The 70,098-nt window shown below is 44.2% G+C and overlaps 2 protein-coding genes across 2 annotated transcripts in view; one reads left to right on the top strand and one right to left on the bottom strand.

The window, feature by feature from the left end:
* The first annotated feature begins 9,369 nt into the window (after positions 1-9,369).
* On the top strand, positions 9,370-48,161 carry LOC145412154 (uncharacterized). Its single transcript, XM_080282088.1, has 5 exons — positions 9,370-9,576; positions 21,998-22,233; positions 26,863-26,979; positions 47,324-47,452; positions 48,051-48,161. Exons 1-5 carry the CDS (start codon positions 9,519-9,521, stop codon positions 48,159-48,161), a joined length of 651 nt encoding a protein of 216 aa, XP_080138214.1. The 5' UTR covers positions 9,370-9,518.
* Positions 48,162-68,385: 20,224 nt separating this feature from the next.
* Ciao1 (cytosolic iron-sulfur assembly component 1) overlaps positions 68,386-70,098 on the bottom strand; it is a 120,851-nt gene continuing 119,138 nt past the window's right edge. The window contains exon 9 of the mRNA XM_080282205.1: positions 68,386-68,725. Within this exon, the coding sequence (XP_080138331.1) occupies positions 68,454-68,725 (272 nt within the window). The 3' untranslated portion in view covers positions 68,386-68,453. The remainder of the gene's footprint in view (positions 68,726-70,098) is intronic.

Raw genomic sequence — 70,098 nt, 5'->3', positions numbered from 1 at the left:
TGGGTGGCGAAGGGTCCCGCGCTCTCAGGGCTGAGGACAGGAGTGCGGCCCTCAGGGCTGGGGCCAAACAATTGCCTGAACCAGTCGTTCAGGCTCCTGACGGAGGAAGAGGACCTCTGCCGTCGAGGTGTGGGGAGTTCCCGCCCAGGAGTTCTGGGGGCGGCCTGGGGTTCCCAAGGACTGCGGTCCCCAGGGCTGGGTGGCGCTGAGCTGCAGCACGTCTGCATCAGGGTCCGTCAGGTGGGTCTCCTCCAGAGCCAGTTGTAGGGAGCAGAGGCCGGGTGAGACTACAGGGCCTCTCCAGTACTCCTCTACGCCCGAGACTCCCTCCGTGTCAGGGTTCGGGGAACAGGCGTCAGTTCCAGGTGGCGGAGTGGCTACAGGCCACCTCCTGCCGTAGGACCCGGCTACAGGCCGTCTCCTTAGTGAGGGGCAAGCGGCTACAGGCCGTCTCCTGACGAAGGCGGGAGCGGCTACAGGCCGTCTCCTTCGAACCCTCAGAGCGGCTACAGGCTCAGAGCGGCTCTGGGGTGCTGGCAGGAGCTGGATAGGCAGCTCCACCCCTTAGCTGGTTGGTGATGGCTCACCCGGAAGGTAGTGTAGTATTCCTGCTATGGTGACGGTGGGTGAGCTCCGGGTTATAGGGGCGCGTGGCCCGGGCTGACTTAGGCTGTTGTCACACCGAGTCCCGGCGCGCTGTCGCTGCTCCGCTTTGGGCTCCTTGTGGGGGTGTCTGGGTGTTCTCAGGGGCACTATACCGCATTTTAATTACCTTTCTCTGCCTTAGTGCCATAAAGGGCAAATTCTGCACTGCAGCAACCTATGGCGTTGTTTTATACTCATTGGCTAAAAGTACCCCATATAATTCGTTGAACTAGGCCGAAAAAAAAAAGTCACAGTCCATACTTGTTTTTGTATTATAAGTGACGATTGTTTCAATATGGCGGCCAAAATCACACTTTCGCTGTGCAGATATAGCCTCTCCATACTATAGAGTTCAGTGACAGTGCCTAATCACAGGCAGCTCTACATGTTTGTGGGAGTAGGGTGGCTCAGTGGTAGAGCATAGGCCTCGGGATCGGGGGGTCGTGAGTTCCAGCCACGCCCAGTAGCTAGTATGCCGGGAGAGGTAGCGCCCTCCTATCACCTAGCAGGGCTAACGTCTAGCTCGGGGGGACATTTCCCCCCTCCCTCTTTTTTTTTTCTTCATGTTTGGACCAAGGTTGGTGATTTTTTTTTATTTACTGATTTGATTTTTAATTTATTTGATTTTTCTGTTTATTATATAGCTAATATTTCAAATGCAGTATACTGAATACTGTTAACTTCATGTTCTGTCTATCCATTGATGGTTCAGGATGAAAGCCACTGCCCAGAATCCAGATACATACCTGTTCAAGTCCTGTCTGTACACTACCGGTACTGCTTAAGGCTGAGTTGCCAATGGTAATCAAGGCAGCATATTCCAAAGCTGATTACATTACCACAAAGAAAAATCTTAAGCTGCCATTGTTATGCCAGGTGTTTTTAGGCTGGCTTCCCGTCCATGCAACACCTAAAGTATAGCTGGGTTCCCTTTTCTAGACCGGAGTCAAGACACAATGTGAGAGGAACAGGACATAAAAACACAGGGCAACAACCTTACATGTATATTACCAAATTATTAATACAGGACTGCTCGATGTTCCTCAAGACTCTATAGCCTACAAAGGTAAAGCTCAGACTGGCAGAGATATTGTAGGTATCACGCAGGATACCGGCCGTCTCGAGAATAAGCAGACAGACACTGCACTTGGGTGAAGTTGGGAGTACACTTAATTATTGGGCTGCATATACTTTATAATGACTATACACATGTCCTGTGTTCGCTGAGTGGAGCAGGATAGCAGCATATTATTAATGTCTCGGCTTACACTTGATGGAATTGGAATAGTTAACCTCTGTCATTATGCTCCAATTGTCACTTTCATTTTCACCTCACGGGCATGGAAGTCACAGTCATGGCAGGGGTGTGGGGCAAGGGAGCGGCCGCACGGCAGCTCACAGGTGTCAGTCCAGGGTCGGCTGAGTCCCTTCAGATGCCTTCTCATCTAGGGGACAAGGGACTACTCGTAGGGGCATCGTCCTCCAGAGTGGTCTTCAATCGGGTGTGGTGAAGGGCCCCGCACTAGGAGGGCTGGGTATAGGGGTTCGGCTTTCGGGACTGAGACCGAATAGCTCTTGTAGGTGCTCCTGCAGGTGCTCCTGCAGGTGCCAGATGTGGAGAGGGCGTTGCTTCTCATCAGGATTGGAGAGGTCGCGCCCTGGGTTACTAGGGGCGGCATGGAGAGCCCGTCTGCTGTGGTCTCGCTCCCGCTGCTTTGCTGTCAGGGTAGGGCTGCGGTGTTGCTGATGACAGGAGTCCAACAGTTGCTGGTCACCCACTGGTGCCAGCTGGATAGAGTGCAGTCCCGGGATCAATACAGGTCCTCTCCAGCAGTCCGTGAATGGGAGGTTCTCCTCCTGGAGGCTTCCTCGGGCTGGGGAGATAGGGGTGGGGCCTGCCTTACCACCGATGAGGTGGCTCGAGCAGGGTTCTCCCTCTGGTCATGGAGTCACAGGGGGTGAGAGACTTTTGGGGCATCCCTTCCTGGTGCAGCTACCGGCCGTCACCGAGGTTCCTTGGGCAACTGGAGGAGGGTGGCTACCGACTGTCCCTTTCCTATTGGAGCGGCAACCGGCCATTACCGAGGCCCAACTCCCTGATGGGACTGCAGACGAAGGGTGACTGTGAGCTTGGCTACAGGCCATTGCTGGTGTCGTGCCCCTCAAAGCAACTGCAGAAGGAGAGAGGGCGTGCCTTTCTCTCCCCAAGTGTGGCAATCGGCCATCACGGGTTCTGCAGGGGTGGTGGACAGCACTGTGAGCGGCTATAGGTCGACTCTTAGATGCGCGGTTACTGGCCACTGCAATTGCATGGCTGCAGGCCACTGCTGGCGCACAGCTACCGGCCATTGCTAAGGCATGGCTATAGACCACTGCTTGCCACGGCTACAGGCCGTTGCTTGTGCACAGCTATGGGCCACTGCTTGTGCATGACTACAGGCTGTTGCCTGTGCACGGCTAGAAGCCGCTGCTTTGTGCTTGGCTACAGGCCGTTGCTTGTGCATGGCTATGGGCTGCTGCTTGTGCACGGCTATAGGCCGTTGCTGGGGTGCTGTCTGGAGCTAGGTTATTAGCTCCACCCCGATCCTGGCGAGGGTTGGATTGGTTGGATGATAATGCACCCGGGATGAGGTATTTGCGCCAGGTGCATTCCATGGAATAGGGGCGCGCAGCCATATGGGACACATGCCCATATCGCACGGATGTCGCGCGCGCACTACCTATCTCCTATCACTCCTTTGTCGCCTCCTGGGGGTGTCATGATGCCTCCTGTTGTCACGGCTTCTATTTCAGATATTATTATGACATGACCTTAAGTGATCAAGCATAGCCTACCTAGTCTTATGGCTTTGTTTTTTTTTATTTATGACTCATTTTTTCGATGTACAAATAATTTCAATACTTGCATACATAAATATAAAAATATTTTTTCTGTCATACACTGTAGCAATTTCTAGTGGCACCATTCTCCAAAATATCCTAGCAGCTAACTTAATGCTTAAGTATCTGAATAAATGAATGCCAACACAAAGTTATGCACACAACTTTTATAAACCTTCAGATTTTATTTTTGTTAACATTTAGATAAAAAAAATAAAAAATAAATAAAAATCTTGATTTTTTAACAAAAAATAAATAATTTAATCACATGATTAAATCAATCTGATTTAATCAATGCCGATCCTGGTTTGGACCAATCACGTTTGCTCTTTCTTTCTTCATTTATTATTTTTGGGGGGAGTACCAGTCACCATGCTTCATCGTCATCACGTGTCTCTCGCTTCATCATCATTTTTATCTCTTTTTTGCCTCTAAAGGTGGGATGAGGTGCAATGGGCCACCCACCCATTCATTTGCCACTGAATCTTCTGGAATCCCGATTCTACTTATTCTACCGGTGTATCATTAAATCGTGAGGACCGTGAAAACCTGTGGACGAGGGCACCAGGCACACCCCCAAAATTCTCTTCTTGGCTAATTTTCACAATTCATAAGTGTATTCATCGCCATAAAACCTACATCATCGTCTTTGTCGATGTTTTTTCCAGCTGATAAGCATGAAAAAAAGGGGGGGAAATCAAATACTAGAATATGTCTCTTGCTTTTTTCTTATTTTCTCTGCAACTACTTGTCATACAACAATGAGATTGGTCTCATTAGAAAGCTGAAAAAATTCTCTATCGATATATGTCCTAACATTATAGGGTGTCCGAGAAAACTTTCGAGCTGTGATGCTGGGAATTCTTTTAACTGTGCGTGAGTATATATTTTCCTCACCTTAAGGTGCTAGTATTTGATTTCCCCCCTTTGTTTCATGTTTATCAGCTGGAAAAATCATCGACAAAGACGATGATGTAGGTTTTATGGTGATGAGTACACTTATAAATGGTGAAAATTAGCCGAGAAGAGAATTTTTGGGATGTGCCTGGTGCCCTCATCCTCATGTTTTCACGCTCCTCACGATTTGATACTTCGGCTCTTTTTTAGATATAGAAGTAATTTACAATACCCATCAGAAAACCTTGCTTTCTCACACAGGCCTACTGAAATAGCAGCCGTGGCAACAGAGGGCAACACAACACCCCCAGGAAGCAACAGAGATAGACAGGGCGCGCGGGACGTCCGTGCGAGGTGGGCATACATCCCATACGGCTGCATTCCCCTATTCCACAGAGTGCACCCAGCACGAACATCTCAGTATGGGTGCATTACCCTTCAACTGATCCAGCCCTCACCAGGATTGGGGTGGAGATAATAAACTAGCTCCAGACAGCACCACAGTGATGGCCGGTAGCCGCACAAATAAAGCAACGGCCTGTAGCCATGCACAAGCAGCAGCCGGTAGCCGTGCCCAAGATACGGCCTGTAGTCATACACAAGCAACGGCCTGTAGCCATACACAAACAAAGGCCTGTAGTCATTCGCCAGCAATGGCCTATAGCCATGCACCAGCAGCAGCTCACAGCCATGAAATTGTGACGGCCGGTTGCTGCACGCCTAAAGCTGGCCAATAGCCGCTCATAGTGCTGTCCACCCCCCCTGCAGAACCCCTGATAGCCGGTTAATTCATGCGGGGAGAGAATGGCACGCCCTCTCTCCTTTGCAGTTGCCTCGAAAGGCACAACACCGATGGCGGCTGGCAGCCACACCAGTAGACAGGGGACGGCCTGTAGTCACCCCTCGTCTACACATCGCCCTTCACACGAGACTTCGACGACGGCCAGTAGCCGCGCCTGTAGGCAGGTGATGGCTGGCAGCCACACTTCGTCTGCGGTCACGTCAGGGAGTCAGGCCCCTATGATGTCTGCTTGCTGCACCGATGGGAAAGGGATGGCTGGTAGCCATCCTCCTCCCGTTGCCTATGGGACCTCAGCAACAGCCGGTGGCCGTGCCAGGGAGGGAAACCACAAAAGTCCCATGCCCCCTGTGACTCCACAACCGGAGGGAGACCCCCACTCGAGCCACCCCACCGGTGGCGGAGCAAGTCCCATCTCTAACTCCCCAGCCCGAGGCAGCCTTCAGGAGGAGAACCTCCCAACAGCAGATTGGTGGAAAGGACCTGTGTTGACCTTGGGGCTGCACTCCATCCAGCTGGCACCTGAAGGTGACCAGCACCTGCTGGACTCCTGTCGCCAGCAACACTACAGCCCTACCCTGACGGTGAAGCAGCTGGAGCGAGACTGCAGCAAACAGGCCCTCCACAACACCCCTAGTATCCCGGGGCGCGACCTCTCCAGTCTTGATGAGGAGCAATGCCCTTCCCGCCCCGGCTGTCTGCAGGAGCGCCTACAGAATTATTTGGCCTCAGTCCCGAGGAACAAACCCCTGTACCTAGCCCCTCCAGTTCGATGCCCTTCACCATGCCCGATCGTAGCCCACTCCGGAGGACGACGCCCTTACGAGTAATCCCATGCCCCCTAGACGAGAAGACACCTGAGGGGACTCAGCCAACACTGGACTGACACCTGTGAGCCACCGGACGGCCGCTCCCTTGCCCCTCACCCATACCGTGACTGTGACTTCCATGCCCGTGAAGTAAAAGTGAAAGTAACAATCAGAGTACAGTGACAGTGTTTAACTACCTCAACTCCACCATCTGTGAGGCAAGACATTAGCAGTATTCTGCCATCCTGACCCACTCAGTGAACACGGGATATGTGTATGATTACTATAAAATATATGCAGCCCCAGAATTAAGTGCACTTCCAACTTCACTTAAGTACAGTGTCTGTTCGCCTATTCTCGAGACTGCCGGTATCCTGCATGATACCTGTCATATATATCTGCCAGTCCGAGCTTTGCCTTTGTATAGAGTCTTGTGGATTGTCTAGCCTCCTGTATTAAAAGTTTGGTAATATACATGTAAAGTTGTTGCCCTGTGTTTTAATGCCCTGTTCCTCTCACACTGTGTCTTAGCTCCGGTCTAGAAAGGGAACCCAGCTATACCTTAGGTGTTGCTAGGACGGGAAGCCGCCCTAAAAACACCTGGCATAACTCCTACCAATTTACCAAAACGATCCATCCTTATGTTGTACATGGTGCCGATCATCATCCACTCACTTGATGTAGTGCTGCCTACTACTTCCCTCATCCGTACCATTCCTTTGTGTCTGCCCTCCCTCTCTTCATATTTCTCCCATCTTTCCTGCCACTTTTCATTACTCTTCTCTCCTTCTCAGATGGCCTTACATTGAGTGACAAACCTAATGGTTTCCTGATCTACAGTTGTTGGAGCCTGTGGCAGTGTGGGACGGGGACATAATATATTTAAGAGGGTGGTGCAAGTTGGAGGGATGGCAGACTGTTGGCAGAAAACAGTGACATGGATGCAGTCTGTGTTCCCGCCATCCGGGATAAGGCACTTGGCTATATATGGATGATCTGTATGCCATTGCTGCAAAGTGAAGGCTTCATATGCGCACTATCTGTTGCGTGTAACTTTGCAGAACTCACTGTTGGCCTTTCGGGAAAAAAAATGATTTAAATCATTCTAGAAACATCTTTAGTGTTTATAAACCTTGTCACTGAAATGATAAAAACAGGAGGCATGATAACAGCGGAAGACGACACGACACGTACGCCCAGGAGGCGTACGGGATGTCCATGCCATATGGGTACAAGTCCCGGGTAGCCTAGCCGCGCACCCCTACTCTCCGGAACAGACCCGACCCATACACCTCAGCCTGGGCGCACTACCTTTTCGCCAGCCCAGCCTGCGTCAGGATCGGGGTGGAGCTGAATCCTACGCTCCTTACAGCCCCACGGGGACGGCCTCAAGCCACTCCACTTTAGAGACGGCCTCACGCTGCTCCACTAACGAGACAGCCTCAAGCCACTCCACACTCGAGACAGCCTCCAGCCGCTCAACTAACGAGACGGCCTCAAGCCACTCCATACTCAAGAGAGCCTCCAGCCACTCCACTAACAAGACAGCCTCAAGCTGCTCCTCCACTAACGAGAAGGCCTCAAGCCGCTCAACTATTGAGATGGCCTCAAGCCACTCCACAAGGACTACCTGCAGAGTCAGTAGCAGTCCTGAGGACAAGACACGGGCGACGGCCTCCAGCTGTGCCCACAGATGAGAGACGGCCTCTAGCCGCTCTACACCTGCACGTCGTCCTCCTGCGTCCACCTGCCATAGTACCAGCCTCCAGACAGGGAGTCCACCACTGACAGCCTGGTGGCAGGGCCCTGTAGTGTCACCGGGGCTATTCTCCCTGCAGCCGGCCCCTGAGGAGGACCTCCCCCTGACGAACGCCTCCCCGGAATGACGCCGCAGCCCCCTCCTGATGGCGAAGCACCCTGGGTCCCTGACGGCGCCCCAGCAAGTACCCCACTCCCGGCCGAGGCGACGTGGATCCTCCACCCAGCGGCTCAGAAGGCGTCTGGAGGAGTTGTTTGGCCCCTACCCCACAAGCCAGACCTCTGTCCCCAGCCCCCAGCACCCGGGGCCTTTCATCACGCCCACGGAGGACGACCTCAACCTGCCCGGACTGTAAAGTGATTCAGGTGTGTAACAGTACGAGGATACATAGTGAAAGTGCCAACAATGAAATCATTAAGTGACCGTGACCTGACAGTGACTTGAAGTGCAGTGTTGTAGAAGTAAAGCTCCCGTATCCGAAGTGGTGATATTACGATTCAGCAAACTCCCCCCCCCCCCTGCCTTGCACTTGTACCAACCTAGATTCTCATCCCGCCTCCTCTGTGTGCTCCCTGCAACAGTCGTCAGTGCCCCCCCCACCCTTAGTGATCATCACGAGGTTGGACTTACGGACTCTCATGTTACCCAGAGCCAGTGTTCCTGAACTGTAACACCCTGTACTAAGAACCGTACTGTGAACTGCACTGTGAACTGTATCACCCGGTACTGTGAACTCTACTGTGGACCGTATCACCCTGCACTGTGACCTGTACCGTTAATTGTACCACCCTGAATCGTGAACTGTGTTCTGTATCCTGCGAGATACGCTCACCCCTATTCAGCAGCCCTAGAACTGACGAGTCAATGATACTGTGAGAAATCCTATTGCTCTTGTAGACCCTCTGTGAATATATGTGTAAGGTGTTGCCTTGAGTTTTTAAGCCCTGTTCCTCCTGTTTTGTTAGTATCGCCCCGGTCTTGAAAAGAACTCAATACTAGGCCAGGCGTTCTTAGGACGGGAAGCCGCCCTAAAAACACCTAGCGTAACAGTCGTACATAACTATAAACGAAGTGATTCAATAGAAAAGAATAACCTTAGCCCTTTAATTTACACAAAACAACATCTACAATTTGAAGAAAACTTGCCAAAAAATGAGCTGCGAACTTTCATGACAAATACAAATACTGCCCAGTCGCAACGTCATAATCTGGTGACAACACCGCAGAGCTCTTATTAATGGCTGGTTATCATTTTCCAAATGTTATGTATTACAGGAGAAACACAGATGCGTTAATCATCGCACATGGCACCACCGTCCACTAGTGCGATCAATAAACTCGATAGTTGTACGTAGGCAACTTAACAGTTTAACATTTTCTGTATAATGCATAATACATTTATTAATTTTAAAAAATCATATCAGAAGCAAAAGAAACACTTAAAGATATGTAAGAAATAATGCATAAATACGTAAAAAGTGCTTAAGAACATATATGGCATCAACGTAAGGCACCATAGCCAAGACATCTTGCTGGTATTCAGCGCAGACGTCAACCTTCGTAGTCTTCGTCGACTCTTCGAAGGCTCGGGATGTTGGGGTAGTTTTAAAAGTCGCCAAGGGGCCCTGTGTTTAGAACTGTGACGCTCAACAAAAGTTAACTTGACAATGAACAGACAGCTAAAAAGCAGGGAGCGTCTCCGGAACATGAGGTGAAGCTGTGGTGTGCAATGGGCTGCAAACATGGATTTTGGAGGCTCGGGGTGGGATTGTTCGTCGTTCTGGCAGGTATTATGATTGTTTTCTAGCTCTTTTTAGTGAAGGGTAATTGGGTGCTTACCTGCGTAATGACTGTGCAATGGTTTGCAAAATAAAATCAGTGTTGGACTGAAGTTAGGTGCTGTGGCACTGAATTTCAGCAGTTTGCATTGTGCTACAAGTCAAGAGGCCTTACATAAAGTATTAAGGCCTATTTTGGAGGTGTCAGTGGGATCGGATTAGGATCGAGGCGGATTATTGATCCAGAAGTGTCACACCAAAACAGTCCAGCAGTTTCGGATCGGCTTGTCCTGTTGCCATGGCGACTCCCTCTGCCGCACCTGATTGTAAACAAAACGATGGCGGTTGAAACTTGAGAGTTGAGAGTTCTGACGGATGATTTGGTCAGCAGTAATTCTGCTCTCATTTTCTGCAATGCAGTCCCATTACTGATGAAACCAGACACTGCTGAGACCCTCATACCCACCTTAGTAATTGGCAGTAGCATTTTGTCAGTATATTATTTTTTAAAAGTCAATTCCACACTTACAGTGTAGGAGCTGACGCTATATTTGTTTTGGTGTGACGTTACAGTCCAGGGGCTAGAATCACCAACAAGGTCGTAATTTGAGGCACTTGAGCAGGGTATGGCACCTTGGATTATGCGCTCCTGTGGCACCGTATCTCTCACTGGAGTTTGGTATTTGCTATTTTTTTTTTTTTTACAGCACCTTACTCCTGTTGTAAGGGGAGCACAGTAGCTCGGTGGTAGGGTGTTGGTCTTGTAATCATGAGGTTGCGAGTTTGCACCCCGCCCGGTGGCTGTTGTGCTGGGAGGGGTAGTGCCCTCCTGTAATCCTAGCAGGGCTATATGATCTGATGAGGTCTAGCTCGGGGATTAATCCCTTATCCCACTCCTGTTGTAAATTGTACGTGCCTTAAATCGGCCGTCATCAGCTGATTTCTGCCCAACCAATGACAGGGAATCTTACGAGTGAGACTTTGTCATGATCAACCAGTCATGGTGCGAATCCTCATATCAGCTGTTTATCTTCTTAATGTAAACACAAGTACAGAGGGGAGAACAAGCATGACACACAGTCCTCAACCCAACAGGAGGAAGTAACATCACAAACTCACTTGGCATATTTTCTTTTAGCGAAATGTATAACGGAAATAAGATCTCCAAGTCCAACAGAACCAAAGAAGAGACATCCTAACTTTTCAAGTGACGAACTCTTAGTTTTGATCAATGAAGTCTCCATGAGAAAAACAGTTATTTTTTTCCTCACAAGACACAAACATTACAAAGAAGACAAAGATGCTAGCATGGGAAAGTATTACCAATAGGGTGAATAGTGTTAGCATAGTGAAAAGGGAGGTCAGTGAAGTGACTTGTGATTTTAGATCACAAGTTAAGGGGAAGGTAGCCAAGGCATTGAGGGAAGCAAAGAAAACTTTAAGTGTTTAAAAAAAATTGCATATTTCTGTTGTTAGTTACATAGTACCTGTGAGGATGTAAGCTGTTTGTTCTTAATGTATCATATCAAACAAACCTAACCCATTCATGAGGCTTTACTGGTGGAGGTAGGGTTCAATTATAACACTTTGGTTTGCTTGATCATACAAGTCTAAAACTAGGAAGTCATTTCCTTTTTGGGGGGAGGAAGGAGGTGGGGTTGTGCTTTTGGCACTGATGACTAAGAATTGTTTGGTATTGTAAGCAGTTACCTTAGAAAAATTTCCTATATGCCAAAGGTTAAAGTTGATCCCATCAGTCAGTAATAATATCGTTTTGGTCTTATGTTGAGCATTCATATTGTTAAAGAAGTCATTCCTTTTGATTTTCCCTGTTACCTTATCCAGTACATTGATGCATGAAATGGTTTTGTATTTTATAGGCTTTGGTTGGGTAATGTTTGTTAGGTTTATTTAACACCTTAATTCCAGTGCCATGTCTGAAATAAAATTATTTTCTTCATATAAGTTTAATCACCTTCGTATATCAGACTGTCATTGTTTAGCACATCCATTATCAACCCATGAACTGCCAGACGTCTGATCTCATGTCTTGGAAACCTAAAGTACCGTAGCAAATGCTCATCAGGCACATGAAGAGGGTCTAAAGGGTCTCTGAATCATCTCTCTCGACATAAATGTCAGCAAGCTAAGTACCGGTACACAGCCACAAGCTCCATGGCTGTACTGTAAACATCAGCAGCTGACTGCTCGAGCAGCCCCAGGCTTTCCTGGTGGCATGTTTATTTTTGACATATTCATATTACCTTGCAAAGAAATAAGTATTGCCAGAGTTCTTAGCTGCACTAAAAACGAATATGGCACATCTTATATTTTTGCTTTCTGTTCACTTTCTTCCTTTACAATGTTGATTGGGAGTGAAGAGGGCCAAAGGCAATCGATAGGCCAAGAGGTCACATACTTGATAAACACACTGATTCCGGGTTGTGATGTAGGTTAAGGTATGTCCCCCAAGCACTTAACTTAAGGCACCAGATCTTGGTGGAAGATGGCCACACCCATTCCTAATGAATGACTGATTCTGCCTCAGCACCGTATCTTTAGGCACTGTTAGGAGATCTGGCGCCTTAAGTGTTTAGTGAATCCAGCCCCAGGATCGCCCAACTCTGTCCACCTTAGGCAGGTGGACTGCCTCTGATCGATCCGGGATCATCTTTCACTCCAATCCTGGACCAGGACTGTGCCTCGCCAAATTGGGGATCGACTTTATCTCGATCCGAGATTAAACTTTCTCTCGCCAAAACGTGCCTTTCCTTTTTATAGAATTTAAGCATAGTCCACTGTTATATGTCAATGACTGACAGTTAAATTTTGCAAGAAAATAGTATATATTACATATTTATGCAAAAATAGAAGACCCTAAGGCTAAGAACTTACAAAACTGTTCCTTCCAAATATCCATCCTGATATTTTGCCCTACTGGTGCCTAACTTCAGTCATAACCCAACCAAATCTGTTCAGGCAGATCCTTATTCCTCTCCAGTTCTTGATAGGCTGAGAAGGGGTTCTCAGACATTATGACTGATTCCTTGGTGTAATCATGATTTGTTCATGCAGGAAGAATTGGAAACATGGAAAGTTTCTTCAGTTTTCATTCTTTGTGATGCTAAAGTGGCAGCAGATGAGAGGTCGAGTAGGCGGTTGGCAGAGAATTTTCAGCAGAACAAGAAAATGTTTTGGAAGGAGGTGAAAAGGGTGCAAGGGGGGAGAGTCTGGAAAAGAAGAGCGAGTAAAAGCAGAGGATTGAAGGATGTTAATTGAAGTGGATGCAGTAAGGAAGAGATGGGCAGAGTAGCTATTTTGAAAGATTGTAAATGTAGAGGAGGAAAGGGAGGCTGAGATTGTGGCAGATGGAAGGGTGCAAGGAATAAATGCGTTGGGAGAGTTGAATGATTCTTTAATCACGATGGAGGAAGCATAGAAGGTAAAGGAGATGAAAGCAGAGAAAGCTGCCGGTATGGATGGGTGTCCTGTGGAATACCTGAATGGTGGGGCGGCTGATGTTGAGTGGTTAGTAAGATTGCTGAATGTGTGTTTTCTGAGTGGTATGGTGCCGATTGACTGGGCAAGTGCTTGTGTGTTTCTGTTGTGTAAAGGTAAGGTTGATAAGTACAGATGTACTAGCATAAGGGGTATAAGTCTGTTGAGTGTTGTAAGGTGTATGGTAGAATGTTAATTAAGAGTTAGAAAGGGTACAGAGGTAGTGATTGGTGATGAGAAGTGTAGCTTTAGGAGAGGGAGGGGGATGCATGGATCAGGTGTTTGCTGTAAGAGGGGTATGTAAAAAATATTTGGTAAACAGTAAGGATGTGTTTTGGGCATTCGTGGATTTAGAGAAAGCGTATGATAGAATTGATAGGGAAGCTTTGTGGACTGTTTTGAGATTGTATGGACTTGATGGTAGGTTGTTAAAAGGAGTGAAAAATTTTTATGTAAATAGTAGAGCATGTGTTTCGTTTTCGTTTTTGTTTTTAAAGGCTCCAACATGCTTGCATGTGTCGGCCTTGGTCACCTAATGGCGGCTTTCCACGCTGCACGATCCATTGCAGCCTCCCTGTTCAGTCCCTTAACCCTAAGGTCACACTTAATGACCTCGTCCCATGTCTTTCTCGGTCTACCCCTCATAACCCCACCCCCAATATTAACACTTCTCACCTTCCTCACCCAATTATCATCCCCCATCCTCTCCACATGTCCAAACCACCTCAATCTACCTCTCCTCATCACAACACCAATACACTCCAGTCCCATCCTACCTCTCAACTCTTCCATTGTAAACCCAGCCCCTCCAGGCCTTGGACGCAGGGACGCACTGCACATCCACCTAATCATTGTCGTTTCTGTACGTCTGAGCCGGCGAATATCTTCCTCCTTCACTGCCCAGGTCTCACTGCCATACAGCATTACACTCCTAACACATGCTGCATACAAAGACCCCTTAGCATGTAGGGAGAGCCCTCTCAATGTCAGGAGAGGCAAGAGCTCCCTGAACTTCTTCCAACCACTTCTCACCCTAGCCACAGAGCTAGCTCCAGCCCCACCTCCAGCACACAACATGTCTCCCAAATAACAAAACTCTTCCACACACTCGAGAGATTCACCAGCAAGTTCAATCCTTTCACGTCTGACAATCTCCACCTGCTCACCCCGGCACGCCTTACACATAAAATCAGCATTATCTCGCAGTCTACCTCTGATACCACTACATCTCTTATGCACCCATTTATCACACACACCGCACAAGATGGAATTACTTCCCACGCCCTTGTGGCAAACTGCACATGGCCACTCTCCCTCGTCTTTGACAGTACCGCCACCAACCCTAGATATCATCACTTTTGTTTTATCTGCATTTACCCTTAAACCCTTTTGCCCCATACCATCTCTCCACTTCCTAAACCTTTCCTCCGCCTCCCTTTCATTCTCTGCAATCAAAACCAAATCATCGGCATACAACAACTCCCACGGGAGTCCGTTTCTAAAGTCACGTGAAAGGGCTTCAAGTACCATGATAAACAACATGGGACTCAAGACTGACCCCTGATGCACACCAGCATTCACTGAGAACTCATCACTCAAATCTCCATTCACTCTCACCTGGGTGTGAGCACCCACATACATGGCCATAACCACCCTAACCAGCCACTCCTCCAAGCCAAGCTTTCTCATTGCCCACTTCACCACCTCTCTAGGGACTCTGTCAGAGGCCTTTTCCAAATCAACAAAAACAAAATAAAGATCCCTTCTCCTACCAATATATTTTTCCTGAAGCTGTCGAACAATGAATATGGCATCAGTGGTCCCCCTGCCTGGCATGAACCCGAACTGCATCTCATCAATATTCACTCTTTCTCTAATCATACCTTCTAAAACTCTCTCCATTACCTTCATTATCTGATCTAAAAGCTTTATACCTCTATAATTTCCTCTTTCCAGGGCATCACCCTTCCCTTTATACACATTTACAATTACACTTTTCAGCCAATCATCTGGGACAATACACTCATAAATAATCCTATTTATCAGGTCAGTGACTAAACTCACCTCTATATCGCCTGAGGCCTTCAACATTTTGGCAGTCAACCCAGACACACCTGCTGCCTTCCCCACCCTCATCCTGCCTATTGCCTCACTCACAGTAGCAGTATCAATCAAAGGCCAAGGGCCAGACACTGGATCTGCTGGCTCCAAACCTTCTCTGTCCCAGTCAAACTTCTCATTCAACAACCGGTTATAATGCTCTCTCCATGCATCTTTAATATCCTCACTGTTCACCACTACCCTTCCTTCATCATTCTTCACACACTGCTCACCTATGATATCCCGATTATCCCTCTTCACCTGACCTGCCACCCTAAATATATTTTTCCTTTCCCCATGATTTAGGTTATCAAGTAATTGTCTCTGTGACTCAGACTTTGCCCTCTTCTAGCCCTACGCTTGGCAGCCAAATATTCCTCTTTGCTACCACCCTTCTTTCATTCCCGGAAAAGCCTTCTTTTCTCCTTAATTGCAGCTTCTACACCCTCATCCCACCACCAAGTTACTTTATGTCTTGGTGGTCCTCTTGTCCAGCCGCATGTTACATCAGTAACTCTCAAGAAATTGTTCATGAGGGCTCTGTACTGTTCATTAACGCCTCTGTCTACAGCTCCCTGTTCAGCCACCACTCTCCTCAACTTGCTATAGAAGGCATCCCTTACTACATGGTTTTTCAGCTTTCATATTTTCCTCCTAGGTACATAAGTCCTCTTTTTCATCACTTGTTCTTTAAGCACCATATCACAAATCAACAGTTTGTGCTGCTGCACACACTCCTCACTTCCTATAACTTTAACATCCCTCACCTACCTCCTATCGGCCCTCCTAACCAGAAAATAATCTATCTGACTGCTATTTCCCCTAGACTCATACGTAATTAACCTACTGTCTCTTTTCCTAAAATATGTGTTGCACACAATCATATCCGTTGCCTCCCCAAACTCGAGTATCCTTTCCCCTTCTGCATTCCTTAGACCATACGCACATCCTCCATGCACTCCTTCATAACCTTGTGCTGCTTCACCTACATGACCATTTAAGTCCCCTCCCAAAATCACTATCTCATCATCCCGTATACCACCCACTACACGTATTAAATCATCCCAAAATCTATCTTTCTCTGATTCATCCAATCCTGCCTGTGGAGCATATGCCGATATAATCGCAGCTACCTTTCTTCCCAACAGAATTTTCACTACCAATATCCTATAAACACTCTCAAAACATTCATAACATATTCCACCCATTTCTCCGCAACCATCACACCAACACCTCCATATCCGTCTGTACCCCCCTGCCAAAACAACTTATAGCAACAGTCCTTCCCAACAATCTTTCTGGCTGATCCACCCCTGTACCGGACTTCCTGCAGACATGCCACATCCACCCACCTCCTACTGAATGCCTCAACGACTTCCCCTGCTCTTCCCCTCAAACTTCCCACATTCCATGAACCCACCTTCATCCCCATGGGTGATTTACTGTCCTCAGGCTTGCTTTGAAACTTATTTTGTTTTGTCATCTTCAGTATTAATAAAGGGGGACAGACACAGCACAGGTCCTACTCACTGCACAGTCCCAGGTCCAAGCAATGGATCTGGGACCCCTAGCCCACCAGCTTACCAGTGGCTGTGGTAGTGGCCTTGGGGCACCCTGCCAGGACAGCTGCAGGGACACCCTCCAAGAGTGTCTTGGCACTGCAACTATCCCGCCATTATACACCCACTGATAGGGCAGCCTCCTGGGGCGCTACTCCCAGGTTCGGGCCCCTCTCTATTGGGCGGAAGCGGCAGCCTGGGAACCGCAATGCCCTGTACCCTCTAGCACAGGCCTGAGCCCCATCTCGCCCTGGACCCACGATCTATGCTGGCGGAACCCACGCCACGCCTCCCCCCAGAAGTCCGCCACTAGGTAGCGGGGGCAACCTAGTGGGAAATACTGTACAGTGAGTGATTGGTTTTCCGTGAGAATGGGGCTGCGGCAGGGATGTGTGATGTCGCCTTGGTTATTTAACATTTATATGGGTGGTGTTGTAAGGGAGGTGAATGCGAAAGTGTAAGGTGGAGGTTTGGGTCTGGTGAACGCTGATGGTTGAGAGGGGAATCTGAATCAGCTGCTGTTTGCAGATGATACTGCACTCGTGGCTGATTTGGAGGAGAGATTGAGACAGTTGTTAGAGGAGTTTGGAAGGGTGTGTGGAGGAAATTGAAAGGAAATGAGAATATGAGTAAAGTGATGAAGTGTTGGTGTGTGGTAGGAGGATGAATATAGTGTAGCTAGTTTTAAATGGTGAGTTGCTTGAGGGGGTAGAGTGTTTTAAGTATTTAGGGTTACATGTTGCTGTGGATGGAAGAACAGATGTAGAAGTGAAGTTTAGAATGAAGAAGTAGGAAAGGTGCTAAGAGGAATGAAAAAAGTGTTTAGATGTTATTCACTTAGAATGGATGTGAAGAGAAGGCTGTATGAGGGTGCAGTGGTACTGACTGCATTATATGGGGCTGAAACATGGAGTATGGGTGTAGCAGTGAGGAAAAGTTTGAGTGTAATGGAGATGAGGTGTCTGAGGAGTATGTGTGGAGTGACACTTATGGATCGAGTGAGAAATGGTGAAGTGCGAAGGAGAACTGGAGTTATGCGGGAGATGACTGATTGAGTTGAGCAGAATGTGTTGCAATGGTTTGGACATATGGAGAGAATGGATAATTAGCAATTGGTGAAAAAGATAACTGGATCGGATGTGAGAGTTGTAAGACTGAAAGGAAGACCATGAATAGGATAGATGGACACTGTGAAGAGAGTGTTAGATGTGACGGATGTCTGTAGAACAAGGAAGAATGGCTGCGTGTGATAGGAATGATTGGAAAGAAATTGTGAATGAATATATGGTGATGTTTCCCTGAGGGGATATTCTCCTGCATTTTGTCTGATCAGATGATCAGGTCAGGTGCAGGTAAAAGGACGGGTCCATTATGATGTGGCAGGGGTAAACCAGCTCTGCTGTCGGTCCCCGCTTTGGATGCCGCTGATTGCACTGCGCAGTTGACCCTCGTGAGGTGTGGTGCAGTGAGGATCTGTCCCTTCTCCGCTTGGGACTAAGATACGAATAAATGTGTGTGTGTGATGAGTAAATTGGGAGTGTGTTGTCCTGTCTCAGCCACCCCCCTTTCTTTGGGGGAAGCAGCCTAGGTATATAGATATAGACAGGTAGTCTTTCCATCCAAGACAGATAACAGCTATGGATGTTTTCCTCTCATAACCAGGAATTGTCTTTGGTGAAAGAATGCAGGAGAGGGAAAAATTCTAATGTAGTTGACCATCCTGCAAAAACTAATCTGAGATAAAGGGAATCATTGTAAATACCTTTGGAAATCACATCCGTGGTCATCTACATCTGGGTCTGCTATGCCATAACCCAAGATATTCTGTGTCATACCTTGTATTCCAGAGTTTCTCTTTATTAGTCCTGGTAATCATATAGTGTGTGCCTTTTATAAAGGCTCCAACATGCTTTCATCCATTGGTCTTGGTTACCTAATGGCAATTCTCCATTTTGCTTGATCTCTGGCAGTCTCCCTATTCAGTCATTTATCCCTGTGGTCACACTCAGTAACATCATCCCAGGTCATTTTTGGTCTGCCTCTCACAACCCAACCCCCAGCATTCACACTTCTCACTGTATGCACCTAAATGTCATCCTCCATCTTTTCGCATGCCCAAACCATCTCAGTCTACCCCTCCTCATCACAATAGAAATATACTCCAGTACCATCCTTCCTCTCAACTCTTCAGTCATAAACCTAGCCCAACACATCCATCTAATCATTGTCACATCTGTACATTTGAGCTTACAAATATCCTCTCCCTTTACTACCCAGGTCTTACTACCATACAGCATTACACTCCTAACACATGCCACATACTGTACAAGGATCCATTAACACAGAGGAAGAGTCCCCTCAGTGTCAAGAGAGGCAACAGCACCCCAAACTTCTTCCAACCACTCCTTATTCTTGTCACAGAGCTAGATCCAGCCCCACTTCCGGCACATAACGTGTTCCCCAAATAACAAAAGTCTTCTTCGCACTCAATAGATTCACCAGCAAGATCAATTCGTTCACACCTGACAGTCTTTACATGCTTTCCCTGACACACTGCACACATGAAGTCAGCATTATCTTACAGTCTACCTCTAATACCACTACATCTCTTATGCACCCACTTCTCACAAACAGTGCACAGGATAAAATTACTTCTCACACTCTTGTAGCAAACCACACATGGCCGCACTCCCTCTGCGTTGACAGTACCGCCACTACTTGTTTTATTTGCATTTATTTTAAAACCTTTATGCCACATTCCATCTCTCCATTTCCTAAATCTTTCCTCAGCCTCCCTTTCATTCTCAGCAGTCAACACTAGGTCATCAGCATACAACATTTCCCATGGGAGTCTTTCTTAAATCACATGAGAGAGCTTCAGGCACCATGACAGTGTGGGGCACAAGACTGACCCCTAATGCATGCCAACACTCACTGAAACCTCATCACTCAAATCTCCATTCACTTTCACCTGGGTGTGAGCACCTATATAGGCTACATAGCCAAAACAACTCTAACCAGCCACTCCCTGATCCCAAGCTTTCTCATCACCCACTTCACCACCACCCAAGGGACTCTGTCAAAGGCCTTCTCCAAATCAGCCAAAACAAAGTACAGCTCCTTTTTCTTTCTTTTCTATTTTTCTTGAAGCCCTCGAATATGAATATGGTATCAGTTGTCTCTTTCGCTGGCATAAACCCAAACTGCATCTCATCAATATTCACTCTTTCCTTAATCATAGCTTCTAGGACTCTCTCCATTGCTTTCATTATCTGGTCCAAAGTTTTGTGCCTCTGAATTTTCCTACTTCCTGGGCTTCAGCCATCCCTTTGTACACATATTTAATCACACTCTTCACCCAGTCCCCTGGGACAAAACTCTCATATATAATCATATTTATCAAATCAGCAACTACAGGTATACCCCGATACAAGATACCCCAAGATGCGATACCCCGGCTTCACGATGGGGGTTGAAAATACCACCGTACCCCGCCTGATAATCGCCAAACCCCGGTTTAATGATGGGTTTAGATTTTTTTTACCAATTTTGATGATATTTTAGACTTAAATTTTGTGTTTAGGTTGATTTTTAAACTGTTTTCAGACTTATATTAATGTGTTTTAGTCGTAGGTAGGGTGAACATGGTCATTTTGGGGTACAGTTTACAAAATTTGATTTTTTCTAAACACATATGATGATATTCAGATATTATTTTGGGGTTTAGGTGAGTTGTAAACTGCTTTTAGACTTAGTTTAGCTTGTTTTAAAGCTATTTGCAGGTTTAGGTGAGCAGGAACCTTGTTTTTGGACTCATTTGGGTGGATTTAGGACTTGGTTGGGGGGAAACCCAAGGCTCAGAAACACATCACTATACTTTGTATGTTAATTATGCCCTGATATACGATACCGCACCTAGCGATAGGTTTTTTACTTAACCAACAGGGTATATCTGTACTATAAATCCACTCTTATATCTCCTGAGGCCTTCAGCATTTCAGCAGTAAACCCAGACACACCTGCCATCATCCCCAACTGCTTATACTATATGTTAAGATTAGCTACCCTTTGTATTATAGCTATTACTAATATGTTATTTTATGGTTTGGTGAATAATGGATAGACTGCAGAATTCCTGTACACTGTACAGGCAGGTCCTGTTATATGAGTGGGATAGGTTAACCTGCCGCATGCCAGCTATTTTTAGCCTTATGGGTTGCCCCAGTGCTGGCCATTTTTTGACCCTTTTTTTTTTTTTTTTTTTTTTTTTTTTTTTTTGCTAAAATGTTAGATTTTGATGTGAAAACAACGAATTTCGCCATTAAAATCCTCACCGAAGCTCGGAAATTAGTTTTATTGAGTCCTGCATACTCATATACAGGTATAGCCGCTCTCTCATGCTCACCACGTAGGTGAGAGAAAGCTGTTTTCTTTGTAAGGTATACTCAGGTATGCTGGGAAGGTATAGCAATGTTCAGTACACTTTTCTGATTACTTATTACTTCAACATCTATCACAGTTTGCTTGTCTTTCTCACTGTGAATGCATAATCGTACACTTACTTGAAAATAGGTACACCCTGACTTCATTATGTGCAGTCCTGGCACTTACAAGAAGGTATTTACATCTTGACTTCACTATATAGTCCTTACACTTACAAGAAATTATTTTCAACTTACACTTACGTCAAAATATTTACAAAATGCCTCTACTATGTACAGTATAGCACTGGGTGAGGCACACAGGCAGAGTGGGGCAGAGCGAGCGTGAGGGGGAGAGCGAGTGAGTGTATGGCCTTGACAGCCTAGGGGATGGTAGAGGAACAGTTACTATACGTGCCTGCCAATTTTTAGCTGCGAATCTTGAAAAATGCAGTCACAGTGAACTTTTTTATTTCAAACTGTTTTAAAACGGCACTGGCACTGGCCGCAGAATTATGTCAGACCGTTTTAAAACAACACTGACATGCGGCGGGTTAATGGAGGACTGCCCAGATAGTGGAAGCTAGTACTGTATAACGGATTGAAAATATGGACTTCGAAAACCCATATAACAGAGTACATAACTTAGGGGAAAAAATAGATTAACTGCCTCTGCTAGCATCAATGAATCTGGATCTAAATTGCCCATTCTTGTATCATCAGTTTCTCTTACAGTGGATGCTCATAAAATGGGACCTGCCTGTACTTCTTAAAGCAAAATTCATTAGCTACTTTCATCTTTAAGTAACAAATTAAACAACATATTACTGATGACCTTGTATACTCTTCTAGAAGTTGGTAGTACCAGGAGGGAGGGAGATGATGACAGTGGAGGCCAGCTTGTGATGACGGCTGTGACAGTAGTGGGTCTGGTGATAATGGGTGCAGCAGAGGGGGTCCAGGAGCCACTTGAATGCTGGAATTGCTCAACACAGACCCATGGTGATGACTGCTACCACTCCCTCAATCAGACTAACATCACCAGCACTGCTACCATGAATTGTTTACCTGATCAAGCTTTCTGCATGGTGGGTTTGGTGTGAGTGGAATATGATAGAATAAAGTCCTCATTAGTTTACAATATATATATATGTATATATATATATATATATATATAGAGAGAGAGAGAGAGAGAGAGAGAGAGAGAGAGAGAGAGCCTCTGTGGTAAAGTGTGCATTTTTGTACACTGAAGAACGAGGGTTTGCGCCCCGCCAGGGTAATAAACTTTGGGAGCGTTCTTCTGACCACGTACTGCGTTGGCGGACATAAAGGGTGCTGTGGTTGAACCAGTGTCGCATATTATAAAGTATGCTTGCACCCAGTTGGCTTGCACGGGCCGATTACACTTGGTTCACAGACTACACACGCATCCAAATCCACTCCAACACAACAATAACACTTACAAGCACTTCTCACCCTACATACAATCTCTACCAGACAGCCTAAGCCACATGGTAGAGATACGTAGGCTGCATCATCCCCACTTCGGTCGAGATAGGCTGGTCCTGCAGTGGACACACAAACGGATGGTGATGATATACTGTATATATATATATATATATATATATATGTACAGTAAAAGTCCAATTCTTCGTCATCCAATTCCCTGGCAAATCTGACATTTCAGCAGTTTTGAGAAATAGTCCCATTTATGAAAGTCTCTGATCGTTCGGCAGATTTTCCGATTTTATCCATGTCTTGAAATTCTCCATGAGGCTCGCCAGCTAGCTACCCGCCTTTACCCGCCTTAGTGAGTGAGATAGTGGAAGTGATGGAACAAGTCTACTACTACCATGAAGCTCAGAGGCTAGCTCTTTCTCCCATAGCATAAAGAGAGGACAATCATGTAGTGAGTCTAGCATGGGAAAGAGAATCTGTTTTGCCATTCTTCCGAGTTGTTGCCGTGCTGCTGCCGACTTCTCTCGATTCTTCTGTGTGCTTTGTGAACTTCGTACCGAAATATATCTGAGATTACTATCCAAGTGTGCTGTAAGCACCGTAACATCAGACAGGAGCTTTGTAACACCTGAGTGGACCAGCCGTGTGTTGTGAACAGTATAAACATCTGCTCTATAAACACCTCAAGATCTACTGCTGCAGCAACAGGGAGAAGAGTCCTTAGAGCCTGTTGCAGGACCCTCTACTGCTGGGAACTTCTTCCAGCAGTAGCAGACTCCAATCAATCCCTTGTATTGTACATATGTAAATAAGGAACCTACTACAGTATAAGTTTAGGTAAGTGCATGTGAACTTGTAGGCCTACTGTACCATTACATTTATATACAGTATGTTCACTAATTTCTTTATTTTTCATATTCATGTATAGTACTGTATTCATTACAGTATTGTACAGTATCAAACAGTATACAGTACTCTCTCCAAACACATTTGTAATGATATGAGTAGTGATGATAGTGTTCACCGAAACATATATATAAGGTACTGAGTGGGTAGGGTTTTTGATAATTCGGCAATTTTGATGTTTCGGCACTAGCCTGGTCCCATAGATGCCGAAAAATTGGACTTCTACTGTATATATATATATATATATATATATATATATATATATATATATATATATATATATATATTTGCACAGGTATATATATCTCTATCTATCTATTGCCAGACGCCTCAATCCCGTTTGGGGTGGCCACAAACAAATCGCCTCCAAGTCGCCCTGTCCCCCGCCATTTCGCTGCCCTGCTCCCAACTCACATCCCCCTCTCTCATATACCTCTCCACCCCATCCCTCCATCTCATCCTCGGCCTCCCCCTCCCTCTTCCCCCCTCCAGCTCACTCACATACACTCCCTTCGTCAGTCTTTCACCCTCCATCCTCTCCAGTATATATATATATATATATATATATATATATGCACAGGTATATATATATATATATATATATTTATGGAGCCTCTGTGGTACAGTGGTAAAGTGTGCATTTTCGTACAATGAAGAATGAGGATTCGCGCCCCGCCAGGGTAATAAACTTTGGAAGCGTTCTCCCGGCCACGTACTGCATTGGCAGACACCAGGGGTGCTGTGGTTGAACCAGTGTCGCATACTGTAAAGTATGTTTGCACCCAGTCGGCCTGCGCGGGTCGATTACACTTGGTTCACAGACTACATCCAAAGCCACTACAACACTACAATCACACTTACAAGCACTTCTCACCCTACATACAATCTCTACTAGACAGCCCAAGCCACTTGGTAGAGATGCATAGGCTGTATCATCCCTACTTCGGTTGGAATAGGCCGGTCCTGCAGTGGATACTCAAACGGCTGATGATATATATATATATATATATATATATATATATATATATATCTTTTTTCCTGTTAAGTACAGTACAGAGCAATCTACAGAAATATTGCCTGTTGAAGGGCCATTATTACCTGTAAACCAGAGCTGCCAGTTCTGTATTTTACAAAACTGCTTGTATGTAAAATGCTGTGATTTTTTGGAACACTAACATGTAACACAGACTTAAGCATTGATTGGAAAGTGTAAATTGTGAAGCAGCCCAAGAACAGATATGGGGAGGTAACCTGCGAATAGATACAGCAAGCTGTCAGTAGATATGGAAAGCAGTCTGTGAATAGATGTGGGGAGTAAGTACTTGATGAAAGTAGGATAGTTGCCTTGTAATGGATGGCTAGTGACGAATGTTTCTGCATGACAGAACAGCCATGATGAGGCACTGTCTAATTCCTTTTTTATGGAATACAAGTACCACTTTAACAAAAAGTGATGGGTTGTGCTCCAAAGGTGTCATCTCCATGAAACTGAAGTCCATTTTATGGGTGAAAAGTTATTCTATAAGATAGGTTTAGTTGCATGGCATTATGCCTTTTGGGGTTTGTAGGGTCCAGGACTTTGCTGCTGTACACAGTTGAGACATTTAAGACAAGAATGACAATACAGGGTATACATGCGCTGAGTGGTATTATGTGAGCAGTAAATCTCAGCTGTACCCTATTATGGGCTACAGCTGGCTGGAGTGTCTTTATTCACCAAGAGAGAGGCTAGGAGAAATCCTTAGAGGGAATAGACATTAAGTAGCTAGTTACAAAAGGTGGCAGCAGAAATGGGAGTAAGTTTGCAAGTCGGAATGACATGGGTCACCAAGTGTGGCCATGAAAGGAGATGAGGTTGCAAGCCAAAGGGTTTAGAGAGCTTTTAATGGTGAAAATGAGGCAAGAATGAAAGCCTAGGAGTTCTATCTATCTATCTATTGCCAGACGCCTCAATCCCGTTTGGGGTGGCCACAAACAAATCGCCTCCAAGTCGCCCTGTCCCCCGCCATTTCACTCCCCTGCTCCCAACTCACACCCCCCTCTCTCATATACTTCTCCACCCCATCTCTCCATCTCATCCTCAGCCTCCCCCTCCCTCTTTCCCCCTCCACCTCACTCACATACACTCTCTTCGTCAGTCTTTCACCCTCCATCCTCTCCACATGGCCAAACCACCTCAGTGTGTTCCTCATAACGCTTCCTATCACATCCACATCAACACCACAACGCTCCTTTATATCCTCATTCGTCAGCCTGTCTCTCCATGTGACTCCACAGGCTCCTCTTAAATAACTCATTTCCACGGCTCTCACTCTTGACTTGTGTCCTTCCAACAACGTCCAAGCTTCACTTCCGTACGTTAGAGTTGGTATCACAATACTGTCATGTAGTAACTTTTTCACTTCCATGCTCACTTCCCTGTTTCTTATCACTGCTTTCAAAGAACCAGCAACCTTTCTTCCCTGCTGTACCCTTTCAAGCACTTCACCCTCCAAACCTCCATCCTTACTCATCACACTACCCAAGTACTTAAACGTACTCACATTTTCCAATTCCTCACCATCCAACCTCGCTGTACATTCACTGACTTCACCTCTCTCAAAGACCATCACTTTACTCTTCCCTACATTCACCTTTAGATTCCGTTTCTTACACACTCTCTCAAACTCATCCACCAAGCCTTGCAGCTCCCCTTCGTCTTCACTCAACAACACAGTATCATCTGCAAACAACAGTACAGGGAGTTTCCAAACACTATCCTCTCTCACCAGGGCCACTCCAACATCCACTATCCTACCTGTCAGTAAAGAATACTTGGAGTGGAGACTGCTAGGGGTGGCAACAGTAGTGGAGGCAAACCTTAAGACTAGGTGGAAGATGAACACTAGACGTAGTACATGCTGGAAACCTGTTGGCTGATCCTTCCTCTTGGGGTTGACTAGAATGAAAATAGTGGGTGTGACCTAGGAGGCACCCAGTTGACTCGACTGTGCAGGGATTATTTACAGGGCAAGTGCCAGCTGTGTTGGGATGAAAATGAAGACATGGGGTGTGGAGCACAAGAGAACCATAATGACTGTTCTGCACTAAAAAGGAATTAGGTACAGTACACTACATTCTAAACTGGGAATATTGCAACTCCTTCAGGAGGTGACAGGTGACTGGGTGGAGAGTAAGAATAGGTGTTGGGTAAGGATGACTTCTTTTTTTTTCTTGCTGAAATTTGTCATCAGACAATAGGTAGATGCCTGGATATGTATGCACAGAGTTCCACCACTGTCCACCAGAACTGTCGTAGGTTGAGTGTCAGATATACAAATAGCTTTGGTCATAACATTCCTTATATCCCACAGGTGAAAAGAACTTGGTATGTGGTGGAGGGAACAGAAGAAGAGATGAACTTCAGTATAAACCGCACCTGTGCTGCTGCATGTTCTCCATATTGCTTGATCATTGGTGACAGGACTAAAGTGAGTTCGCTGAATCTTTTGATCACTTAATCTATTTCCAAGCTTTGGAAATAGGTCCTTAACCCCCTGAATATGAGTGACCTTTTAGTTAATTCTTGCTGGTCAGATGACTATATTCCACTTAACAAAGGTCTCTCATATTAAAACAATATAAGATTATACTGTAATTAACCCTGCAGTTTGAAAAGTCTGTCCTAAGAATAATATTGCCCGGAGATGATAAGAACAAGATTAAAAAGATGGGCATATTCCCACACTTCAGGTTATTGTGATTTGAATTTGAATTGATTGGGAAATGCTTGATTTGGAATTTGAATTTAGAAAATAATTAATTGATGAACAAATAATAGCAAGTTTTTTGCAAAACCAGAAAGTAGTGTTGTTTAAAAAAATAAATAAATAAATAAATAAAGTCTTTTATTAAATTCTAAATTTGATTATCATCGTCCCGACCCTATTTTTGACCCAAGGTTGAAGTAGTGTTGGATTAGAGAGCAAGAAAAAAAAAAAAAATGGAAGAGGGAGAACTATTAACAGTACTGCCAAGTAAATGAGACACTAATTCACTCACCATTCAAGTTCCTGGAATCCTACTTCACCTTATTGGCATAACCATCCATGCTTTTGCATTTCATGTTACCCCATCAGCTAGAGGCAGTTTGATGACTGTCACATCACAGGATAAAAATAGGCATGCCAAACCCATAGTCATACCCTTAGTTGTAAAAAATTCTTTCAACCAGCTTGATCTCATCAGTTCCCTAGCCTCATCTGCCTCCCTACTTCACTTTCTTATGTATGTAAACCCTTGCTATAATGAACCTTGGTATGGTGAATATCAAATTTAACAAACGTCATGAAAGCCATCAAGCAATATGTTGGCTATACTGAACAGTGTCCATTAAAAGGGTGTCATGTGGCCCATCCAAATGCCTCTGAGCCCGCTGAACAATTTTTTGGCTATAATGTACAATGTCCATTAAAGGGGGCACATCACGTGGTCCTTACTAAATGTTCACTGCATGTGGGGTTACTTAGTACAGTATGCACTTACCAAGGTTGGTGGCATTTTTTCCCACACAGCTGGGCTAGGTTTTAGATATGCGGGCAGGAATTGGTGATGAGCTGGGTTATTTGGGAGCCACTTCGGGTAGATAAGGGCAGGACCAGAGTCAGTGGACACACTGTATTGCATGTGATTGGCTTCAGTCTTGCTACGTCTTCCATTGCATTCAAACAGCCACATGCGTGTCTCACGTCTCTTGACATTGCCAAGGGTTTTCCCCATGTGATTGTGAAAAATGGCTTCTAGTAAGGAATTCCTCAGTACCTCCTCTTCTGAAAAAGCAAAGAGGAGGATTACTACCACTGTGGAGAAGATGGAAGTGATCGAGGGCCACAAGAAAGGCACAAGCAGGGCTGGCCTCATGTGCAAGCATGGTCTTAACCCCTACGGGCCGGGAAGTGGCATATTCTGCTGCAAAATGGCAGTTGAGGACCACTGAGTGACGGTAGGAGCTGCTAATGTACTCCTAGCATCATTTGAACTGGTCACCATTTGATCTCTTGACCAAACGGTCACAAGAGAGTCCTGCCACCGCACACGAGTGTGAGTCAGTCTGTCCTGCACCTTTGCCAGGTGTAGAACGATGTCTTCAGGTTCCTCCTCGTCTGATTCCATCCCCTCCGCTTGCGGCCTCTTGCATCATCCACCCCTGCCAAGTCTCTTTCCAAGGATACTGGGAAAGAGCTCAGTGTTAGTGCCATAGAGTGTGCCTTGGATGCAAGTGTGTCTGATTTATCTAGTAGTGGAGTAGTTATCATGCTGAAAGCAAAGCCAAAGTTGGGGGCATTCGCACATGCACAAATACATCCTGCCATGAGCACGGAAAGTTACTCATCTTCATCTCATCCTTACTCCCCAGTGCAGCTACCTGCAGACCTGGGGATACTTTCATTCACAAGAAGAAGAATTCTTAATATGGTCTTTAATTTGTTTCCCTAACTGTTATACTTTTCCAGATATAAATGTTTGAAAATAGGCTATTTTGGAAAAGACGCCTCTAGTGAAAGCACACCCACTTCAAAATAATGCCGGCGTGTAGGGGTTAAGAAGTTAACCCTTCACGGCCTCCTAAAGGCTAATGATAAAACAAGGGAGACAATGAAGAGAATGGAAAGTGGGAGGAAGGGGAAGGATTTGTTCGGGACCAGGAAGCTGCCCAATGAGAAGTAAGACAAAGCTGTGTATAAGTGGTACACTCAGGAGTGAACTGAGGGTGTCTCTGTGCATGGCCTGGGCATCCAACACGCAGCACAAAGACTTGCTATACACCTTGGAATCAAAGATTTCAAGTGTGGTGATGGCTGGCTGTGGAGGTTCAGGAGGCACCACAAAATGGTTAACAAGGCCATAACTGAAGAGATGCTCAGCACTGATGTTGATGCTGTGGAGCTGTTCATCCAGCATCTTTGGAAGCTGATGAAGAAAAGTGTGCTTGAGTTTCAAATCTACAATGTACAGTATATAAATTATGACTTGCCTCTTCTGGTATGCTCTTCCTCAAAAAAAATCAGGTTTCCAAAGATATTGGCAGCACTCCAGGGCATAAAACATTTCAGGAGCATCTCCATTCTGGCCTGTGCCAGTGCTGATGGCTTTCATTGCCAACAGCCAGTCATAGCATGTAATAGCAAGCAACCTAAGTCTCCTAAGGACATCACAGTCAAGCTTCCTGTGGAGTACCATAGGAACAAGTATGCCTGTTAAACCCAGGATATCACTAATAACTGGTCCACCACAGCTTTGACTGTACCGTGAGGCAGCACCGAAAAAGATATGGCATCAGTCCCAGTGATAGGAAAGCAGTGCTGCTATTGGACAGTGCACTAGCCCATCCTTCCTCTGGCAAACTCTGCAGCAAGGATGGATGAATCAAGGCCACGTTTCGGGTAGCCAGAACCACTGCCTTTATCCAGCCCATAAACCAGGGAGTCATAGAGAGTGTTAAAGGGGCATTTCAGAAACCTCTTCCTGCAACAGTGCCCCTTGTGACTGAGGATGAGATGGATCAGAATGACTATGACAATACCAGAGGCTAGAAAACCCTACACAGTTTCAAGAAATGCACCATAAAGAATAGGCTACCATCTTTAACTGGGCAGAGGGATGGAAGAAAATGTCATTTGCCATACACAAGAATGGGTGGTGGAAACTCCTCAGAACCCCCAAGACTCAAGCACCGCAACATGATTTTGAGGGGTTTGAGCCACAAAGGATGGCAGATAAGTTGGCAGATGTAGGGCAGGGGAACCCTGCTGAGGAGGAGTTGCAAGAGTGGCTAGATGAGGATGCTGGTGTTCCTGGGTACCATCACCAGATGAAGGAGGAGACTGTTGCAAAACTGCAGGAAGACAAGACACCAGCAAAGAGGTGCACAAAGAAGAATAGAGTGAGGTATGTGAATTGTCTCTGGCTGCATTGTTGTTGCAGACACAGTCCTGACCATCATAGATAAAGCTGGAGGACCTCTTACTCAACATTATGAGGTCATGCAGTGCAGCGGACTGGAGTTAATGCAGCTGCAGCAGCCAAGAAAAATCTAGCGTAAGATCTCCCAGTTTTTCAAGCCTGTGCCCTTTCCTGCTGCCAAGAGGCTCCACATGGTCAGAAACCTCCACTGTGTCTGTAGCTTCAACATCCTCAGCCATCCTCTACATAGCCTCAGGATCCAGCACTACAGCCTCCAATTCCCCAACCTCCAGCACCTCAGGACTCTCTGTACCAGATGTGGCACCAGAAGCCATGTTTGCTGACAGTGACAAAGAATGACAGTTAACTCAGTGTACAGCTTATAAGAGGAGTGGCAGTGTAAGCAGCGTACATTCATCTATATGGTACAGTATACAATACGTTTCCTACTCTCTTTACTGCAGTGTGGCCTGACATTGCCCTCTCCCCATCATGATTGTTCAGGTGCAGTGACATTATAGTAATATTGTACTAATCATGAATAAGTGCTATGACAAGGATGTAAAAGAAGCTGCAAAAGGGTGAAATTATGGTCAGAGTTAGTGTAAAATAGGTACAGTTTTCCTTTTTACCACTAGAATATGGTATTGTACTTATTTTCAGACAAGTGCTTAAAATTCCACCTCATGGGGGGTTGGGAATCCTCAAATATAACAAATTGTTGGCTTTAATGAACCTGGCTTTCCTCCAGTTAATAGCAAGGGTCTACTTACCGTATGTGCATCCTCCTATCCTTAGACTCCTTAGATACACCCTCTTCACCTCCCCACTTACACCCATTCTTTTTCCACAATCATACCATCTAAGCACATTCTTGTAATCTTTGGTCCACAACCTTCCTTACACCACTCATTTTAAGAATAAAGTTATTCCATATCCTGTCCACTCCCCAAGCTGCACACGTATTCCCCAGCCAGATTTTTTTTTTTTTTTTTTTAAGTTGGCATTAACCAAGTGGGGTTGGTGGAGGATTAGTGCCCCTCCCTGTAAAACAACTAACTCTAAGCCGTTGGCCACCCCGTTTGGGATACATGGCGTCTGGCAATGAATGAATGAATTAACCAGAAGCCAGAAAAAAACTATTACTGCACCATCCCAAGCCAGAATAAATGTTTCATCATTCACTGGTAACCTGTTATTGTATAGCTTGGTAATACAAAACCTGTACCAGGTTGCCATAGCTTTAAGTCTTAGCTTGTATAAAAAAGAGGAAGGGGGGTGCCAAAGGTTTCACAAAATACCCTCAAATGTGACAAAGATGTAGAGCCAAGCGCAGCCAACATGTTCAGCCTGAGATGCTTACAAGAACCAGTATAGTACCCATACATGGGAACACTACTGTAAGAAAAGGTATATATCCATCTATAAAAAAAAAAAAAAAAAAAAAAAAAAAAAAATGCAAACTGTTGTCCTGTTTGTGGAAAAAAAAAAAGAAGTGAAAATTACAAAAGTAGACGGTCCTTGTACTGTAATAAGTTATATGTATCCTGTACAAAGTGCATACAGTGCAACACAGTTATTTTCTCTGACAAGGAGAGTATGTTTTCACTACTGTTTGTTTATTTGTTTGTTAGTTTGTTTGTCTGTTAACGGGATTACTCTAAAACTAAGAGATTTGGACTAAGTTTGGTAGATAGAGCGCCCATGTCTCAGGGAACAATCGATTAACTCTTGAGACTGCTCTAGATCTTATACAGTAACAGATTCTGGATCTGGAAAATGTTTTTGGTGAAACCATTATCAAGTCTCTTCAACAAGGAGAGTATGTTTTTACCCCAGTTTGTTTGTTTGTTTGTCTGTTAGCAGGACTGATCAAAAACTAAGAGAGATTTGGACCAGATTTGATGGGTAGATAGCCCATGTCCAAGGGAACAGTCTGTTAACTTTTGGGACCAATCCAGATTGTATTACAGATATTTGATCTGGAAAACACTTTTTGCAAAACCCTAATCAAGTCTTGCCAACAAGGCGAGTACGTACAGTATTTACCCGTTTGTTTGTTAGTTTGTCTGTTAGCTGGATTACTCAGAAACTAAACGAGAGATTTGAACCAAATTTGGTGGGTAGATAGCCCATGTCCCAGGGGGCAGTCGATTAACTTTTGGGACCAATCCAGATTCTGGATCCAGAAAACACTTTTTGCAAAATCCTAATCAAGCCTCTCCGGCAAGGAGGGTATGTTTTCACCCAGTTTGTTTGTTTGTCTGCAGGATTACTCAAAAACTGAGAGAGAGAGAGATTTTGACCAAATTTGGTGGGTAGATGTCCCAGGGAACAATTGATTAACTTTTGGGACCGATGAGGATAATATTACACATTTTGGATCCAGATATCACTTTTTGCAAAAACCCTAATTGGTGATGAGAAAACCTAACTCATGATGAAAAGTGGTTTGGAAATTACGTTGCCCTTGTTGGAGAGATGCGCTCCACTGAGTGCCCCTCTAGGTTTGTTTCTGTGGTTGACAGATACAGTACTGGTAGTGCCAAAGGGTATGTACTGTAAGCAGTTTTAATTAACTTTTACCTTCATTTATTAAATATTTATGTAACTGATTTAAATAAGTGATTTTCTTTTATCCATCATTTGAATTATGATTTCAATCGGCTTGACTGAAAATAAACAACCCTGCTGGACATGCTGAGTAAAATCAGACAGCCTTGCCAGAAACACATCATAAATTCCTTTTGAATTAGGGTAATTTAGAGGCACTATTAGGATGGATGTGAGCTCAGAAGCCATTTTACACCACCCATATGCATTAATTGATGGCAGGAAGAATCATCTCTTAACTGTATATGAGGAAGATTATTCTCATTCTGATAAGTGGACCCATTACTGTACTGTACTGTACCAGTTTGCATAACTGCTGAACTTTGTGTTGACATACTTTACATTCATTATCAGTACATAAGTCAGTTTCCCTCATCTAGGAGATGGAAAGAATAACAAAGAACTAGCACGAAGCCATAATATAGCTGCATTTTTGTGAGGCTTTCATACCAATCGATACTATTCCTGTGGCTGTTCTGGTGAGATAGTTTCAGACAAATCAGAACAGTCAGGACTAGTCTTGAGTGGTAGTGCCCCAGAGCCAGGACTGGGTTTACCTAGTCCTTTGCACAAAGGATGTACGGTAGCAATGGGCAACAAGGACAGCCAGGAACGGCCCATGCTTTGGGTAAATAGCTGATGTGGCAAAGATGGCTGACAGAAACAAGAGTTAAATATTATTTTAAAACTAGAATTTTGCACAAATAACAGCCAAGTGACACAGGATGGTGATATAAATGTAGATGCTACTTGAAATGAATACTTGTTTAAACATGAATTGAAAAAGATGATCAGTTATGACTGAATCAGTGAGATAATAATGTCTGGAGAGAAATTCAAATGTCTTGCCTTTATGGATTATTACAAGGTTATGATGGTACTTACAGCTATTTCCCAGTAATACATGCTTAAGGACAAGTACTGCAACCTTTGCCTCTGGTTATTTGAGTTCTGTTGTAACTGAAAAGGTAAGCTGCACATTTATTTCATTTCATCATGTAATGAGAACTCATCATCATGATTCTAACAGTGACACACTGGCAAGCTGTCACTTTTTCTTTTATGCGATATTGAAACAGCTCTTGTGTACGCAAACAACGATGATATTTAAACTAAATTGATTATCATTCCATTCCCTCTGGTTACATAACACAGCAGATTCCATTATGACTGCCCATTTGATTCTCCAGCCAATAGGAGCACATTAAGAATGGTGCTGGTCTAAATTCTATTCTTGCAAGCATCAAGTAGGTCCAGAAACTTTGACATGGGCTTGACTGGTCTAAAAAGCCTCACAAAAACACACCTTGGCTATATGACACTAAAGCAGAAGGGTGCAGGGTAAGTGTCATCTGGGAAAAAGTAACCTTTAGCCTTCTCAGCTTGAGGAGCTCCGTGAAGCTGTCTAAAATTATCTGGTGGTTACCAGACTAAAATACAAATAACATCTTTGTGCTGATGGAATTTAATCCTTTCAGAACAGTGGTGTACGTTTACAGTCATATCTTCATACTGCGTAATTCAGCTTGGGAGGGGTTTCATATACTGAAGATGCCAGATAGCTTTCAAAACCTCTTCACTGCTAGGGGGGCTGTCCTTAGCTACATAAAATCATCTGGAAGTAGCAGAAATAAAATGAACATTGGAATGAAGGGAATATTTTTATTTAGAGTTCTCATGTACAGTACTGAAAAGTTGGAAATTTTTGCCACAAAAGGCTTATCAGTTGTCCAGATGTACTTAATATTAGTCTCCTTCCCTAGCCTTTGTGTGTGTGTGTGTGTGTGTGTGTGTGTGTGTGTGTGTGCGCGCGCATGCACGTGTGTTCTTACCTAATTGTTATCTTTACAGGAATGAGTCAGGCTCATACTGTCCCGTGTATTAAACCATTTTTATCATACATATCCTTAAATTTATTAATAGTTTTGGCATACGCTATTTCATTCAGTAGTGCATTCCACTGATCAATTGCCCTTTTTGGAAACCTGAATTTCCTCACGTCTTTATTGCTTCTATTTATGTAGTTTTTTGCAGTGTCCTTTTGCTCATGCTTCCCCATAGGTTATATATTCATTTATGTCTATTATCTCTTTCCTTGAGATGCATTTATATAGCATAATCATGTCTACTCTTTTCCTTCTCTCCTGTAGTGTTGGTAAATTCAAATTTTTTAGTCTTTCTTTGTAGCTTAGATCTCTTAAGCTTGGTATCCATCTTGTAGCTGCCCTCTGTACTTTTCAATCTTATATGTGTGTTTTTTGAGATGAGGATTCCAGACTACTGATGCATACTCCAGGGTCGATCTGATGAATGATATTATTATCATTCTCAAGGGTTGATCTGATGATTGATGTTATTATCTTTCTCAGCATGTCTTCATTTATATATGTGAATACTGTTCTCATATTAACAAGCAGTGTATATGTCTTACGTGCCTTGTCACTGATGTGATCAGCTGGAGATAGTCTGTTGTTGATAATCACTCCTAGGGATCCATCTCCCTCTCTGATATGTGTAGGGTTGATCTTCTAAACTTATAATCCCAATCAGGTCTTTTTCTCACTTTTACCAAACTTCATCTCATGACACTTGCCCACATTAAATTCCATTTGCTATTTATTGCACCATTCAAGAAGTTTATTTAATTTTTCTTACAGCTCTTTGCAAGAATCAATGTTAGTAATTTTCCTTTGTGTTTTTGCATCATCTGCAAACATACTGTATTTAAATAGCTTCCATTTCCAATGTTATTGTTTGTGTCATTAATGTATACTAAAAACATAATTGGTGCCAGCACTGAGCCCTGTGGAACTCTGTTAGTCACTTCCCTCCATGATGAGTATAATTTCCCCTTAATTCTTTTCACTTTTCACTTTTTCTGAGAAAATCCTGCATCCACCAGTACAGATTGCCTTGGATACCTCCTTGATGGTATAGTTTCCATAAAAGTCTTTAGTGCAATACTCCGTCAAATGCTTTCTTGAAATCTAAATAGATACTGTCCACCCATCCCTCTCTTTTCTGTAATGTTTCTGGAACTCTGTCATAGTAGCTTAATAGAGTAGTAACACATGATTTTCCCCTTCTAAAACTGAACTACCTTCCTATTATCATACTGTGTACTTCCAGATGGTTTACTCAGATTTTTCTTATCAGCTTTTCTGTAGTTGCAGCACACTACTCTGAGGTAGTCATTATTGTACTCTGGCAACCTACCATTCAAAAGTGTGTCTGATTTCGTATCATATACACGAATCATATTATTATGCAGAAATATAATATAATATACACCCCTGGGGGTAGGTTTTTTTTTCAAGAATACTCCCCCAGTATCCCTGCTTGTCGTAAAAGGCGACTAAAAGGGTTGGCGGGGGGTTAGTGCCCCTCCCCAGAAAACAACTAACTAAAAAAAAAAAACAATAAGCCTTGGACAAGGACTGACCAAACGATGATGACCAAGGACCGGACAAAGGACATGGTAATTGGAACTTGGAATGTAAGGGGAGCAAATGATGATGTGAAAGGGAGAGAGATTGTCCAGGTGCTTGAGGGTGCGAAAGTGGATGTATGTGGAATAACTGAAACAAAATGGTGAGGAGAAAGTGTGAGAGAATGGGAGTATGGATGGGGTATATGTGCAAGAGTAGGTGAGAATGAGAGGGCAAAGGAAGGAGTATGTATAGTTGTGAGTAAAAGATGGAAGAGGAGCATAAGACAGTATGGATCAGTTGGGTCAAGGATTGTGTGGGTAAGTTGAAAGTTGGAATACAAATGTGGGCGATTGTGTGTGTGTATGCACCAACGCAAGATCGTGCTAGAAGAGTGAGAGAAGAGTTCTGGACAAATGTAGAAGTGTGCATGGAAAAGTTTGGAAGGAATGAGAGAGTGTTTTTGATTGGTGATATGAATGGTAAAGTTGGGAATGTGAAGGTGGATGGAATAGTTGGTGAGTGGGGTGTGCCTGCTGAGATAGATGAGAATGGGAGTGCGTTAGTGGACATTTGTGTTGGGAGGGGGTTGGTGATAGCCAATACCCTCTTCAGGCATAAAATGATCCACAGGTATACATGGCGAGTGATGAGAAGGGTGGGTGGTGAACTGAATGAAAGGAAGGCAATGATTAATTATGTGTGTGTGGATGAAAGGATGCGAAGATGTGTAAAGGATGCAAGAGTATATAGAGGTTGAGGGAGTGGACTTTCTGACCACTACTTGGTGGTGGCCAGAATTAGAATGCAAGTAAGATGGAGGAATAGAAGAAGGGAAAGACGAGAGGAAGGAGTAGTTGCAAGGAGAGTGGAAAGGTTACAAGAGGATGAGAAAAAGGCAGAGTATAAGAGAGAAGTGGAGGAACGATTGGGCAAATATGAATTGGAGCAGATGGGAGACGTGGAAGGTGTGTGTAAGATATTTACAGAAGAAATATGTGCAGCATGTGATGTGGTGCGTGGAAGGAAGAGAAGACGGAGGGGGGTGCAAGGAACAGCGTGGTGGACTGAAGAGGTGAAACAGGCTGTGGCACAAAAGAAGAAAGCATACAATGAATGGATGAGAAACAGGGGCGTGGAAGAAGTTGAGAGGCGGAAGAGAGAGTTATATGTGGAAAGAAAGAGAGAGGTGAAAAGATTAGTAAGAGAGAGTAAGAAGAGAGTGGATGAGGAATTTGGAAGGAATTTGAGTGTAAAGTGGAGGGACTGTAAGAAAATGTTCTGGAGAGAGGTGAAAAGAGTAAGACAGGGTGGAAGTGAAGTTAGCAGGGGAGTGAAAGATAAAAATGGTAGATTACTAGTGGAGAAGGGAGAAAAAGTGAGCAGATGGAGAGAACACTTTAAGGAATTGTTGAACGTAGAGGATGGAAGTAATGCGAGTATAAGTGGCTGGGGAATGGCTGGGAGAAGGAGGGAGGTGAGAAGACAGGAAGAAATCAGTAGGATAGAAGTTGTGGAAGCAATGAAGAAAGTTAAATCGGGAAAGCCCCAGGAATTGATGGAGTGTGTGGTGAAATGCTGAAGCATGGGGGAGAGATAGTAGTAGAATGGATGTGGAAGATGTGCAGATTGGCCTGTGAGGAAGGTAGAGTCCCGGAGGATTGGAAGTCAGGTATAATTATTCCATTGTACAAAGGAAAAGGGGAAAAAGAAGTGTGTGGTAATCATAGGGGCATTTGTCTTCTTAGTATAATAGGAAAAGTGTATGGTAGGATACTTATAGACAGAGTTAGAGAAAGAACAGAGAAATTAGTTGGAGAAGAACAGGGAGGCTTTAGGAAGGGAAGAGGTTGTGTAGATCAGATATTCATTCTTAGATCTTTAGTGGAAAAGTTTCTAGAGAAGGGAAAGAAGTTGTATGCGGCTTTCATGGATTTGGAGAAAGCATATGACAGGGTGGATAGACAAGGATTGTGGAAAGTGTTAAGAATATATGGAGTAGATGGGAAGTTGTTGAATGCTGTGAAGAGTATGTACGATGGTGCGAAGGCTGCAGTGCGTGTGGATGGTGAACTAAGTGAATTTTTCTCTTTGAAAGTTGGTTTGAAACAGGGATGTGTCATGTCTCCATGGTTGTTCAATCTGTACATGGATGGGGTAATAAAAGAGGTACAAGGTAGGGTAGTGGATGTTGGAGTGGCCCTGGTGAGAGAGGACAGTGTTTGGAAACTCCCTGTACTGTTGTTTGCAGATGATACTGTGTTGTTGAGTGAAGACGAAGGGGAGCTGCAAGGCTTGGTGGATGAGTTTGAGAGAGTGTGTAAGAAACGGAATCTAAAGGTGAATGTAGGGAAGAGTAAAGTGATGGTCTTTGAGAGAGGTGAAGTTAGTGAATGTACAGCAAGGTTGGATGGTGAGGAATTGGAAAATGTGAGTACGTTTAAGTACTTGGGTAGTGTGATGAGTAAGGATGGAGGTTTGGAGGGTGAAGTGCTTGAAAGGGTACAGCAGGGAAGAAAGGTTGCTGGTTCTTTGAAAGCAGTGATAAGAAACAGGGAAGTGAGCATGGAAGTGAAAAAGTTACTACATGACAGTATTGTGATACCAACTCTAACGTACGGAAGTGAAGCTTGGACATTGTTGGAAGGACACAAGTCAAGAGTGAGAGCAGTGGAAATCAGTTATTTAAGAGGAGCCTGTGGAGTCACGTGGAGAGACAGGCTGACAAATGAGGATATAAAGGAGCGTTGTGGTGTTGATGTGGATGTGATAGGAAGCGTTATGAGGAACACACTGAGGTGGTTTGGCCATGTGGAGAGGATGGAGGGTGAAAGACTGACGAAGAGAGTGTATGTGAGTGAGGTGGAGGGGGGAAGAGGGAGGGGGAGGCCGAGGATGAGATGGAGGAATGGGGTGGAGAGGTATATGAGAGAGGGGGGTGTGAGTTGGGAGCAGGGCAGTGAAATGGCGGGGGACAGGGCGACATGGAGGCGATTTGTTTGTGGCCACCCCAAACGGGATGGAGGCGTCTGGCAATAGATAGATAGATAGATAGACTTGCGTCTCATGTTATACATGAAATAGGCCGCATTTTTGAATGGTAGGTTGCCAGGGTACGATAATGACAACCTCAGAGTCGTACGCCGCGACTAAAGTATCTTACTTGCAACACTGGTCAGTGATGCTGGTTGGTAGTTGAGTGTATTCTGTCTATTCCCTTTCTTGAATAGGGGAACAGTGTTTCCTTTCTTCCAAATATCAGGTAGTTTACCTTGACCTAAGGATTCCTTGAATATTAAATATAGTGGTTTGCTTAACTCTTGTGCAAACTCCTGTAGCACCCAACCTGAAATTTCGTCAGGACAGTTTGCTTTTCCTTTGTCTAATTGACTTAACTCTTCCTGTACTTCTTTTTCTGATATTTGTATATATGGTAATACGTGTGAGATTCATGTTCCATATTGTCTCTATCAAAATTATTTTCTTTTGTTAAAACAGATTGGAAGTTTCTATTTAGTGCTTCACAATTATCATTCTCTTCTGTATAGATCATCTCCTCATCCATAATGGACTGTATTTTATCCTTAACTTTGGTTTTGCTTCAGATGTAGCTGTAAAATGGCTTAGATTGATCACTATATTTATTTTATAATGTCTTCCTCAAGCTCTCTCCGAGCCTCCCTCCTTATCTTTGTATAATCATTTCTTTCCCTGTCACTTGTGTGTCTTCTGTATCTATTTCACAGCAAGTTTTTTTTTTTTTTTTTTTTTTTTTTTTTTTTTTATAACAACAACAGAGGAAGGAAAAACAAATGAATAATAAAAAAACAAATCCATACTCCAGATTACTGGTGTCCTCTGTTCATAAAATATTTGTAACAGTTAGACTTGAACAGCTGTAGGTTGAAGTTTGGAGGGAAACAACTCTGGGGAAGGGAGTTCCAGAGAGATGCAGTTCGGTGAATGAAAGAATTCTGATAGGCAGAAGTTCTGCAGTATGGCTGAGTGACATTCCAGTCATGAGCGCTGCGAGATGCCTGTGTAACACGATGGAAGGCATGGAGAAGTGGCACAATGGATGCAACTCCGTCTGAGCATTTGCTATAAAAATATGTCACTTTTTTTCTTTGATTTTTTACACTCTGTATTAAACCATTTCATTTTCATTTCTGTTTCTTTATGCTGAGGGATGTAATATTGTGTGTGTGTGTGTGTGTGTGTGTGTGTGTGTGTGTGTGTGTGTGTGTGTGTGTGTGTGTGTGTGTGTGTGTTCTTACCTAATTGTTCTTACCTAATTGTATCTTTACAGGAATAAGTCAAGCTCGTACTGTCCCGTGTCTTAAACCATATTTATCGTACATATCCTTAAATTTGTGAATTGTTTTGGCACACACTATTTCATTCGGTAGTGCATTCCATTGATCAATTGCTCTGTTTGGGAAACTGAATTTCCTTACGTCTTTATCACCTCTCTTCTTATGCAGTTTTTTGCAGTGTCCTCTTGCTGATGCTTCTCCATATGTTAAGTAATCATTTATGTCCATTTTCTCCTTCCCTGATATGCACTTATATAGCATTATCATGTCACCTCTTTTCCTTCTCTCCTGTAGTGTTGGTAGATTCAGTTTATTTAGTCTTTCTTCGTAGCTTAGGTCCCTTAAGCTTGGTATCCATCTTGTAGCAGCCCTTTGAACTTTTTCAATCTTGTCTATATGTTTTTTGAGATGAGGACTCCAGACTACTGATGCATATTCCAGGGTTGGTCTAATGAATGATGTTATTATCCTTCTTAGCATGTCTTCATTTATGTATGTGAATGCTATTCTCATATTTGCAAGCAGTGTATACATGTTCCGTACCTTCTCGCTGATGTGGTCAGCCGGAGATGGTCTGTTATTGATAATCACACCTAGGTCTTTCTCTCTTTCTGATGTGTATAGGGTTTTATTTCCTAACTTATAATCCCAATCAGGTCTTTTTCCACTTTTACCAAACTTGATTACATGACACTTGTCCACATTGAATTCCATTTGCCATGTACTACTCCATTCATGAAGTTTATTTAATTCTTCTTGTAGCTCCCTACAAGAGTCTGTGCTAGTAATTCTCCTTTGTATTTTTGCATCATCTGCAAACATATTCAGATAGCTCTCATTTCCAGTGTTACTGTTTATATCATTTATATACACTAAAAACATGATTGGTGCCAGCACTGAACCCTGTGGTACTCCACTAGTCACTTCTTTCCATGATGAGTAGTTTCCTCTTAGTACTGTCCTCATTTCTCTTTTTATGAGAAAGTCTTGCATCCAACAAAACAGTTTGCCTCGAATTACTCCTTGATGGTACAGTTTCCATAAAAGTCTTTGGTGTGGTCTATCTATCTATCTATCTATTGCCAGACGCCTCAATCCCGTTTGGGGTGGCCACAAACAAATTGCCTCCAAGTCGCCCTGTCCCCCGCCATTTCACTGCCCTGCTCCCAACTCACACCCCCCTCTCTCATATACCTCTCCACCCCATCCCTCCGTCTCATCCTCGGCCTCCCCCTTCCTCTTCCCCCCTCCACCTCACTCACATACACTCTCTTCATCAGTCTTTCACCCTCCATCCTCTCCACATGGCCAAACCACCTCAGTGTGTTCCTCATAACGCTTCCTATCACATCCACATCCACACCACAACGCTTCTTTATATTCCTCATTCGTCAGCCTGTCTCTCCACGTGACTCCACAGGCTCCTCTTAAATAACTGATTTCCACTGCTCTCACTCTTGACTTGTGTCCTTCCAACAATGTCCAAGCTTCACTTCCGTACGTTAGAGTTGGTATCACAATACTGTCATGTAGTAACTTTTTCACTTCCATGCTCACTTCCCTGTTTCTTATCACTACTTTCAAAGAACCAGCAACCTTTCTTCCCTGCTGTACCCTTTCAAGCACTTCACCCTCCAAACCTCCATCCTTACTCATCACACTACCCAAATACTTAAATGTACTCACATTTTCTAATTCCTCACCATCCAACCTCGCTGTACATTCACTAACTTCACCTCTCTCAAAGACCATCACTTTACTCTTCCCTACATTCACCTTTAGGTTCCGTTTCTTACACACTCTCTCAAACTCATCCACCAAGCCTTGCAGCTTCCCTTCGTCTTCACTCAACAACACAGTATCATCTGCAAACAACAGTACAGGGAGTTTCCAAACACTATCCTCTCTCACCAGGGCCACTCCAACATCCACTACCCTACCTTGTACCTCTTTTATTACCCCATCCATGTACAGATTGAACAACCATGGAGACATGACACATCCCTGTTTCAAACCAACTTTCAAAGAGAAAAATTCACTTAGTTCACCATCCACACGCACTGCAGCCTTCGCACCATCGTACATACTCTTCACAACATTCAACAACTTCCCATCTACTCCATATATTCTTAACACTTTCCACAATCCTTGTCTATCCACCCTGTCATATGCTTTCTCCAAATCCATGAAAGCCGCATACAACTTCTTTCCCTTCTCTAGAAACTTTTCCACTAAAGATCTAAGAATGAATATCTGATCTACACAACCTCTTCCCTTCCTAAAGCCTCCCTGTTCTTCTCCAACTAATTTCTCTGTTCTTTCTCTAACTCTGTCTATAAGTATCCTACCATACACTTTTCCTATTATACTAAGAAGACAAATGCCCCTATGATTACCACACACTTCTTTTTCCCCTTTTCCTTTGTACAATGGAATAATTATACCTGACTTCCAATCCTCCGGGACTCTACCTTCCTCACAGGCCAATCTGCACATCTTCCACATCCATTCTACTACTATCTCTCCCCCATGCTTCAGCATTTCACCACACACTCCATCAATTCCTGGGGCTTTCCCCGGTTTAACTTTCTTCATTGCTTCCACAACTTCTATCCTACTGATTTCTTCCTGTCTTCTCACCTCCCTCCTTCTCCCAGCCATTCCCCAGCCATTTATACTCGCATTGCTTCCATCCTCTACGTTCAACAATTCCTTAAAGTGTTCTCTCCATCTGCTCACTTTTTCTCCCTTCTCCACTAGTAATCTACCATTTTTATCTTTCACTCCCCTGCTAACTTCACTTCCACCCTGTCTTACTCTTTTCACTTCTCTCCAGAACATTTTCTTACAGTCCCTCCACTTTACACTCAAATTCCTTCCAAATTCCTCATCCACTCTCTTCTTACTCTCTCTTACTAATCTTTTCACCTCTCTCTTCCTTTCCACATATAACTCTCTCTTCCGCCTCTCAACTTCTTCCACGCCCCTATTTCTCATCCATTCATTGTATGCTTTCTTCTTTTGTGCCACAGCCTGTTTCACCTCTTCAGTCCACCACGCTGTTCCTTGCACCCCACTCCGTCTTCTCTTCCTTCCACACACCACATCACATGCTGCACATATTTCTGCTGTAAATATCTTACACACACCTTCCACGTCTCCCATCTGCTCCAATTCATATTTGCCCAATCGTTCCTGCACTTCTCTCTTATACTCTGCCTTTTTCTCATCCTCTTGTAACCTTTCCACTCTCCTTGCAACTACTCCTTCCTCTCGTCTTTCCTTTCTTCTATTCCTCCATCTTACTTGTACTGTGTCAAAAGCTTTCTTGAAATCTAAATTGGTATATACTGTCCACCCATCCTTCCCTTTCCTGTATTGTGTTTGTTACTCTGTCATAGTAGCTCAACAGATTAGTAACACATGATTTTCCTTTTCTGAAACCAAACTGTCTTTCTGTTATCATACTGTGTTCTTCTAGATGATTTACCCAAGCTTTTCTTATAAGCTTTTCTAATACCTTGCTTACAACACTGGTCAGTGATACTGGTCGGTAGTTGAGTGGATTTTGTCTATTTCCTTTCTTGAATAAGGGGACAATATTTGCTTTTTTCCAAATATCAGGTAGTTTACCTTGACTCAAGGATTTCTTGAAAATTAAAAATAATGGTTTACTTAACTCCTTTGCACATTCTCGTAATACCCAACATGATATTTCATCAGGACCACTTGCTTTTCCTCTGTCTAATCTACTTAACTCCTCCTGTATTACTTTTTCTGCTATTTGTATATCTGGTAGTATGTGTGGACATGCGTGTTCCACATAGTCCCTCTCAAAATTTTTTCTTCTGTAAAAACTAATTGGAAATTCTTATTTAGTGCTTCACAAATATCTTTCTCTTGTGTATAAGTGATTCCCTCGTCCGTAATGGATTGTATTATATCTTTTACTTTGCTTTTGCTTCTGATATAGCTGTAAAACAGCTTTGGTTGATCACTACTTTTATTTATTATATCCTCCTCAAACTGTTTTTGGACTTCCCTCCTTATTCTTGTATAGTCGTTTCTTGCCTGTTTGTAATTATTATACGCCCTTTCACTATTGTGTCTTCTGTATCTATTCCACAACAAATCTCTTCTTTCTTTTGATTTTTTACATTCTGTATTGAACCATTTCTGTATTTTCTTATCTGCTTCTTTGTGCTGTGGGATGTACTTCTGGACTCCTATTTCATAAAATTCACACAATTTTTTATATACAGCATTTAAATCTTGTCCTCTAAGCTCATTTTCCCAATCAACTTCTAAGAAATACTTCTTTAGGTCTTGATAATTTCCCTTTTTATAGTTTAGGCTCTTTTTGTAACTGTCATTGCTGTTTACTATGTCATATGCTATCCTGAAGTTATAATTTAGTACTGCATGATCGCTTTTGCCGAGTGGAGGGTGATACTGTATATTAAACTGTCAATGTCATTTTCTTGCCTAGTAAATATTAGATCTAGCACTGAAGGTACATCAAGTCCTCTTTTTCTGGTGGTTTCCCCTCACATGTTGCGTTAGGAAAAACTCTTGTACGAGATCCAGGAGCTTTTGGTCCCAACAGCTTTCTTGGCTAATTATATCTAGAGTATTCTAATTTATATTTGTATTGAAATCCCCAGTTAGTATAATTCTTTCTGATTTCTCTTCCATTTTATGTAGTACATGTAATGATCTTATACTTTGAATTGTATTCTCTGCCAGGTCCTCATATTCGTCTCTTTCCCATGTGTTTGATCTGGGTGGCATGTACAAATTGGCTACAATTACTTTACCTTCAGATGTGTTGATCTCTACTGCAATCAGTTCTACTTGTGATGGTATATCTAGGTTTATTTCCTTGACTTTTAGATTTTTCTTAGTTAATATTATAATTCCTCCTCCTTTTTTTAAATTTCTGTCTCTTCTCCATATACAGTATTGTATTCCGCTAAGTTTAGTATGTCATTGGATATCCTTGGTGTTAATTTTGTTTCAGTTAGGCATATTATTTGTGGTTCATTTTCTCTGACATAATCGTTCATCTCTAGTAATTTAGATACCATTCCATCCACATTTGAGTACATCAACTTTATCATTTTGTGTGTGTGTGTGTGTTTGTGTGTGCTCTCTCTCTCTCTCTCTCTCTCTCTCTCGTGTGTGTGTGTGTGTGTGTGTGTGTGTGTGTGTGTGTATGGTTCTCTCTCTCTCTCTCTCTCTCTCGTGTGTGTGTGTGTGTGTGTATGGTTCTCTCTCTCTCTCTCTCTCTCTCTCGTGTGTGTGTGTGTATGGTTCTCTCTCTCTCTCTCTCTCTCTCTCTCTCTCAGCATTATGCTTTGAAAGTAAATATAGGTAAGAGTTAAATGATTGTTGTTGAGAGAGAAAATTACTCCCTCTGTGATGTTACAGTGATTGGAGAAAGACATGAATTGGTGATTTTAAATACCTTGCGCAATGATGGAAAAAGAGAGGTACTGTAACTGCAAAAGAAATAGAAGTAGCATGGCACAGAGAAGGAAAGTGGCTGGTGCCATGAAGGCCTTGATAGAAGCAGAGGTCAGAGTGTGGTGGCTGTAAGAGGCTTGCATGAATTTTAGTGCCCATTCTAACATATGGGTGTGTGACTATGGTGTAGCATAAAAATGAAGTAAAGAGTAAGAGCAGTAGAAATGGGGTTGTTGAGGACTGTGTGTGGAGTGTGGAGAGTAGGTAGACAATTAAATAATGTGATTTTCGAAAGATGCAGAGTAAGGAAGTCCAAGGACACCAAAATTAAAGTGTGTGCCTAGATGGTGTGGTTGTGTGGAGAGAATGGATGTGATGAGAACTGTGAAAAGTGTAAATTTGAGTGAGTTTGGATTTGAACGTAGGTATGGTAGGCCAGGAAAAAAGTGACAAGATATAGTGAATAAATTTGTAAGATGTATGGAGGATGATGAAGCTAGAGGATTGATAAGAGATTGAGCTGGCTGATTGTACTGAGTGTATGACAGGAGTTTGGCACCCCATTTTAACAGCATTTGTCAGTATGGATCTGTCTGATGGATAATTATGAGGCTACCTGTGGAGAGCTGTATGCATCAGGTGGAGTCAGGATTCTGGGAGAATGAATAGTGAATGAGTGTAAGAGTGGCCCATTTCATTGGGCATGCCTTTGGATAGTTCTCCCACAATCATATTTTTTCCTTTTCCTGGCTTTCTGTACCCTGCCTAACCCCACCTGCAAGTGGGAAGGAAGAGGCAGTGTGTGTTTTTTTTTAAGTAATTAGACTCAGCATGGGAATATAGTTATGTTTTCTATATGGAACCTATGCCAGAACTGTGCAGAGGTTGTGAAGGCCCAGACCATCAGTACCATCCATTCCATTGGTTTTTACAACACACAGTGTATAGGTTGTGCTCTTTTTTTTTTTTGCCATAAACAGAGATTAAAGTTAACCTAAAAAAAAAAAAAAATGAGCAATGGTTATTAACTGCAATTGTTTTCTTCTCAGATCTACTCATGTGTATCGTGTTGCACAGAGCCCTTCTGCAACACAGGCAGCTCAGGCTCTTCCCGCCCATTGGCCAGTCTTGCCCATTTGATCCTGCCAGTCCTGTTGCTGACTTGTATGGACTTGATGGTAGGTTACTAAAAGGGGTGAAAAGTTCATGATTCCCATCCACTCCTGCCCAATCTAGTATCTATAAATCCAAACATACTGTGCTCAGTGTTTTACTTTGATCCAGCACTCTTTGAAACTTTTCCAGTACACTATTGTGTAATGTTTACAGAACTTACTTACCCCTTACAGTGTACAAGTAAGGCTCTTCAGAATTTTTGATGACCATCAAATACAGTGACTTAATACATATGACTGGGTACATATCCTCCTGGTTTGTGTGTATACTAGGAATCTTTTGATAATTGTTCTACTTTTTTTAATGACTTCCTAAAAGTGAATTAACAAGCTGTTTCTTTCTCAAAGCTGATTTAATGAAGCAGTTTTCTTAATCAGTGATCAGTATTATGCCAGGTATTATACATGAATTATATCCTACATTACTGAATATGTGTAAGGTAATTATACATTTATGTGCCAACATTATGTCTTGTTATACTGTGCATTGTCACAGGGTATATAAATTAAAGGATTTACAGTCAGAACTACTGTACATTCATCATTATTATCCTTTGCATACAGTTGGATTTGTTTTTTTATTGCATATCCTCTCCATCAGTGTATATATGCAGGGTACCTTAACCCTCTTGTCACCAAATCGATGCAGGCTGTGTCCAACTGTGAGCGAGTACTTGGGACACAGTACTCGACACCCAAGACCACATACTGAAAGACCCCCCCCCCCCCCATCACTGCACTATTCCTGCACACTTGACAGTTCATAAACAATTTATCCTCACCCTTATTTATGCTTCAATAATCATAATTTTTTCCCCACCATAATCCTGAATAAATATACTTGCCTATGGTATTGTAAAAAAGATCAGCTGAATGTAAATTACAGTATGCCTTAATTTTTTTTTTTTTTTTTTTTTTTTAGAAATATAATTTTTATGGTAAATGTTACTGAGAAAAAGTTATAGGGAATTTCTTTGGCTACATTTTGGTGTATAAAGAATTCCTGTAGGTCAATTAGGGCTGATTTTATGGAGCACGAAAGGAAATTATCTTACACTCAAGCAAGGTTCGTACCACACGAGTGGGGTAGTGGGGTGACGCTGGGTGCGGGGTGGGTTGATCACGGCGGAAGAATACACAAGGATGAAAGTAGTGCTTTGTTCTCACCCAAGGGAGCGCGGTAGCTCGGTGGTAGGGTGTCGGGCTCGTAATCGTGAGGTTGCGAGTTCGCGCCCCTCCTGGTGGCTGCGGTGCTGGGAGGGGTAGCGCTCTCCTGTAACCCTAGCAGGGCTATATGATCTGATGAGGTCTAGCTCGGGGATTAATCCCTTTGTTCTCACCCAGAAATGGATGCAAAATCATTCCATAACCAAAAAAACAGGGTCCATTTCATTCGATGCAACCGGCGTCGAATGGTAAGGAGCGGTTGAAATGTGCACAGATGCAGCCTGCGTCAACTGGTAATGAGTGCATGAAATTTGCACTGCACCCACAAACACCAGAGGGTTAACGGTAGAGTGTGGAGGTTTGGTTGCTGGGTGGACCCTGCATTTTTGTGCCTCCACTCTGTTCTACCTTCTTCCCTCTCCTTAGGTCCCCATCAGTGCCTCAACAAATTTTGCAGCGACACTTTCTACTGCTGCTATTTTCCTCCCTTTTCTCCTCTCCTATCTATTCTATCTTTGACATTAAATGGCATGGAATTTTTAACATTTATCAAAATTCTTGTCGGTGGCCCTTAGGATGTTATAACAAGAAGGCTTAATGGGTGCTTGTGGGTTGTTTATTTGGCAGATTGTAGGGACCGTTGTGGTTCAGCACCACCCCAGTGAGTGAACCTCTGCAGAAGTGAAACTACTGCTGAGCTGCAGCTGCGGATCTGGGAATGCTGTTGTTTTGTAGTGGGACTCCTGGTCACAGGCCGATGACCCGAGATTGTGCTGTACGACCCTACTTTCCTACATGGTGTTGCTATCCCCTCTTGGGTAGGGTAGGGTAAAGCTTGGTCCCTGTTTAGATAATTAGTCAGGGCTCTAGACTATGAGTTCCACCCACATGACTCATGATAAGTCTTCCTCCCCCCCCTCCATTCATGATTATGTTAATTTTCTCAAGCTCCCTGTCCCCCTGTCCTACTGATATTCTGACTCCAATGATAACCCCAGCTCCTTTTCATAGCATTTTGACTCTCCCTACTCATTCTCAACCTCTACTCACCTTCGCTGTTTTGTCCTGCCTACTTACACTAGCTCCCACCTCACAATCCCATACATCATCTCTATCCACGTTCATCTTCTGTAGTAACTTTTAAGCCTTATTTGCCTCCACTCCCACCTACGTCTACCCTTCCTCTTTTCTCGGCTTCCTTGTCCCGTCCTCATACTTTTCCCTACTCGCCAACTCTATCTTGCCCACCTCTCTTTTCTGGCCCCAGACTTGGTCCCAGTATTAATATCACCCCACATACAGATGACATCTCACTTCAACCCTCTCTGTTACACCATGGAGGCACTGATGTCACATTCTATGTGTGACCCAATGGCTCTCATCTTAACCCTTTAACCGTGGGTGTCATTCCAGAATGACATTGAAAAAACTGGACCAAACCGCGGGTGTCATTCTGGAATGCTCGTGAATATTTTGAACACCGCGCGTTTTTTCTGTGCGCAAATTGTTTCACGCAAGAGTAGCTGTCGAGTTCTTTCACGCCAGCCCTCCCACACCTCCCTCCTCCCACCCCCCAGGGGCCCCCCCCACCCCTGCCCAGACACGCATCAGTCAGTATCTGTCCAGCTCTGTGCGTGACAATGGCGCTCCGTCCCGAGTCACTATCGCTCGTTTCCTCCTCGGAAATTCCTAGTGCTAGTGTGCCTTCGACCCCTACACCGAAGAAGGAACTCCTGACAGCGAGGCAGAAGGGGTTGAGCACCCCAGAAATTAGGACAGAGCTGGATAAAACTGTAAGTACAACTATGGATTGTGGCAGTGAGAGTGATACACTTACCGCAAGTAGTGATGATTATGCACTTATTGCTGGGGAACCGTTTATGGTTGAACAATTGGGCAGTGACAGTGATGAAATTGAACATGTCGTCTCCCCCCCACCGCCCACAACTTACTCTGGAAAAGGGAAGGCGCCCATGGGGAAAATGGGTGTAGCACGTGGGAAGGGAGTGAAGCGGAAAATTACGTCTCCTACACCTGGCCCTAGCAAGCATTTCCCACCACTTTACCGTTCCCCTAGCCCTATTGCCCTCACATCATCTTCATCTTCTGCCGTGCCCTCTCCTCAGTCAACATCATCTGAGGAATATGAATTCCCAGAGCCTGCACAGCAAGGGAAGGCAGGCCGTGCAGGCCGGGCAGGCAGGGTAAGCAGGGCAGGCCGGGCTAGAACAAAGGGGATGCGTGGCAGCCGGAGGGCAAAGTGGGGTGATAAGCAGGGAAGAAAGAGAGGTCAGGTTTCACCACACACCAGGTCAGTAACCCACCCGCCTGCCCCCCGCCCAGCTCCCTCCCCCTCACCACCCCCCCACTCACCCCCTTCCCGCTCACCTCCTGCCTCACCCATTGCCTCCACCTCAACTCCTTCTCACCGGGAAAAGAGTGCAATGCGACCTGCCACTGCCACTGAACCACGCACCGGGAAAGTGGATGCATTTGTGTGGTCTGACAGTGCTGATTTTCAGCCACACAATCCGCCGTTTGACATGACAAACGCCGGAATACAGCCTGCCTTCCCATGCAACGAAGGAGATGACTTTGTGGACTACTTCCTGGCCTTCATGGATGACGAAATCATGCAATTTGTCAGTGATGAGACCAATAGGTATGCAGCTCAGTGTGCAACAGAAGGGCTGGGACCTATTGGCTCACCAAAGCAAGTGTCGTGGTTGCCTGTAGGGATCAGAGAGCTGTATGTGTTCTTTGCTCTCATGTTCTTGATGCCCCATATCAAGAGACATGAGTTGGAGGAGTACTGGCTGGTTGATGACATCACTTCATTCCCAACATTCGGCAAGTACATGTCACGAGATCGGTTCCGACAGCTGCTAGGATACCTGCACTTTGCTGACAATGAAAACCCGTCCCAAACTGACCCTTTGTGGAAAGTGAGGGATTTCCTCAACAGGATTAGGGATCGATTTATGCGATTTTTCCGTCCTATGCAAAAAGTCGTCATAGATGAATCCCTGGTATTGTTCAGAGGACGTCTCAAATTCATGCAGTACATCCCCAGCAAACGCCACCGCTTTGGGATAAAGTTCTTTGTGCTGTGTGACTGTGAGACGGGGTATATCCTTGATTTCGTTATCTACTCTGCAAGCACAATGGACGTGGACAGGAACGACCCCCTTGGCTTCTCTGGCTCCGTAGTAAAATTGCTGATGGAGAGGTATTTTGGGGGGAATCATGTGCTGTACACGGACAATTACTACACAGCACCGAAACTCGCCAAATACCTGGCTGAAAACTTCATCGGCACTGTTGGCACTGTATGGAGCCACAGGAAAGAGTGGCCAAGTTTCCCTGAAGCATCATCCTCATCCAAGGGAGATGTGCACCTGAAGAAGTCTGACAAGCTTCTGGCGATCAGGTGGCACGACAAGAAGGTCGTGAATATGCTCAGCACCATCCACAAGGGGGAATTGCAGAGAACTGGGAAGGTCAGCTACAGGACAGGAGAGCCAATCATGAAGCCAGATGCCATCATTGACTATAATATAAACATGAGACTTGTTGATAAGTCGGACATGATGATTGGCGAGATAGACTGTCTCAAGAGAAACACCCGATGGTACAGAAAGGTTTGCCTCCACATGCTCGATATGTGCATGCTCAACGCCTTCCTCCTCTACAAGACACACGTCGGGGGCATAAGGCAACCATCCCTGAGACAGTTCTCCAAGACTGTCGTGCAGCAGCTGCTTGCAAGATTTGGTCAGGTGACGGCATTGGTCCGGAGGCGACACTCTGACACACAACCTGACCGTCTTGAGTGCCGCAATTACATGAGCCGGCACCAGCTTGTGAAATTGCCTCTCACAGCAGGCGGCAGGTTGTCACAGGGCCGCTGCAGAGTGTGTCATAACACCACACGGAGGCCTCGGGCGAGAAAAATGAGCACACACCGGTGCCAGGAATGCCAAGTCGCTCTGTGTGTAACTCCGTGCTTTGCCGAGTACCACTGTCTGAGTAAATACTGAGTGACAGTGATATACAGTGATGCGACAGTGACGTGCTTTACCAATAATTGTATAAAGGATAATGTAGTAATAAGGGATATTTTGCCTAGAAAACAATGTAAATATTGACCAGTATAATAAGTGATATGGTAATAAGAAAATCTGCGGCACTGCTGTGATTCTGTGATGCAACAGTGACGTGCTTTAGCAATAATTGTATAATATAGTAATAAGAGATATTTTACTTAGAAAATTATGTAAATATGGCCAGTATATAAGTGATATGGTAATAGGAAAATCTGCGGCACTACTGTGATTCTGTGATGCGACAGTGACGTGCTTTAGCCTACCAATAATTGTATAATATAGTAATGAGAAATTTTACCTAGAAAATTATGTAAATATGGCCAGTATATAAGTGATATGGTAATAAGAAAATCTGCGGCACTGCTGTAATTCTGTGATGCGACAGTGACGCAATATAGTAGTAAGTGCAGTGTAAATATAATGTATATAGCCCAGATTATATGTAAAATAGTAACAGAAGTTAGAAATAATGAAAACATCGCCGCTAACCAAACGTCAGTGAGCGTGTGATGCCGCAGTGACGTGCGGGCAATTACAGTGCCTTTTATCTACCTCAGTGAACACAGAGTGGGTGTTTATCGTATGTGCAGTGTTCATATATGTTTATAGTACTATTATCAGAGTGGTTGGCATTTGGTACTGGTGTGTGGGCCGAAAAATAGTGATTTTACATCGCTTACTTCTAACGGCACTGCCCGTCCAATGAAAGTCCACAAAGTCATGAAACCTACATCACTGAAAAGCTGAAGGTTAGTACTTTCTAATGGTACCTTATTTTTTGCTCTAGCTTTATTCTGTGCAGAGTTATTAAGGTTTAAAGGTTTGTTAACATTTGGCTGGAACCCCCGCGGGAGAGGCCAGTCGGGGCAAAACAATGCCCGCGGTTAAAAGGTTAAAGTGCTTAGTGCAAGCCAACCTGCAAAGTTAAATCTTTGTTGATCCCTCTGTTAATCCAATTTCAGTCCCTCCAGATGCCCTGTTAAATTCCTCTACAGGAACTGTCTGTCTTCCATCTTTTTTGTCCTTTTGTAACCAAAATTTTAGTGACTTCTGACAATATTTGCCTCATTCTTTCCACACAACACCCAGTTCCCTCTCTCCATTGTTATACTGTCCCTCCCTGCAGACACCACCAGCAGCCAACTAACAATGCCAAAATAGTATTTGATTCTCGTGATCATCTCTTCTCTTCTCCATGTTGAAGAATATGTTCCTCCCCCTCGTCAGTGCACAGTGTTTTGGCCACCCAGCCAAGTACTACTGGTCACAGGCTCCCTGACCCAACTGTGCTCATGCTGGAGACTCCTCCTCCTCCTGTACTTTCAGCTTCCTGCCTTGCTCAGACTGTAGAGGTCACCATGCATCTTCCTAAAGGAAGTGCCCTATCTACATTTTTGAAACAAAAGTGTATTAACTGGAAAACTAGTCTTCATTTCATACATTCATTGCCAGACGCCATGTATCCCAAACGGGGTGGCCAAGGGCTTAGAGTTAACTGTTTTACAGGGAGGGGCACTAATCCTCCACCAACCCCACTTGACACGTAGGGATGCCAACAGTATCTGGTGTTCCCATCCAAGTACTAACCAGACCCAACGTTGCTTAACTTCGCTGATCTTAGGAAATCCCATTGCCAAGCATGTCTCTTAGGCCACTCTCGTGGCATCTATGCATGTGTGGACCATACTACTATAAGTACTGCACTCCTCAATTTCCATAATTAATTGGTTCCTGCAGCTCTTATGTCAGTTGAAATTTTATGTAAGCTCGTCAGACAAAACACACATGCCACATCACTTTCTCTCTCCTCTCTCCATTCAGTGATGTCCACATTCATTTCCATCATTATAGTGTGTTGTTTTTTGCTGCTGCTCCCACCACCACCACTACCCTTCAGTTTTTGAGACATGCTGAGGGTTAAAATGACAAAAAGCACAACTGTGTACTTCCTGCTACAACAATAACTGCAAATGTACTGGCTAGACAAACATGAGGTGGGAAGCGAACAGATTGGTGTCTGACTAATGAAGTAGGACTTGGCATGCATTTTTAAATGAGTAGAATACGTATTTTTGTATTTTTATTTTTGAAAGTAGTTTTTACATATCTCCAAATCTACATAACTCAAACATAAGTAGAGGAGTACCCGCATGTCACAAGTCTCTGGCTCTTCCAGTGTCCCAGCTTCAGTGCCTGTCTCCAATTCTCTCGCTGCTCTTGTCTCCCTTCCTGATTCTTCTTTCTCTTTCTCCTCTCTTGTTAGCTCTGCTTCCTCTATCCTGCCTCCTTCCCATTCAGTAGGCTCCTGATCTTCTCCCTCACCTTCTCCGTGTGCTAGCAAACGTAAGCATACGAGTGTGTCTTCCCTGTCTCATATTCTTGGTCTCTTCCCCTCTCCCTTCACTAACCAGCCTACCCAATGGTCCCTACTCGCTCCAACAACAATGCCATAAGGCTCTGTTGCCTGTTCCCACTCAATGTTTATCTTCTCTTGTGGAGGCAGAATACTGTACTTACAAAGTATCCTCAACTAACCTCACTTGTCACTGCAGAAATACATTCTCCCCCTTCCTCACTCCCTCCTACTCCCATTCCTCCTGTCCTTCCCCATTCTTTTGTTTCCCTCTCTTCCTCTATCTGGCCACCCTCCTTCTCCTCCATGATTATTACACCCTCCCTATCTTCCTCAGTCACTTCCATTCTTGATTTACTTGTGCCTCCTGACTACTCTCACCCTCAATGCCACAAGCAATCTCTGTGCTCCTCCCAGACTTGCAGGAGACCCTCATGATTAATGGACTAATTGGGGAATGCCAGGTCTGTTAAAGCCAATATTCCATAATATCTGAGGGTCCCCCCCCCCCATAGGTGGGATTTCAAGTACTGTACACATTTGAAAATAAATGAGTACAATAGCATATTCTAGTACTAAAAATGTAAACTATACCCATTTTACACTAACTTGGCCCATAATTTTGTCCTGTTGCAACTTATTTCACATCATTGTCATAGCACTTCTACGGTACATGACTAGTACAGTATTATTATAGTCTGTTATTACAACTCAGCAATCACAATGGGGAGAGGGCAATTTCAGGCCTGGCTGGAGTAAAATGGGTAGGAAACACATGTTCTGTGACCAACTGCACCCCATTTAACGGACACTTCATTACAGCTGACATATTCAGTGGCCTTTGTAGTGACCACTAAATCCAATACAGTAAATTCTCAATTATCTGTTGTTGCAGTATCTGACCCAATGCAATATCTGGTGCTGCTGGCTTGGCTCTATTAAAGCAATATCTTGCGCTGCAACGGGACATAACTGATGGTTCTATGCAATATCCAGTATTGGGGTGTATCAACTGGTTCATAAATGGTAGCCAACCAGTGCTGTATTACTGTATTGTATTACTACTTTATCATATTTTATGCTTAATTTTCATCTTTTACTCATGGGAAAGTTTTTAGGATAGAAGGTCGAGACGGACAGTAACTCAACATCAGGCTCAATGTCAAATATTGAACCAATGGGGGATACCACGCAATATCTGGCATTTCACATTATCTAGCATAAGGCTTGGCTGAATTACGCCGGATAATTGAGAGTTTACTGTATCTGGTCTACCGAAGTCCATTAAACTGACAGTCTACTGTACAAGTCTTTACACCTAGCCATATGTTAAGAATGCTAAGAAATTAGTTATCCTCTCATACATTGCTGAAAGGGAGCCCTACACATCGTATCAATATGCACCCCACGCAGAGCAGCTGTGGCATCCATCTGGGAGTCAGACCTCTCTGTAATTCCCTGCATACCTTGCTATGGGATGAACTCAGGTCCAACCCTGGTGAGGCACTGTCTAACACAAGGGGGTGCCAGATCCTTACATGGTGTACAAACTGTACATACAGCACCTGCTGGACTGTACAATATCAGTCAGCAGAAATCAGCTCAGGTGTGTGATAATGTTTTTAGACCCAAAAATGTGCTACATTATAAAGGTAGGAGTGCAGATTTTCATCTCGCTGTAATATTGAAAACCACTATAACCAAGGGATCACTGTAAATACCTCCTTGTCAATACAATCCATACCATTTTTCTTCTTGTGTATCTCATTGCTAAAAGCTTGACAGTGCATTAGTGTCATGGTAAGGATGCAGTGGATTTACGGTACGCAACTAACCACACAGGATATACTGTATCAAGAAATTCTCCTGCTGCTCTCTGGTGAGATTATTCCCCCTAATGCCTTCTGGATTAGCTGTCACCTTACCTCTCTCTCTCTCTCTCTCTCTCTCTTCCTCTCTCTTTCTCTATATATATATCCTCATGCTTGGTTAGGTCTGCCTATCCTCCTTCTGTCTGCCTTGCTAACCTACCTTGCCCTACCTAACTCTGACACCAGGGGTCTGGTGTACAGTGTCTGTACGGCAAAATACAGTGATATTTTATCATGCTTATTACATTATTTAAAGGGTTTTTTCTATGCCTGGACACTTATACTTTAAGGCTATAGGGTTTTATAGGGGAATAGACCCCTTTTGGGGGTTACTGCATCACTATCCGTCAGCATGTCATTTTCCGCACCGCCTTACCCACAATACGAGTACCGGGTATACTGGATAATTTAGAATTTACTGTATTTTTCTTTAACTCTTCTTAAACTTTCCTGTCTCTTTTCCCATCTACTGTATCTATCCTTTCCTTCATTCTTGTGTTTTCTCTGCCACACAGTCTCCATACTGTTTTTTCCTCCTAATGCTTGAGTGGCAAAAATATAACTGAAAATCTGTAACACCTTACCAAACACAAAACAGTAAATAATGAGAAAATATGATAGATACAGTCATACCTTTGCCAGCATTTTCAACCCTAATGCATTCTCTAAAAACTACCTCACACTACTTAATACACTGCATGTTCCTGAGAAAATGCATGTTTTACTACCTCATGCCACCAGATCTGAAGGCATGAACCTACTGTGTTTAAGGTGAGGTTTTTTTGCAAGAAAGGCATAACCAGTATGAACTAATGAATCATGTTAATCCAAAACATGGCTGTGAAACTTGCATGAGCAGCAATCCAATGGTAAAGTGCAGTTAAATAGGTCAAAAACAAAAATACATGTACACTCTGGTCCCAATTAGCGCGTGATCAAACAGTGCAATTCTCAGATAAAGCGAGCTGTCTCTTAATATCCACAACATCTCAAATTAACAATACTGGTGAAGCCACCGCAGCAGATGTGATTACTGCAGCATCTATCGAGGATGCATTACAGGAGGTGAGACAAGAGGAGGTTACACCGATGCCAGCAACACCAGAAACACCAGGAGAGCTCTCCATTATGCAAATCAGCCGAATCTTGGCTGCTGCAGTGGCTATGACGACAACCTACTGGATGTGCTCAGTGCGGAGAAATAGGAAAAAAATGGTGTGTTTTCAACTCGTGCTTTATCCCACTTATCCTTGATCTTAAGAGCTAATATTTATGTCAAACTTCAATCTTTCTACCATGGTTTGCAACAAACTACATGTCCGTATGTATTCCAAGCCAGGAGAACGATTTGAGAGAATACAAAGTGTGTTTTGAACATCTGACACATGGAGGAAAGAGCCCAGGCAGAGGTGGAAATTTACATCAAACCACAAAATTTTTTTCACACAAACTAGGGTTACTACTACGTTACCACATTAAAATAATTACAATAATAATAAATAAAAAATGCTTCCAGCCAGTCTCGTATGGTTTTATTATAATATTCCACAGTGTTTATGCTAGACTTTAGTGAAACAGTAACTATATTCTCCAGGGTGTGGCGTATGTTGTACCCTCTCCAGAACTGCTGTACTGTTGTCCTGTCATCACTGTCGCAGGCCCTTACCAACTGCTTCATCATGCAGCAGAGGTAGTAAGCCTTGAAGGCAGTGACCACCCCTTGGTCCATTGGCTGCAACAAAGACATGGTGTTGGGGGGTAGGAACACCACCTCAATATTGCTGGTACATTCCTTCACTGCAGGTGGGTGGCAAGGCACGTTATCCACCACCAGGAGAAATCTGTTCACCAGATTTTCATGAGATGCATACCTCTTCAGCACACAAGAGGTATGAGTGAAAATACGACGAACAGATATCTGAAGTCAACCAAGCATTCTTGTTTGACTTCCAGATAACCCCAAGGTTCTCCTTAACATACCCCACCAGAGCCCTGGGGTTCTCTGAGTGATAGACTAGGTGCGGCTTCAACTTGAGGTCTCCCTCGGCGTTGTCCCCCAGCAGCAGTGTCAGCCGGTCCTTCGAGGCCTTGAATCCTGGCATAGACCTTTCCCCTGTTGTAAGATATGTCTTGGAGGGCATTCTCTTTCAAAAGAGCCCAATCTCGTCAAAATTCAAGATCTGCTTCGCACTATAGCCACCCGACGCGATGATGCGTTTCAACTCATCAGGAAACGCTGCCGCCTCCACTGTATCTGCACTCGCCGCCTCACCGTACATCTTCACGTGGTGGAGATTTGCCCACATCTTTAACTAGTTAAACCACCCATGGCTAGCCTTAAAGGTCTCACTTGCATCAAGCTCATGCTGGACCTTTAGCTCGTCCCAGAGCAAGAGAGCCTAAGTGCAAATAATAGCCTGGCTCATGGGTGCCTTGTGCCGGTTCTGATCTTCCACCTACGTGCACAGCATCCGCTCCAGCTCCTCCATTGCAAGCTCTCGCTGGCGGGTAATACAGGAGGCGGATAAGATTGCAACCTCCCCAGCAGCAGCCTTAATGGCCTCCTTCTTTATGATCATGGAGACGGTCGACTGGGTCAGGTGGAGAGCCAAGCCGACAGAACACGGACCTTAGCCTTTGTCGTGTTGCTTAACCCCTACACGCCAGGGGTTTTCCGATGTTGTATGCTCCTCCCTACAGGGGATATCTGTGACGGAAAAAAATACCCTTACTTCAAACCTTAATATCTGCCAAACTATAACAGCTAGAGAAAAAATTAAAGATACATAAGAATCACCAACTCTTCCTCTTTCAAATGAAAGTATCTCCATGTCTCTAGGTGGTCCTGTCGATGAGTTAGGATGTTAAAGTTCAAAGGGTAGTGGGGAGACGCATGCGGCTATACACGTCAACCAACGTTATTCCGCGCTCAAAATCATGACTGCTATACATGTCAGCCGGCGGTTAGGGGTTAAGGACATCCAATTTCATCTCCAGTGACACAGTCTTACGTGCATGCTTCACAGGAAACACCAACACTAGCAGGCCGCTTACCACCACGACTAGGGCCTCCACTAGCACCACCACTAGCCCCACCACGTGCAGCACCCTTACCAGACATTATCTCACTTATTTGGGCCCAAAATCACACAATATTGTACTTCACACATGATTAGCATCACTGCTTTACTCACGGCACTGCTCAAACACAGATACGATGCACTACGATAGCAACTTGCATAATGCTGGTGGTGCAGTATGATGCGTGGTGGGCGAGCGTAAGGGGAGATCCTCACTCTGAGATGGCCAGTGCGAGAAGAGCGATAGGGGTGAGCGCGGGATGAGTGATGGCTATGGAGCTTGCGCGAGTGTTTCTGTGCATCCTGGGAGGCAGGCGGGCTCAGCTGGCCCCGGGAACACGCGCAATTCAAAATTTCGGCCCGTCATCTGCGGAAGCGACATCGGAGGGCCCATCGTTAAACTGGGGCTTGCCCATCAGGTATCGGGGACTGGTGCAATTTGTACCCCCATCGCTAAGCTGAGGTATTGCATCTAGGGGTATCGTATATCGGGGTATTGCTGTATATATATATATATATATACAGTAATCCCTCTAATATCCGAACGCCCAATATCCGAACATCCCCACTAACCGGACATAATTCTCCTGGGATCCAATATTCCCAAAATGGGCCAAAAACTGCAAAAAATTCGAAAAAAATCTGACTTTTTTCCCTCCCATAATTTGAAATTCCCGCCTGGCGCCAAACAGCTGTTACACCATGGTCCCTTCACCCCTTCCTTCCTCCCCTCCCCCTCCCTGTCAGGTTGCCATTTGGTATTTTTCATTACCAAGTGTGGGCCAATTTGGTAATGAAAAATTCGTTTGGTAATGAATTAGAATAATGCATTACCAAATGGATTTTTCACATGTATGAGGATACACAGGATGGAGATGGTGGATTGTTTGCTCTCTCTGATTAATCTGCTACCCTACATAGTGTGAAAATAATCAACATGGTGTTAGTTATAAGGAGAGTGATTACATGTATTTCCACTTGTATATATAATTAGTGAAGAATATATGCTAGCTTTACGAATTTGGTAATGAAAAGTTATATTTGACAATGAAAGTTGAGGAGATTGGTAATGTGGCTGTTGCGATCTGGCAACTCTGTTACCCCACCAACATCAACAGTCACAGCTTAACTCCGATGGAGAGCAGATACTCATAACAGTGCAAGCCACAGGTGCTTGTTTTTTGTGAATAAACAGTGAATAAACTGCAATACCTTGCCACTAGAACACACAGGAATTTACAGTGTTGTGCAGTGTTAAGAAATTAGAATTTAGAGTGCAGAGGATTAACTGTGGACTGCAAACTGGCGGTTCAAACCAGTCCAAGACCAAGGGACTTGTAAGTACCCAGAATGTTTAATATTGTATAAACTCACCTCTAAAACCTCATTTTATGGTTCTTTTGCATTTATTTCAGTCTTTTATGTCCCTTGTTGGTGTGATTTGGGTCTTAAATAGGTGCAATGCATGTCCAGAGGGAGTTGTATAGGTGTTTTTCAGAGTTAGGGTCCATAAGTACTAGTCCATAAGCTGGGGCCCAATATCCGGACAGGACCACTATCCGGACCTGCCTATGGCTCTATTGATCCGGATATTGGAGGGGTTACTGTATATATATATATATATATATATATATATATATATATACATATACAGTACAGTAATCACTCTAATATCCGGACGCCCAATATCCGAACATCCCCACTACCCGGACATAATCGTCCCGGGATCCAATATTCCCAAAAGGGTCCGAACCCCCCCCCCCCCAAAAAAAAAAAAAAAAAATTCCCGCCTGTAATTTGAACTTGCCGCACGCGGCGCAGGAGAGCATTGTTGTGGCGCGTCATTCCTCCGACGTCCGATAGAGCGCCGCCACATCCTCCCCACTTTCCACCTGTCTCTCGCCGCGAGTGCACACTCGTCGTTATGGCTGCCCACGTGATTGCTTTTGTGGTGGTGCCTTACCTGCTGCAGGCACTCCTGCTGCTCTCGGGCCTCCTCTTAGTGTGTGTGATGATGGCCCCGCCACCTGAGAAAAGGAAGAGAGTGGTGTTGACTCTGGAGAAGAAACGGGAGATATTGGAGAAAGTAGATCTGGGGTGGTCTTCTTCCCGCATTCTCCCCGAGCTTAACCTGGCCCGGTCTACTTTGTTCGATATTAAGAGATCCCGAGACAAACTCATGCAGTACACGGCTGACTTCTCGTTGAGAAGCAAACACAACGTGGAGAGGAAGGTTATGTTTACCCCCAAGTTTGCAGAAATCGACCGATCCACGTTGATTTGGTATCAACAACAACGTGCTGCTGGTGTGATGGTACGTGGAACGGAGCTGAAGGCTGCTGCTGAGAAGTTCGCCAGGCTTCACAACACCCTAGACATCAAGACATCCGAGGGTTGGCTCTTTGCATTCAAGTTACGGCATGGCCTTACCAACCGTAAAGCACATGGCGAAGTATTGAACGCTAACAAGGATGGAGTTGACGAGTTTCGGCACAAGGTGAAGGGCTTGATTGACAGGGAGGGCCTCACTCTCGGTCAAGTCTACAACGCAGACGAAACTGGCCTGATCTACCAGATGACCCGCCGACATGTCATAAAAGTATCCCCACTAATACCAATACACCAGTCCTGTATGAGACAGCCCTAGCATGTATTCAATATGGACAGTGGGTGTTAGCGCCGAAGTGGTGACATGTAGAGAGGTGTATGGTATGTAGGAGGACTACTGGGCCTTGAGAGCAGGCTGTGAAGCCTATGCCCAGAGTCGGACACATAAAAAAAAAAAAAAAAAAAAAAAAAAAAAAAAAAATTCTATCACTCGCTGCCAACGAACACTCTAGCCGAGGAGACGGAGAAGCGTGTACCTGGCAGCAAGCTCTCCAAGGAACGGATATCTGCTTTGTGTTGTGCCAATGCTAACGGCAAGCACCGGCTTAAGCCCGTTGTTGTTGGCCGCGCAAAGCAGCCTCAGTGCCTTCGTGGGGTGATGGATGTCCTTCCTGTCGTCTGGTACCATTCTTTGAAGGCATGGTTTACAGCTGTGATCTTCAAAGACTGGTTCCACCGCCACTTCGTCAAGGAGGTCATCCATTACCAGATGAAGACACTGGGAATCCCATGCGACCAGGTAAAGGCCCTCCTTCTCCTCGACAAGGCACCTGCCCACCCGTGCGACAAGGACTTGGTTGCTGAAAATGGCCGTATTAGGTGCATGTTTCTGCCACCTAATACAACTGCTCTCATCCAACCAATGGACCAAGGAGTGATCATGCCAACAAAGCGCCTATACTGTCGGAAGTTCCTGGACGAGGTGATGGTTGTTCTCGAGGACGAGAACGAGTGCAGGGAGGGACGGGACACACGAGGCAAGCGGACTTTGGAAAACCTTTGCCGCTACAACATCAAGTCTGCGCTGTACAACTGGGCTAGTGCATGGAAGGAAGTCCCTGTGAAGACTCTGGAAAATGGTTGGTCTCGTCTGCTTCTCGGAACGGATGTGGAGTACGATTTTCTAGGATTTGACGTGGATGACTTCCATGCACGGCTACGTATGCACGGCGACAATGTTGATGTGGACGATGTTCGTGAGTGGTTGGATGACGACGAGGGTGATCCTGGGTATCAGACGTTGTCTGATATTGAGATCGCGTCTTCAGTTGCAGGTGTCAGTACCGAACTTGAAGATTCCGACGAGGAAGGCGACGATGATGCAGACTCCTCTCAGCAGGACACTACTCCAGCCATCCCCAAGCTGAGCGCACTCCGGGAACATCTAGAGTTCGTCCTAGACTACCTGGAACACCCGGACTGCGACAGGGAGATGGGGCCCTTGGGACTTGTGGAGGAAGTGCGTGCTTTCAGGTAGCGCATCATCAATCGTCAGAATCGTCGGTCATTGCGTCAATCAACCATTGACAGTTTTTTCAGGCCCGTGACCCCCACTGTGCCCAGCCCTGGCTCCACTCCGTTGCCTCCCCAAGATAGGCCCTCATGCTCCGAGCCACAGCCCAGCACATCAGCCACGGTGGAGTCACCGCTCGACGTGAGTTTGCGGCTGTCTTCAGAGTCGTCTGCAGTGGGTACGCCATCACCACGACCCAGCGATGTACCCCTAGGTCACCTGCCAGTGATACTCTCGGACTTTGACAGGGAATAAACAGCAAGAACTTCTCCACTAGACCACACGGGAATTTAGAGTGTTGTACAGTGAAAAAAAGTGTGTTGTGTTAAGGATTTACAGTTGTGAGAGAAAAGACTCAATTGAAACAAAATTTAACGTAAATAGACTTGTTTGTTTTGGCTTTGGAAAATTATAAGAATGGGAAAAGTTAAAGTGCAACACTTAGTAAGTTACAATGGAGCATTAGTTAGACAAGAGTGCACACTGTGAAGAGAACGGACTTCTGTGTGCGATTGACTAAGTTCAGTGCAAGACTTCAGGAACAGTGTACTGCAAGTGCTTCAGGAAATCCTTCTTACTGTCAGAGTCCGAGAGGAGGCGGTTATTCATGGCCATGGACTTGCTGTAAGTAGGCAGAATGTTTCATACTGTACTTTTTTCCATACTATACTTAGCTCATTTCACTCTTTAATGTCCTTTATTGGTGTGAATAGGGTGTTAGGAGCTATGCATGTGCAGTAGGAAGGTGTTTTTCTGAGTTAGGCTAGGTTAGGGTCCATAAGTACCAGTTCAGAAGCCAGTCACCAGAATGTTTATTATTGTATGAACCTACAGTACTTCTAAACCCTCATTTTATGTTTCTTTTGCATTTATTTCAGTCATTTATGTGCCTTATTGGTGTGATTTGGGTCTTAAATAGGTGCTATGCATGTCCAGAGGGAGTTGTATAGGTGTTTCTCTGAGTTAGGGTCCATAAGTACAAGTCCATAAGCTGGGGCCCAATATCCGGACAGAACCAATATCCGGACCTACCTATGGCTCTATTACGTCGGATACTGGAGTGATTGTATATATATATATATATATATATATATATATATAGATAGATAGATATAGATATGTGTATATATATATATACAGTGGTCCCTCACATTTAGCAATTTAATTAGTCTGGCAAAACCATCGCTAAATGCAAAGTGTACTTTATATGGGAAAAATATCAGTTAGTCTGCGCCCATCCTCGAAGTCACCCTTTTGACTCTCGATTTCCTTCTTTAAGTGCTGAAAATGAAACACAGTGTATTAGCAATACATTATACAGATAGAGTGCTCTATGGTTATACATCTACTCACCAGCGAAAAATGCCAAATGCTCGGAACTGAGAGAAAAAAAAGCACCCAAGGTCACCAGACACTCACAACAATGATAACAATGGCGGTCTGGTGGCGGACAGGTAAGGCATTTCACACCCAACATTTGCTAAATGCGAAAATGGCTAACTTGATAAACACTAAACGCGAGGGACCACTGTATATGTGTATGTGTATATATATATGGGTAGGGTTAAGAAGGAAGTAAAAACTATATATACTGTATATATGTACAGTCGTCAGCAAAAATTCGCTGCAAGTGTACTCGTGTGATGTGAGTCCTTTTGTCTGGCAACAGTGTAAGGGTACTAGTTGCCACGTAGACTTTTATACACTTTAACGACGTGTTTTTTAAAAGTGGTACTAGGGGCTGGCTAGAGTACAATATTATGTATACCGTATTTAATTACTATAAAAAAAAATGCAAGAGCTGACAGAATGTTATGAAACGACGTACGAGCGTAATACTCTGACATCCCTCATAACCGTGTCTAAACTCCCTTCCCCTCTCTCCTCCTTTCTCCTCCTGATGTCCCCCCATCCCTCCTTCCCCCTCCTACTCCCAAGTCACATTCATGCCTCTCCACTTTCTCCTCTCCCCACTCTCTCAACCTTCATTCATTTATCGACAGCACTAACCCAACTGGTGCATCATAATTCTCTCTTGACAGTTTACTAAACCAATATATACTGTCCATTGCTCAATTGCTCGAAAAGCTTTAATAAAATGTATCCAAGGCTAATTACCAATATTCCTTCCTGTTCTAATCCCATTCTCACCCTCCCCGTCTGATTCTCACTCTTTTTATTCCAGTTGTCATTCTTTTCTCCACCCCTTGCCACTACCAACAGCCTCTAGATACAGAAACGTTTGAGGTCTCATTCTTGTGATGTATTCCTTACTGTGTGTGTGTGTGTGTGTGTGTGTGTTTAGTGAGCCTGGCAGTTGGTGGTTATTATTTCAGTAGGCGAAATTAAACAAACATTTATGACCATTCCTCCTACTTTCTCTCTCTCTCTCTCTCTCTCGTTCCAAGGAAAACGTTCCCATCCTCCTCATACTGTTCACTGATTCATGAAGCAGGATCAGAACCCATCATGTTTCGAACTACTGCATCATATTTGGAGTAAAGAGTGGGTGAAAAAGACTGAGGCATGGCAAGATACTCTCGAATGTAAGGAGCTAAAAGGTTACAGGAATAGACAAGAAATGAAGAAAACTGCAGTTCCTTACGTAGATCTGCGCCGTGGTTAGGGTAGACAGGGTGCGGAGAGAGGGGAGTGGAAATGAAGGAGCATGGGGGGGGGGTTGAGAGGTTGGGGGGGGGGTTGAGAGGTAGGGGGGGAGGGACATGGGGTGGGTACGAGGGAGAGAGCAGAAGTTTTATCACTACAGTACAACATTCCTCTGTCGTCTTTTGCTCATTTTTGTGCTAATCAGATATAAAGGCTATTGCATTCTGGACGATTTATAGCACTAATTCTTACAAAACACGTCTTTAAAGCGTAAAAAAGCCTGTGTGGCAACTAGTTCCTATACACTGTTGCCAGACAAAACAACCACATCACACGAGCAGGCTTGCAGCGAATTTGTGCTGACGACTGTACATATATGGATAAGGGATGGCATTGTTAACCCTTTCAAGTTTCTGGGCTGGACAGATTATGTCTGTGCTACAGTCAGCTGCTCTCACGCTGATCCACATCTTCGCATCGTGACCTTTTCTTTGATCACTCTGTGTGAATACACTTTTCATGATAGACTGTTGGTTTTGGTGTCATTTTAAAGCTGAATAATTGTACTTTATCATAGTATGTCCAAAAAAGAAAAAGTCAAAATGATAAACTGAAGTTAGGCAAAAACCAAAAATTTTATACATTGCTGTAGAAAAATATTCACCAAGAATAAAGTAATAAAGAGATAAAGCCATGAGTCAGACCACCTGTGCAGTATCCGCCATGCATAGAGCAGCCATTCTGTGATGTCATGCTCCACTCTCTGTTATGATAAGTAAATACGATTTATGGTAAATATTTTACAAAAGTATCTTAAAATGACACATAAATGCATCATTGGAATCTCTGAGGTTGGATTTGAAATTATGCGAAAACATGTCATCGGAATCTCAAAGGGGTAATGAATGATGATGGACAGCTATGTCAAATCTGATGTATGCAGATGATGTGTTCCCTGTTAATAGTGGACAAGAGCTTGATAAATTGGTGCAGTTTTGTGGATGTCTGTGAGCAACAGGCTTTGAAAGAAAATTTTAATGAAAGTCAAATGGTGGTGGTGGTTGAGAGAGAAAATAACTTGCATTGGGAAATGATGGTGATTGGAGAGAGATGTAACTTGGTGGGGGAATTTAAGTATGTGGTTCATCGATAAAGTAACTCACAGTGTAACATTGTGGTGAATGAAGGGAGACATAAGAGGAAAATCATTACAAACTTTATAAAACTTCAAGAATGACTTTTACTACCATTTACTTTTATAAAACTTATTGATATAATGTAATGAGTCATTTCATAGCATAGATGCACAGTTTGTAACCGCAAAAATGTTCGCTTGCTAAAGTGCTTAGCATATGACTTCTTTGGTTATTGCAAAATTCACTAAATCACTTGTAAAATTTATCACAGTAATTCACAGTATAAAATAACACATTCAGCCACTCTACTATGATTTTAGTGCAATTTGGGTGTGTATTAATTCGTATTATTTATGAGAGGGGGGGGGTCACAAACTGGTTTAGACCAGCTCATCGAGGGTATATGTACTCGTTTGCGTGTACATATATATGTATACAATTTTTCAGTACTAGGGTAATTTTCAGTGTTTGCAAGTTTAACCCCTAAAGTTGGAGTCACTCATCCACCAAATGAATTTTTTCCCATAAGTTATGTGTTTCAATTAGTGTGATATCAAATAGCGCACCCTCGCACATCCACCATATAGGCTCGTTAATTGGGACCAAGGTGTATCTGTTTTAGGTGACACCATTAACTGAACATATCATACTTTAAAAGAATATCAGCAAAACAGAATTATCTCTAGCACAAATTACTCCCATTAATAAGCACTACTACTGTATTACTAAAATTTAGTTCATCCAGGCAAAGATATTCATCCTGTTTCATTCATTACTACTCTGCTACACAACCTGGAGTGGGTCTCTGTCTCTCTCTGAAACCAAAACCTCCACTTTAGTCTCCAGCAGAGTGGTCAGCAGGGGACGCAGGACAGAGACCAGGTAGCCACGCTCAGAATTGGAGTGGTCAGTAAGAATGACTGTGGTTCCTGCCTGTGTTGCATCAAAGACATCGTGATGACTCATTTCACCAGTCAGCCACAAGTCTGACTGTCTTCCTCGCAGCACTGATGAGCCTGACCCTGCACACACACTCACACTACGAACCTCTGATGCTGTAAAAAAGAGGATCAGCATTTAAGCATTATCATCATTATCATCCAAATATTTTTCTCCATCTAAGAATGACAAGACATAAAATCCAGACAGCGAGGAAAAAAAAAATGATACTAGGAGAAACTAGCTATCTATCTATAACCAGATGCCATAATCCCATAAGAGGTGGCCATTTGTCTTTTGAGTTACTTATTTATAGGGGGGAACACTAACCCTCTGCCAACCCACTTGATGGCACATAGGGCACACATGTGGGTTGGTTATATGGTTATCACTCAGCACTGTAAATGGTTTCCTGGCTTACAGGAAACCATTAGGCTGGTCACTCAGTGTAAAGCCACATGAAAAGGAAAGAAGTGTAGTAAAAAGTGACAGAAAAGATGGGAGAAATAGGAAGAGAGGAGGGCAGACACAGAAAAAGAAGGGTGAGGATGAGGGATGAAGTAGGCAGCACTGAAGTAGGTGGTGCTGCCTATTTCTTCCTCCACCATTATCATTCCTTTTCTGGATTGTTTGTGGACCTGCCTCCAGGTGTTCTCTCTGTACATCTGCTCCTCCTGCATCAAAGGCAGGTAATGCTGGCTGGAAACCTTCACCCTCCTGCCACACAAAAGTATCAGGTTTGCCGACACCAGGGTGGCTTGGGAGTGATGTTGGCACACTTGCATGCTTCTTTGCACCACACACACGCCTACACCCATGGACGCGAGCATGGGGATTGCCAGGAGCACGGCCACGGGCATGAAGATTGCCAGGGGCACGGCCACGAGCAAGGGGTGGGAGGGGAAGGAGAGGTGGAGGTGGGGGAGGAAAAGGGTGATGAGTCACCTGATGTGGGGTCTCCCTGGGGAGATCCTAGCTGGCCAAGCTGACCACATGTGGCCAAAGATTGCCATCTCCTCACATAACATGAAGGGTCAGGTTGTGGAGAAATGGCCCTTGAGGTGCTTGGTTGCAGTGATGAGGGTCTTGGCAGGGAGGGATTGCACCACACTTGTTGCAAGTGTGGTGGTAAGACACGGCAATGGCATTTATGTACAGTATGTGTTGTCTGTCACTCTCACCACCGTCTCCCTCATTTTCCACAGCCCCACGATCATCCACCTCTTCCTCAGAGGTGACGGTGTCATTGTCATAGGCCACTCCTGCCTCTTGATGCAGAGTAGGGACCTTTTCCGAAGTCTCAGAGTGGGAAGGGGTCAGAGCACGTGACATGTTGCTTTCAACATGATAACTTCCCGCTTTTTCTGAGGAACTTTTGCCACTGTCCGATAAACTGGACACGAGCTCATCCAACGCATGTCCTATGGGACTATCACTGAGTCCTTTTCTTGTATCCACGGGCAAAAGTTTGGCAGGGGTGGATGACACA

This window comes from Coenobita brevimanus, chromosome 92 (assembly GCF_032717465.1).
Source record: "Coenobita brevimanus isolate Jiangsu-jjx chromosome 92, ASM3271746v2, whole genome shotgun sequence".
In the NCBI taxonomy this organism is placed as follows: Eukaryota; Metazoa; Arthropoda; class Malacostraca; order Decapoda; family Coenobitidae; genus Coenobita; species Coenobita brevimanus.
This window is presented reverse-complemented; position numbering and strand designations above follow the sequence as displayed.

Coding starts and splice junctions, on each gene's coding strand:
- LOC145412154 (XM_080282088.1), top strand. CDS start 9,519: ATGGGCTGCAAACATGGATTTTGGAGGCTCGGGGTGGGATTGTTCGTC. Junction 9,577..21,997: donor ATTGTTCGTCGTTCTGGCAG/GTATTATGATTG, acceptor ATACTCTTCTAG/AAGTTGGTAGTACCAGGAGG. Junction 47,453..48,050: donor TGACTTGTATGGACTTGATG/GTAGGTTACTAA, acceptor CCTCTCCATCAG/TGTATATATGCAGGGTACCT.